This window comes from Triticum urartu, chromosome 7 (genome assembly GCF_003073215.2).
Source record: "Triticum urartu cultivar G1812 chromosome 7, Tu2.1, whole genome shotgun sequence".
NCBI lineage: Eukaryota > Viridiplantae > Streptophyta > Magnoliopsida > Poales > Poaceae > Triticum > Triticum urartu.
The window spans coordinates 340,038,282-340,110,370 of record NC_053028.1 but is presented as its reverse complement, the minus strand read 5'-3'; the positions used below and the strand labels follow the sequence as shown (position 1 = coordinate 340,110,370).

The window sequence follows — 72,089 nt, the reverse complement described above, 5'->3', positions numbered from 1 at the left end:
ATTACCCTTGAGGTAAAAGGTTGGGATGCAAAACTATAAGCCCCTATATTTCTCTGTGTTCGATTAAAACTTCATAACCATAAATATCGCGTGAGTGTTAGCAATTGTGAAAGACTAAATGATGGTTGAGTATATGGACTTGCTGAGAAGCACCTACATTGACTCTTTCCTATGTTATGATAAATTGCAATTGCTTCAATGACTGAGACTTTAGTTTGTTGGTTTTCAATGAAGTTTCTGATTCATACTTGAGTATGTGATTGAATTGTTACTTTAGCATAAGAGATCATATGACAATATATATTTATGTTGTTGTTCTAAGAATGATCATGATGCCCTCATGTCCGTATTTTATTTTTATCGACACCTCTATCTCTAAACATGTGGACATATTTTTCGATTTTGGCTTTCGCTTGAGGACAAGCGAGGTCTAAGCTTGGGGGAGTTGATGCGTCCATTTTGCATCATGCTTTTATATCAAAATTTATTGCATTATGGGCTGTTATTACACATTGTGTCACAGTACTTATCCCTATTCTCTCTTATTTTACAAGGTTTACATGAAGAGGGGGAATGCCGACAGCTGGAATTCTGGGCTGGAAAAGGATCAAATATTAGAGACCTATTCTGCACATCTCCAAAAGTCCTGAAACTCCACGGGAATTATTTTCAAAATATATATAAAATATTGAGCAAAAGAAGTACCAGAGGGGGGCCACCCACCGTCCACGAGGGTGGGGGCGCGCCCCCTGCCTCATGGCCCCCTGGTGGCCCTCTGATGCCCATCTTTGGCTATATGGAGTCTTTCGTCCAGGAAAAAATCATAAGCAAGCTCACGGGACGAAACTCTGCCGCCACGAGGCGAAACCTTGGCGGAACCAATCTAGGGCTCCGGCGGAGCTGTTCTGCCGAGTAGACCTCCCTCCGGGAGGGGGAAATCATCACCATCGTCATCACCAACGATCCTCTCATTGGGAGGGGGTCAATCTCCATCAACATCTTCACCAGCACCATCTCATCTCAAACCCTAGTTCATCTCTTGTATCCAATCTCTGTACCAAACCTCAGATTGGTACAGGTGGGTTGCTAGTAGTGTTGATTACTCCTTGTAGTTGATGCTAGTTGGTTTACTTGGTGGAAGATCATATGTTCAGATCCATTGTGCATATTAATACCCCTCTTATTATGAACATGAATATGCTTTGTGAGTAGTTACGTTTGTTCCTGGGGACATGGGAGAAGTCTTGCTATAAGTAGTCATGTGAATTTGGTATTCGTTCGATATTTTGATGAGATGTATGTTGTCATCCCTCTAGTGGTGTCATGTGAACGTCGACTACATGACACTTCACCATTGTTTGGGCCTAGAGGGAGGCATTGGGAAGTAATAAGTAGATGATGGGTTGCTAGAGTGACAGAAGCTTAAACCCTAGTTTACGTGTTGTGTCGTAATGGGCTGATTTGGATCCATATGTTTCATGCTATGGTTAGGTTTACCTTAATACTTTTATTGGAGTTGCGGATGCTTGCAATAGGGGTTAATCATAAGTGGGATGCTTGTCCAAGCAAGGACAGTACCCAAGCACCGGTCCACCCACATATCAAATTATCAAAGTACCGAACGTGAATCATATGAACGTGATGAAAACTAGCTTGACGATAATTCCCATGTGTCCTCGGGAGCGCTTTCCTTTATAAAAGAGTTCGCCCGGGCTTGTCCCTTGATACTAAAAGGATTGGGCCATCTTGCTGCACCTTATTTACTTGCATTACTTGTTACCCGTTACAAATTACCTTATCACAAAACTATCTGTTACCGATAATTTCAGTGCTTGCAAAAAATACCTTGCTGAAAACCGCTTATCATTTCCTTCTACTCCTCGTTGGGTTCGACACTCTTACTTATCGAAAAGGCTATGATAGATCCCCTACACTTGTGGGTCATCACTCACACCGGCGATGGATAGGCCGGCGCGGCGGCGGATTTGTTAAAATTATGCGTACTTAGGCTTTCTTTTTAATGCTGGTCTTTTGTTAGAGCAATGTTTAGGTCAACTAGCTATGTTTAATTACTAAAATTGCTCGATTCAGTAAGTGTGATTTGTTTGCTGTATGCTCTTTTATGTGCCCAAATTAGCAAGTGATGTTAAATTATGCAATGACGTACCTGGGGAAATTTCCACCAAAATTTGAATTATCAAACTCATCCCATGCGCGTAAAGCAGAAGAATTATTTGTGATGCACACAGTCGTTAAAAGTGAACGGTCACTACACCACAACACCGAATTGGGGGCAATTAACTGTCGTGAGAAATACAAGAATGAGGGCAAACCATCTGCCGGGGATCTTGTTATTGCAGGTAGAAGTGCATAACGGCGGAGAAACTGCCTGTAGAAATTAATTAGCAAGGGCATGCGCGCTGCCAATAATAATGTCCACATGTCAGGTCATAAAAACTGCCGGGAGAACTGAACTACGACCCACTATCTATCGGGCCTGCCTGTGCCGCGAGCCCGAAATAATATTTGGCCCAAACGCGCGCTGGCGTGGGAGAGCGTGCGACATTTCCACTCAAAAGAATGATAGCCACCGCTCATAAAAAAGAAGAAGAATTACAACCAGCACACAACCTGTTCTCCCCCAAATCGAACCCTCCCTAGACCTCCTGCTCGACCGCCGCTGCCGCCCCCTCTGTCGTTGACCACGCCCTCCACCACCACCCCCTTTGGTTGACTTGTGCGACCCCATCGGGATCTATGGTGGCAGTGCTTGGATCTCGGTGTCGCCTCCCTCGATACGCCTCTGATGTGTGACATCGTCGTCGCCTCGCTCCCTTTGAGACCACCACCAGAACTGGTCGACGATGTCGGTCGCCTCCATCTCTTCTTTACGGTCCATCACACCGACAAGCATAGGTGGACTCCCCACCACGGCTCCCCCCCCCCGCCAACGGCGAGCGTGGTGTCCCATATCTACTATGCTGGTACAATACTTTCCTTAGATCCATCTTGGTGGAAACCCGATGCAGGTGAGATCTTCCTCACCAAGGTTCTTAATCTTTTCTTCTCTGCTCTATGAGAACTCATGGTGTGAGTTGTCCAGTTGTCCGTATGAAGGCAGATTTCCCCTTCCACCGAGTTACTACTGAGCGTGTTCCTTGTTGTTTTTTTCCTTTTCCTACCAAATTGATGCAGGAGCTATTAGTGAAAGGATTGGAGACTGGTTCTAGCGGTGGTTGGTTTGTGAGGAATTCCTGGTGCTCGTGCTTTGTAAAGGGTTTCAACCATGTTAGTGTATATTTCATTTTGTTATCTTAATATGAAAGTATATGTGCCTATTTCATTTGCTTGTATCTGTCCTTTTTAGTACATGGATCGGTCATTATTTATTCAGGTTCAGACATTGCACACCTCTAGACTATGTATACTAGTCGAAGGCACGAGCTATGCACGTGTTCTTCACTCACTCATCCGTTTATTTGAGCAACATTTATTTCTAGATGGGAGTAGTATGTATGTCCTTGAGTGTTAAATCCCGTCCAAAGGATTGGCAAGTTGCTGCTTCAAAACTTGGTAGATACAAACAATTGGTGCTCTATACAAGCTAGTTGTTTAAGGAGTAGAAGGAAGGTTACTCTAGTCATCGTTGTTTCCCGATCATAGCACAAAAGATCTTGAATAGCATAGTTTCACCAGTGGGCCCATTTGGAGGCGCCGGGATTCCAGAAAGGTCCTGGCACTACAAAAAAAGACACATCCGTGACATTTTGGGCTTAACGAAAAAAAATTCTGTCATACTTATGACACTTCAATAACGATAATTGTGACAAAACCCGGTATCATCATAGATGTGGTGGGGTCCTACTTCTATGACAAAAAATCATGACAGAAAAATGGGCTTTTCGTCCTGGGCGGGCTAGAGACGCAGCTACATGACATTCTTTGGGCCGTCCATGACAGAAAAAACCATGGTAGAAGCTAGGGCGCAGAAAATATCGGGGAGTCCTCGGTTACAGTGGGTGGTCGGGGGCCGAGCGATGCGCGTTTCTCTCGTACGTACGTACGTGCGTGTGTGCGAGGCGTTGGGCTCTAACTGAACCCGAGCGAGGCATTGGGCTCTAACTGAACCTGAGCGGTTGCACTGCACGCTACGCGTTACTAAACCCGAGCGATCGATCGATGGCTGTTAACTGAACCCGATCGAACGATTCCTTCGCTACTGCTACTAACTGAAGCCGATCGATGCTGCCTCTTGATGAATAGTGAGTGTTGCGGGGGGTGGATGAACAGTTCCCGATGGGGGTGGATGAACAGTACCCCGATCGATCGAGCCGGTTGGGGCTGGATGAATAGGACCCCATGGAGGGCAGGATGAACAGGACCACCCCGTGGAGGGCAGGATGAACAGTAGACGGTGGAGGGCAGGATGAACAGTAGCCCGTGGAGGGGTGGTTGAAGAGGAGCTCGTGGAGAGGGCTGGTTGAACAGTAGCCAGTGGAGTAGCGCGCAGTGGAGGCTGGATGAACAGGAGCCCGTGGATGAACAGTCGCAGGTGGAGGCTGGAGGAGGTCGACGATGGATGAACAGTAGCCCGTGGAGGCTGGAGGGGTTCGACGGTGGAGATGAACAGTATCCCGTGGAGTCTCGTTTTGCGCTACGCCACACCCCTCCCGATGAACATGACCCCCGTTTCGACCGTAGCGCTCCAACACAAGTCCGTTTCCTCCGTTTTGTGGTACGCCACACCCCTCCCGATCAACATGACCCCTGTTTCGACCTTAGGAGGTCTGTTTCCTCCGTTTTGTGGTACGCCACACCCCTCCCGATCAACTTGACCCCTGTTTCGACCTTAGGAGGTCTGTTTCCTCCGTTTTGCGGTACGTCGGACCCCTCCCGATGAACAGGATCCCGTTTCGAACATGGCCGGTCGAACACACGGTCGTTTCCTCCATTCTGCGGTATGCAAGGCCTCGTTTCCATCGGTTGTTCCGTCCCAGCCCTTCCGATGAACACGACGATGCATTTTGTTCCGACCCAGCCGGTTGGCTCCCCATGAACATGATGACGACGTTGTTTCTCCGTTCCGACCCAGCCATGTACACGAGCCCTGGCCGTACGTATGCGCGAGTAGGCGTTCGAGACCCCGCCCGTATGTACGTACGTGGTCGTATTTACTTTCTTGCACCCTAGTCGTTGTACATACGTGTACATGCTACGTGTGCGCCTCTACATCGACCAGTATGTACGTACTCGTTCGCGACCAGAATGACAATGCTACGTACGCTTCGACCAGGTGGGTCCCGACTGTCGGGCACTTCCTTGCGTGCGAAGATGTAGCTGGTGGGTCCCAGCAGTCAGGGGGGCGAATCATTTTTTTGCCCGGACGCACTTCCTTGCGTGCGAAGTTGTAGCTGGTGGGTCCCAGCAGTCAGGGGGGCGAATCGTGTTTTTTGCCCGGACGCACTTCCTTGCGTGCGAAGATGCAGCCGGTGGGTCCCAGCAGTCAGGGGAAACGTTTTTTTTTGTGAAATACGGTGGCCCGTCCGGTGGGTCCCCGCTGTCAGGTGGAGGAATAATTATTTTGCGCGTAATAAGGAGGCACTTCCTTGCTGCGGCCGTGGACCCAGCTGTCGGCCTCTCCATGTACAGTACTCTTCCGATGGAAGTCGTTCCTTGACCACGTTGACCATGCCGCGCCGAGAGCACCAGTGTGGTGGACGACAGCGAGGCCTAGGAAGGGGACAACACGGAGCCGGGGAAGACGCGGCAGTGGAATCCCGCGCGGAGAGGAGTACGAGGGTTCACTGGTTCGGCTGCGGTGTGAGGCTGCCGTCGCCGCAGGGCTTGGCCAGCGGTGGGAATAGTAGGGGGCGGTGAGGTCTCCGCGGCAGCACAGCCGGCCATGGGAGGCAGGAGCATGCGGCACGACCGGCGCTGCTTTGGGCAGCTGGAGCAAGAAGACTAGAGGTTGAAGAAGCACTACAGCCGTTGGATGGACATCGTACGGTCACTAGAGCTAGAATCGTTCATATTGACTAAGTTGACAAAGCACTCCGTGTAACGCCCCGTGACTGATGTGCCAGGTGTCGTCCAGTTATTCGTTGTTGTTGCGTTGTCATTGCTTGCGTGTCATGCATTGCATATCATGTCATCATGTGCATTTCATTTGCATACGTATTCGTCTCATCCATTCGAGCATTTTCCCCGTTGTCCGTTTTGCATTCCGGCGCTTCATTCTCCTCCGGTGGTCATTTCTACCTTTCTTTCATGTGTGGGGATTAAACATTTCCGGATTGGACCGAGACTTGCCAAGCGGCCTTGGTTTACTACCGGTAGACCGCCTGTCAAGTTTCGTACCATTTGGACTTCGTTTGATACTCCAACGGTTAACCGAGGGACCGAAAAGGCCTCGTGTGTGCTGCAGCCCAACACCCTTCCAAAGTGGCCCAAAACCCACCTAAACCTGCCCCATCATCTCGGCCGTTCGATCACGATCGCGTGGCCGAAAACCGCACCTCATTTGGACTCTCCTAGCTCCTCCTATGCCTATATATAGACCCCTCCCCCGAATCCCGGATCAAACCCTAAAAATCGTCCTCTCGCCGCCGCCGGACACGTCTGTCCCGGGCGGACGAATTCCCGCTGCCGCCCGCACCAGTGGCAGGCTGCCACGTGGCGCCCCGTCACCTATCCCGCCGCCGGCCCGGGCGAGCCCGAGCCGGGCCCCCGCGCGGCCTGCGCGCCCCGCGCGGCCCGCGCGCCCCGCGCGCCCCCGCCGCCGCGCCTCCCGCACCGACGCCGCCGCCCCGCCGGCCCTCCTCGCCGACCGGCCACGGCCCCGCCGCCGACGACCTCGCCTCTCCTCGCCTCGCCTCGCCTCCGCCGCCCTTGCCACGGATCCGGTCGGGCCGGACCGGATCCGGCCGTCCCCGACCTCCCCGGCCCTCCTCCGGCGCCGCCCCGCCGCCACATCGCCGGCGAAGCCACCGGCATCGCCGTTGACCCTGGCAAACCCTAGATCTGGGAGGTGGATTTTCTTCTAAGTCCTAAAAACCTCAGATCCATATGCCCTTACTCATCGTGTCCTATCTCCGCATCCGTAACTCCGTTTTTGGCATACAGCGAATCAAAATGTTCATCTCAGAGAGTACATCATTTCATTACATTGCATCATTTTCATTTGAGTTCATCTTGATGCCCGAAATGCTGTTAGAAGAGGGCTACTTGAGATTATTGCCAGATCTGCTACTCCATTTAGATATTTGTCATTTTTGCCATGATTAATGTGTGCATGATATGCCCATGAGCTCTACATGTGTTTTGTTAAGGGTTTTGCCATCTTTCCAGAGGTGCAACCCATGTATTTTTGTGATTTGTGTGGTAACTAGCACAAGGTTGCCAAGTGGTGCACTTGGTAATTCTGATTTTAGGGACTTAGCTTTTCCACTAAGTCCTTGATCTGTTTATCTCATATGGCCATATGTTCATGTTGTTTCCTAGCGATCCGTGCCTCTTTTGAGGATGTTCAGTAAGGATGTTTTGTTAATATTTTAGTGCTCTATCCATCCATGTCTTTGTTTGCAATTATGGAGCACCCTAGCTTGAGTCAATCAAGCTCTACTTTTGCTACTTTGTGAATCTGGGCAGATTGTCTACCTGTTAGCGATTTTGCCGATGATGTTGTAGTTGATCCATGCATGCTATGTTATTGTTCTTGCCATGTCTAGCTTGTATTTTGTGTATTCTTGATGGGTGTATACTTAGTTGGTCATGACTTGCTCTGTACTGAGTGCATCGAGCTCGTAAACATGCCTACTTGATATCTGTTTCAGCATGCTCCAGTTTTCACTAAGTCTGTGATCTGATTATGTTTTTGCCTTGTTCACATGCTTTCAATTGTATTTTCTGATCCCTTTTGGCTCAAGGTCACTAAGGGACTTTCGTTAAGCTCTTTGAATAGCTCCATCCCATGCTTTACTTTGCCATGTTCAGGTCCTGTAACATATAGTTTTCATGCTCCGAAGAGTGCTATCTGATCTGAAATTCCAGACAAGTGTTAATCTCACTAAGTCTGAAATCGGGTTATCATATGCATTTTTGCCATGCTTGTTTGAACCTGTTAAGGGATGATTTGGCCGTAGCTCAGTGCTAGACTTTTGTTAAGCATCATGAATGGATTCCTGCCATGTATTTTGATGCCATGTTTGGATGCTGTAGCATGTTCATCCCATTGCATTTAGATGGCTACTTGCGGTAAATCGCAGATCGGTGTCATATTTGAATTGCTTGCCATTTCCAAACCGTAACTCCGATTCTGGTGATATTTATATTGTTTTCAAGCAATTTCATCTCATCTTTCCAGTGGCACACTTGGATTTCCATGTTGAGGCCAGGTTCATGCATTCCTTGTCCAATCATGCATATGCATCGCATACCGCATCCCGCATATCATACCATGTTCATGTGTTGGTTGTTTACTATGTTGTGTGCTTCCTTTCCGGTGTTTGCTCCTTCGGGTTGGTTCCGATAACGTCGCGTTTGTGAGGACCCGTTCGTCTATGTTCCGTTTGTCTTCTTCATGGACTCGTTCTTCTTCCTTGCAGGATTTCAGGCAAGATGATCATACCCTCGAAATCACTTCTATCTTTGCTTGCTTAGTTGCTCGCTCTTTTTCTATGCCTATGCTGCGATACCTACCACTTGCTTATCATGCCTCCTATATTGTTAAACCAAGCCTCTAACCCACCTTGTCCTAGCAAACCGTTGTTTGGCTATGTTACCGCTTTGCTCAGCCCCTCTTATAGCGTTGTTAGTTGCAAGTGAAGATTGAAGTCTGTTCCTTGTTGGAACATGGAGATGTTGTTCCTTGTTGGAACATGTTTACTTGTTGGGATATCACAATATATCTTATTTAATTAATGCATCTATATACTTGGTAAAGGGTGGAAGGCTCGGCCTCTCACCTAGTGTTTTGTTCCACTTTTGCCGCCCTAGTTTCCGTCATATCGGTGTTATGTTCCCGGATTTTGCGTTCCTTACGCGGTTGGGTTATAATGGGAACCCATTGATAGTTCGCCTTGATTAAAGCTTTTCCAGCAATGCCCAACCTTGGTATTACCATTTGCCACCTAGCCCCTTTTCCCTTAGGTTTCCGGAGCCCGAGGGTCATCTTATTTTAGCCCCCCCGGGCCAGTGCTCCTCTGAGTGTTGGTCCCACCGAGCGATGTCCGGGGCTACCAGGGGCAACTCTGGGCTGGCCTACCCGACGTCTGGCTCATCTGAGTGTGCCCTAAGAACGATATATGTGCAGCTCCTATCGGGATTTTTCGGCACATTCGGGCGGTGTTGCTGGTCTTGTTTTAACCTGTCGAAGTGTCTTGAAGAACCGAGATACCGAGTCTGATCGGAACGTCTTGGGAGGAGGTCTATTCCTTCGTTGACCGTGAGAGCTTGTCATGGGCTAAGTTGGGACTCCCCTGCAGGGATTTGAACTTTCGAAAGCCGTGCCCGCGGTTATGGGCAGATGGGAATTTGTTAACGTCCGGTTGTAGAAAACCTGAAGTTAACCTTAATTAAAATGAATCAACAGCGTGTGTTACCGTGATGGTCTCTTTCCGGCGGAGTCCGGGAAGTGAACACGGTGTTGGAGTTATGCTTGGCGTAGGTTGTTTAGGATCACTTCTTGATCTTACTTTCTCGATCGTGCTTTGCCTTCTCTTCTTGCTCTCATTTGCGTATGCTAGCCACCATATATGCTAGTCGCTTGCTGCAACTCCACCTCATACCTTTTACCTTACCCATAAGCTTAAATAGACTTGATCGCGAGGGTGCGAGATTGCTGAGTCCCCGTGACTCACAGATACTTCCAAAACCAGCTTGCAGGTGCCGATGAGTCCGTGCAGATGACGCAACCAAGCTCAAGGAGGAGCTCGTTGAAGGTCTTGTCCTTTGTGTTGTTTTGTTCTGGTTGATCAGTAGTGGAGCCCAGTTGGGGTCGATCGGGGACCGTGTCGCATTTGGGGTTCTTCTTTTATTTTGGTTCCATAGTCGGACCTTGTTTGTATTTGGATGATGTAATGCTTTATTCATGTATTGTGTGAAGTGGTGATTGTAAGCCAACTATGTATCTTTTTCCCTTATGTATTAAATGGGTTGTGTGAATATTACCTCTCTTGCGACATTGCTTTCAATGCGGTTATGCCTCTAAGTCGTGCTTCGATACGTGGGAGATATAGCCGCATCGAGGGCGTTACAAGTTGGTATCAGAGCCTTCCCCGACCTTAGGAGCCCCATTGCTTGATCGTTTTTAGCAGCCGAGTTGTGTCTAGAAAAAAATGTTTTGAGTCATTTAGGAATTATATATCGGAGAGTTTAGGAATTCTTTTTACTTCCCAGTCTCCTCATCGCTCTAGTAAGCCATCCTGACGTAGAGTTTTGACTCTTCTCTTCTCTAATTTCACTAAAAAAATTAGGATCACGCGGGTATCTTGGAATCGTTTCGATGGTTTTATGATGAGAACATTGTCTTGGTGCCTCCTGTCAGGGGTTTTGTGGAAGTGTCCCGGGGAGTTGAGCTCCGAGGTGTTGTCGTCATAATTTTATCGTTGCAGTTCTAGAATACCTGAGTTTAGTACGCCGACATCGAAAATCTCTTTTATGCAGTTCGTTGGTGAGATAACCTCGACGCCACCCAGTACTGGGGCGGGAGTTCGGGAGTATCGCCATAACTTGTATAACGGATGTTTTTTGAAGGTTGAGGTAGATGATTTCCGAAGGTTTCTTGGTTATGTGTTGAAGGATGGATACAGCTGGATGTAGGATTTGCTAGATTTGGGTGAGATATTATGCTTCCCCTGTATCCCCAACACCTGATTGCATAACCCGAAAGGTTCGGGAGTTTCATAGGTGGGATTCAAGTAGCTCTTAGGATATCTTTCCGACAGATGTATGATATGAAATTGGGGTTCGACGTCTAGTGGTCTGCCTATTCACGGTCGGTTTTACAGTGGTCTCGTTGTCTCTTAAAGAGTCCTTGGCTATGCCGACTCGGGGACGCTTCGTATGTCATGTGCACTGCCTTGTACATGATGGTGCTGTACGATCGAGCCCCAGTAGGCCCCACCACGAAAACTTCGGACAAAATCTCTATCATATGTTTGTTCTGGCTTATTCTGCAAGCCAATCCTTGTTTTGTTTTTGAGTTGTGGTATTCGAGTTGCTTCAAAGTCAAGTGTTGATTCCATACCTTTCCTAAACGGTGCTCTCATACTCCGATATGAATACAAATCCTTCATGATAATCGAGAGTGTCATGTCAATCCCTTCCAACCGGCGTGTTTCTCTTCAAGTGGATCCGATCATTTCAATTTCCGCAAGATCAATTATCACTTCTTCTCAACGGTGTTTGTTTCATCCGTCTCCAAGTTGCCTTTGTTTTTCCCCCCCCCCCCCCCTTTTTCCTCAAGGACTCAGATGTCTTAATCAAGTATCCTTTTATTCTTGTGAAGTCTCTTCTTTCTTTCCTTTCAATGTTCTTACCCGGTGTTTCTCATGAAGATTCTAACGGAGCTTCAAGTTCGTCATTCCTCTTTTTTTTCTCCGGTGGTTTCAAGTCAAGCTTTGTTGATCATATCCTTTCCTCATTTCAATGCCTTCTCATGCTGGTGCACCTTATATTCAGTCATTTCATGCTCGTTATTCTATTGTTCCGGAGTGCTCAAGATATCTCAGAAGGATCGTCTTGTCATTCAAGATCCGTTAATCCTATTTTGAGGATGTTTATCTCATTCAAGCTATTTAACTCAACCGGTGCAATCTCTCCTTCTAATCATTTCAACGGTGTTTTCTTTCGAGTGGGCCCTAACCCACAGGTCTTTTCCCAGGATCTTACCTGACTCTTCTAATTTTCCCAGAGCTATCCTCAAATTTCATTTTGAAGTTTTGACGTAAGAATGATTTATCATCAGTCATATGTATTTCTCCAAGATCTTTCAAATTCTTTTCATCGTTGGTTCAACCTTTCCATTTTTTTCATCCCGGAGTATCTCAACAATTTAGTGGTGTTTCTCATCATGTGAAGAACGAAGAAGATTTTCTCTCTCAATCTTGTTCCGTTCTTGTGATGATTCGTGGTTCTAGTTAGAGGCCATCCTCTCATAATTGTTTTTCGATTGTCAAAATTCTTTTATCCATCCGGAGCAATTCAAGAGGCTTCTCAGTTTGTTATCCGGAGTCCATCATTTCAGGTTTATTCATTCTCAGCTGTCAGTTATCATTCTCCTATTTTACCGGTGCTTCGTTCAAGTGATCTCTATTCAGTTCGTGATCCCCTCGTTCTCATGTATCAAGATTCTCTCAAGCATCTTCGTTCATTTTATATTTCTTCCCGGTGTTTCTTTATGTTTTATTCGTTCTTATTCAATTCTTACGGTGGTTTGTTCAAGAGTTTTCTTCCTTCGTGTATCATATCCCTTCATGTATCATATCTATGCATTCGTGCTTTTCAAATTCTACCGGTGGTTCCTTGAAGACCTTCTCAAGTTTGCGCTATATCTCTCTTAATCTTTTTACGAGGATAAGTAGTATGCCAAATCCGTTGCTTGTCAGCAATTAAATTGTTGAAGGATACGCATAACATAATTCTTATTCCTGTTCCATCCAAGTGATTAATTCCTTTTTTTTCCGGAGTGGTTCATCATATCATATTCTCAGTTCGAGATGCCTTGTCTTTTCTTTCCCGGAGTTCCAAGCTCTAATTATCACGGATATCCATCTAAATCATTGCAAGGATTCACCTTGTGTTTTCAATTTCTCTTTCTTTTTATCCTTTTGTTTACCGGAGTTCTTCATGAAGACTCTACATGATGGTTCATCAAGGTTTTATACTCCTTCTCGAAGTGTTCATCGAGATTCTTTTCTAAGGAACTGAAGCATTCTTCATCTTGCTATCCGGAGTGCAATTCTTTCTACCGTATCATTGGAGGTGGTTTTACATCATTCTTGATAATTTGAGTTCATGTTTTCATGATTCACATGTTATTAAGAATGAGGTATTTTAAATCCATCAATATCGTCATTGGAATTATCTTGGGTATATTTCACCTAAAGCCTTCCCTATGGTTTGTTGCTATCTATGGTGTTTATAAAGGACCCGAGTTCTTCTTTTATCCTCCCGGTGAAATAAGTTTCTCGTCTCCTCGTTCATATCAATCCAATTCCTTTTCCCGTGAGTGGCAGGTTGTCACCTCATAAGGTTGAGATGTGTTCCATAAGACCATATCAAGATTATTCTTTTCGTTGTTGGGTTTCCAACAATTCCGTTCTAGCATGTGTTGTAAGCATGCTCTCGTTTTTTTCCCTTCGTTCATTCCATTCTTACTTTTGTTCCGGAGACATTGTGTTGCTGCTCTCTTCAAACCCATCTTCTTGTTTTGTCGGGATCGTGTTCTTTTCTTGACTTATCCATTTAACCGGAGTGTTGTGTTCCTTTTGCTCAAGTTCTTTTCATCTTATCAAGTCTTGCATCTAGTCCCAACCGGAGCGCTATACGAATTTGTTCTTCTTTGTTCCTCCTTTCTATCGGTGTGTTTTCAATTTTGTTCAGCTCCATTGTATTCTTTTCTCGTATTTGCCTAACCTCTTCAAGGTTCGTGGTTTCACTCGTTTGTCAAAGAAGAAATTTGTTTTACCTCTTCATTTATCTCTTCTGTTGTCCCTCCGGTGCCATTCTAGATCTCGGGACGAGATTCTTTCGTAGTGGTGGAGTGTTGTAACACCCCGTGACCGATGTGCCAGGTGTCGTCTAGTTATTCGCTGTTGTTGTGTTGTCATTGCTTGCGTGTCATGCATTGAATATCATGTCATCATGTGCATTTCATTTGCATACGTGTTCGTCTCATGCATTCGAGCATTTTCCCTGTTGTCCGTTTTGCATTCCGGCGCTTCGTTCTCCTCCGGTGGTCATTTCTACCTTTCTTTCATGTGTGGGGATTAAACATTTCTGGATTGGACCGAGACTTGCCAAGCGGCCTTGGTTTACTACCGGTAGACCGCCTCTCAAGTTTCATACCATTTGGACTTCGTTTGATACTCCAACGGTTAACCGACGGACCGAAAAGGCCTCGTGTGTGTTGCAGCCCAACACCCTTCCAAAGTGGCCCAAAACCCACCTAAACCCCCCCATCATCTCGGTCGTTCGATCACGATCGCGTGGCCGAAAACCGCACCTCATTTGGACTCTCCTAGCTCCTGCTATGCCTATATATAGACCCCTCCCCCGAATCCCGGATCAAACCCTAAAAATCCTCCTCTCGCCGCCGCCGGACACGTCCGTCTCGGGCGGACGAATTCCCACTGCCGCCCACACCAGTGGCAGGCTGCCACGTGGCGCCCCGTCACCTGTCCCGCCGCCGGCCCGGGCGAGCTCGAACCGGGCCCCCGCGCGGCCCGCGCGCCCCGCGCGCCGACGCCGCCGCCCCGTCGGCCCTCCTCGCCGACCGGCCACAGCCTCGCCGACGACGACCTCGCCTCGCCACGCCGCCGCCGCCCTTGCCGCGGATCCGGCCGTCCCCGACCTCCCCGGCCCTCCTCCGGCGCCGCCCCGCCGCCACATCGCCGGCGAAGCCACCGGCGTCGCCGTTGACCCTGGCAAACCCTAGATCTGGGGGGTGGATTTTCTTCTAAGTCCTAAAAACCTCAGATCCATATGCCCTTACTCATCGTGTCGTATCTCCACATCCGTAACTCCGTTTTTGGCATATAACATATCAAAATGTTCATCTCAGAGAGTACATCATTTCATTTCATTGCATCATTTTCATTTGAGTTCATCTTGATGCCCGAAATGCTGTTAGAAGAGGGCTACTTGAGATTATTGCCAGATCTGCTACTCCATTTAGATATTTGTCATTTTTGCCATGATTATGTGTGCATGATATGCCCATGAGCTCTACATGTGTTTTGTTAAGGGTTTTGCCATCTTTCCAGAGCTGCAACCCATGTATTTTTGTGATGAGTTTGGTGACTACCACAAGCTTGCCAAGTGGTGCACTTGGTAATTCTGATTTTAGGGACTTAGCTTTTCCACTAAGTCCTTGATCTGTTTATCTCATATGGCCATATGTTCATGTTGTTTCCTAGCGATCCGTGCCTCTTTTGAGGATGTTCAGTAAGGATGTTTTGTTAATATTTTAGTGCTCTATCCATCCATGTCTTTGTTTGCAATTATGGAGCACCTAGCTTGAGTCAATCGAGCTCTACTTTTGCTACTTTGTGAATCTAGGCAGATTGTCTACCTGTTAGCGATTTTGCCGATGATGTTGTAGTTGATCCATGCATGCTATGTTATTGTTCTTGCCATGTCTAGCTTGTATTTTGTGTATTCTTGATGGGTGTATACTTAGTTGGTCATGACTTGCTCTGTACTGAGTGCATCGAGCTCGTAAACATGCCTACTTGATATCTGTTTCAGCATGCTCCAGTTTTCACTAAGTCTGTGATCTGATTATGTTTTTGCCTTGTTCACATGCTTGCAATTGTATTTTCTGATCCCTTTTGGCTCAAGGTCACTAAGGGACTTTCGTTAAGCTCTTTGAATAGCTCCATCCCATGCTTTACTTTGCCATGTTCAGGTCCTGTAACATATAGTTTTCATGCTCCGAAGAGTGCTATCTGATCTGAAATTCCAGACAAGTGTTAATCTCACTAAGTCTGAAATCGGGTTATCATATGCATTTTTGCCATGCTTGTTTGAACCTGTTAAGGGATGATTTGGTCGTAGCTCAGTGCTAGACTTTTGTTAAGCATCATGAATGGATTCCTGCCATGTATTTTGATGCCATGTTTGGATGCTGTAGCATGTTCATCCCATTGCATTTAGATGGCTACTTGCTGTAAATCGCAGATCGGTGTCATATTTGAATTGCTTGCCATTTCCAAACCGTAACTCCGATTCTGGTGATCTTTATATCGTTTTCAAGAAATTTCATCTCATCTTTCCAGTGGAACACTTGGATTTCCAAGTTGAGGCCAGGTTCATGCATTCCTTGTCCAAATCATGCATATGCATCGCATACCGCATCCCGCATATCATACCATGTTCATGTGTGGTTTGGTTACTATGTTGTGTGCTTCTTTCCGGTGTTTGCTCCTTCGGGTTGGTTCCGATAACATCGCTTTTGTGAGGACCCGTTCGTCTACATTCCGTTTGTCTTCTTCATGGACTCGTTCTTCTTCCTTGCGGGATTTCAGGCAAGATGATCATACCCTCGAAATCACTTCTATCTTTGCTTGCTAGTTGCTCGCTCTTTTTCCTATGCCTATGCTGCGATACCTACCACTTGCTTATCATGCCTCCTATATTGTTGAACCAAGCCTCTAACCCACCTTGTCCTAGCAAACCGTTGTTTGGCTATGTTACCGCTTTGCTCAGCCCCTCTTATAGCGTTGTTAGTTGCAGGTGAAGATTGAAGTCTGTTCCTTGTTGGAACATGGAGATGTTGTTCCTTGTTGAAACATGTTTACTTGTTGGGATATCACAATATATCTTATTTAATTAATGCATCTATATACTTGGTAAAGGGTGGAAGGCTCGGCCTCTCGCCTAGTGTTCTGTTCCACTTTTGCCGCCCTAGTTTCCGTCAAATCGGTGTTATGTTCCCGGATTTTGCGTTCCTTACGCTGTTGCGTTATAATGGGAACCCCTTGATAGTTCACCTTGATTAAAGCTTTTCCAGCAATGCCCAACCTTGGTATTACCATTTGCCACCTAGCCCCTTTTCCCTTGGGTTTCCGGAGCCCAAGGGTCATCTTATTTTAGCCCCCCGGGCCAGTGCTCCTCTGAGTGTTGGTCCCACCGAGCGATGTCCGGGGCTACCAGGGGCAACTCTGGGCTGGCCTGCCTGACGTCTGGCTCATCTGAGTGTGCCCTGAGAACGAGATATGTGCAGCTCCTATCGGGATTTGACGGCACATTCGGGCGGTGTTGCCAGTCTTGTTTTAACCTGTCGAAGTGTCTTGAAGAACCGAGATACCGAGTCTGATCGGAACGTCTTGGGAGAAGGTCTATTCCTTCGTTGACCGTGAGAGCTTGTCATGGGCTAAGTTGGGACTCCCCTGCAGGGATTTGAACTTTCGAAAGCCGTGCCCGCGGTTATGGGCAGATGGGAATTTGTTAACGTCCGGTTGTAGAAAACCTGAAGTTAACCTTAATTAAAATGAATCAACAGCGTGTGTTACCGTGATGGTCTCTTTCCGGCGGAGTCCGGGAAGTGAACACGGTGTTGGAGTTATGCTTGGCGTAGGTTGTTTAGGATCACTTCTTGATCTTACTTTCTCGATCGTGCTTTGCCTTCTCTTCTCGCTCTCATTTGCGTATGCTAGCCACCATATATGCTAGTCGCTTGCTGCAACTCCACCTCATACCTTTTACCTTACCCATAAGCTTAAATAGACTTGATCGCGAGGGTGCGAGATTGCTGAGTCCCCGTGACTCACAGATACTTCCAAAACCAGCTTGCAGATGCCGATGAGTCCATGCAGATGATGCAACCAAGCTCAAGGAGGATCTCGTTGAAGGTCTTGTCCTTTGTGTTGCTTCGTTCTGGTTTATCAGTAGTGGAGCCCAGTTGGGGTCGATCGGGGACCATGTCGCATTTGGGGTTCTTCTTTTATTTTGGTTCCATAGTCGGACCTTGTTTGTATTTGGATGATGTAATGCTTTATTCATGTATTGTGTGAAGTGGCGATTGTAAGCCAACTATGTATCTTTTTCCCTTATGTATTAAATGGGTTGTGTGAAGATTACCTCTCTTGCGACATTGCTTTCAATGCGGTTATGCCTCTAAGTCGTGCTTCGACACGTGGGAGATATAGCCGCATCGAGGGCGTTACACTCTGTCCCCGTCAACTTAGTAGGCCCACAAGTCAGCCACCCACCAAGGTGGGTCCCAACTAGCAGGGGGGGTATTCATTTTTTTTGTGCGTAATATGGAGGCACTTCCTGTGGGTCCGAGCTGATAGCGGGGGGAACTTTTTTTTGCGAAATACGGTGACCCGTCCAGTGGGTCCCAGCAGTCAGGGGGATACATTTTTTTCGCAAAATACGGTGGCCCGTCCGGTGGGTCCCTGCTGTTAGGTGGAGGAATCATTATTTTCCGCGTAACAAGGAGGCACTTCCTTGCTGCAGCTGTGGACCCAACTGTCAACCTCTACACGTACAGTACACTTCCGATGGAAGTCGTTCCTTGACCACGCCGCGTTCCGTTGCATGCATGCGTCCATGGGCATGGTGCGTCCCCACTGTCAACCTCTCACGTATAGTCATGTTCCGATGACTCTCGGTTGTTGACCACGTTGACCACACCATGCCGAGCGCACCAAAGGCCAGCGGACGACGGCGAGGCCCCAGACTGGAACGACCCGGAGATGGGGAAGACGGGGCAGTGGAGCCGCAGATGGAAAGGAGTGGGAAACTTGCCTGGTTCGGGTGCGCGGCAGCATAGCCGCGGTGCCGCCCATGGGACACAGGAGCAAGAACAGAGGTTGAAGAAGGAGCACGACTGTTGGATTAACATCCAACGGTCCAGTTGCTAGAATCATTTGTTGATTAAGTTGACAAAGCCCTGCGTACACATCCGCTTAGTAGGCCCACAAGTCAGCCACCAAATCTGACGGGTCCCAGCTGTCAACAGGAGGAATAATTTTTTCGCATAACAAGGAGGCACTTCCTTCCGTGCGAAGATACAGCCGGTGGGTCCCAGTTGTCAGGTGGAGGAAACATTTTTTCAGCTTAATAAGGAAAAACTTTCCTTGCGTGCGACCATGGACCTCGTGGGTCCCAGCCGTCAGGCTCTCCATGTACAGTCCTCTTTCAATGACTCTCGTTTGTTGACCACACCGCACCGAGCGCAGCGAGGCGGTGGACGACGGCGAGGCCCCGGACAGGAACGACTAGGAGATGGGAAGACGCGGCAGTGGAGTCGCAGATTAAGTGGAGGAGAAGGGTTATAACTGGTTCTGGTGCGGCGTGGGGCTGCAGTCGGTGGAGAATAACAGGAGGTGTGGAGGGGTGGAGGGATGGCCTGGCCAGCGGTGGGGTAGCGCTTCGCATCGATGCATGCTAAGTGGAGCCGCTAGCCGCCGGAGGCCGGACCAGGTAGTCCCGGCGATGCTGGAGGAAGAAGACGAGAGATTGAAGGTGCATGCCGACTGTCGGTGTCAAAACCGGCGGATCTCGGGTAGGGGGTCCCGAACTATGCGTCTAAGGCGGATGGTAACAGGAGGCGGGGGACACAATGTTTACCCAGGTTCGGGCCCTCTCGATGGAGGTAATACCCTACGTCCTGCTTGATTGATCTTGATGATATGAGTATTACAAGGGTTGATCTACCACGAGATCGTAGAGGCTAAACCCTAGAAGCTAGCCTATGATTATGATTGTTGTTGTCCTACGGACTAAACCCTCCGGTTTATATAGACACCGGAGGGGGCTAGGGTTACACAGAGTTGGTTACAAGAGAGGAGATCTACATATCCGAATTGCCAAGCTTGCCTTCCACGCAAAGGAGAGTCCAACCCGGACACGGGATGAAGTCTTCAATATTGTATCTTCATTGTCCAACAGTCCGGCCAAAGTATATAGTCCGGCTGTCCGAGGACCCCCTAATCCAGGACTCCCTCAGTAGCCCCCGAATCAGGCTTCAATGACGATGAGTCCGGCGCCCAGATTGTCTTCGGCATTGCAAGGCGGGTTCTTCTCCAAATTCCGAATACCTGTCGAGTAGTGTTCGGCTTCCCATAAATGTTGCACTCCTCGGCTTCTGCGCCTCAATAATGGCTATCTTCCATGTGTCGAGCGAATGTGAGAAGTCGGAGCATTTTTACATTCGCCACCCTAACCCTATGAGTAAATCACCTATTTAAAGAGACGGGGATCCTCAGATCCAGATCACACCATCCTCCCACAACAAGTATCCATAGGAGCGCGCCCGGAAAAAGCCCATCCCATCATGGCCGGCCATCGCAGCTCCTCCTCTCGCTCCCGTAGCGCTAAGCCAGGCAATTGGGAGAAGTGTTCCGTCCCTCACAGCAAATTAGTAGAGTTACAGACCCAGGGGTTTCTCCCTCCTGTGTATATGGTCCCCGTCCGAGCCGGACTAGCTACTTATAACGGCGGGGAGAAAGCGAAGAGCTTCCCCAACCCGTCCATGGGAGAACGGGTATGCCTTGTCCCTTACTTATTAAGGGGACTCAGATTTCCAATCCATCCGTTCCTCCGCGGGCTCCTGGAGTTCTACGGCCTCCACCTGCATAACTTTACTCCTGCCTCTTACACATCGCCGGCTACGTCGCATTTTGCGAGCTGTTTCTGGGCTGCGAAGCTCATTTCGAGCTATGGAAAAGGCTATTCTGCCTCGTACCCCGTACACAGAAGGAGTCAATATATCAAGTGGGCGGAGCCAAAATATGGCGCATCGCCGGGACCGGATACCTGTCCGGTACCCTGAAGAAGACATCCGAAGACTGGCCCTCGGGGTGGTTTTATATAGAGGACGTCCCCCTTCCGGACCCTATTCGGATGGGCCTTCCTGAGTTCAATAATGCCCCTTTGAAGAAATGCCGCAGCTGGCGTCCTCGGAACCCCCAGTAGGAAGATAGCAGAGAGGTCCTTTACCTGATGGGCATGATAGAAACACTGGCCAAATCAGGAGTGACAATAATCAAGGTTATGTCAATATGTATAATGCGGGGGGTGCAGCCACTTTAGTATCGGGGGAAACCCATGTGGCACTTCAATGGAGAAGACGATGCCACCTGCTGCGGCCGTAAAGGTCCGGACTCCGTTGCCGCTCTAGCGAAAGTACTGTCTGATTTATACAAAGGAGAGGAAGAGGAGTTCATCCGTATTAAGCCATAGGATGGATTCTCCATGTACAACCCCCCAAACTAGGTGAGCTCCTACCTTTTACTCCAGATCTTCCCGCATTCTTCATTATAAGTATTTACCTGGCTATTTCATAGCAGGAACTGCGAAAAGCTGTGAGTGAAGTCCATAGCCCGTCTCCACAGCCCGAGGACCCTGACCGGGCCCTTGACCCCGGACTCGAAGAAGATCTAGACATATTCATGGAACTCATTGACAGGACGTTCTATCAGTTGAGCTGTGATGGTGCCTTGGTGGCTATCATAGCCGATTATCCGGGCCTGCTCCCTGCATCGCATATAAGTAAAACCTGAGTCCCAACTTCCGAGAAGGATCCTTTTTTTGCACTTCACCCATCACACACATATGGTGTCCTACAGGGAAGGCCCTCGGGACGCCACGCCGAACCCGCTGTGACTCACCAGCAAGGGGCACCGAAATCGGATAGGCTTAAAAGGAAGGCGGTCAGGACTGAGACGCCGTCGCAGAGGTATGAAAAAAACCCCTCTCGTTGTTTGTCGTCTTTAAAATATAATAACTTCAATGGTTTCTGGCAGGAAAAACGCTCGCCGGACTGTGCCTGGAGAGCCTGCCGGCCATGCCTGCACCAGCCGGACTCCAGAGCCGGACTTAGGGGCAGATGCTAACGTGGGGACAACACCGGACGTTCCTCCTACAGAGGATGTGGATATGTTGTCCACTACAAATTCCGAAGTGGAGAGTGCCATGAATCACAGGCGCCGCCGGGCTGTACTCCGCGACCCTTGTTTCTCCGAAGAGGCATTCGATGCCTTCAAATCAGGAGACACGTAGATCCGAGCTGCGCAAAATGGTCTTGCCAGAGCCACGGACCAGTATGTAAAGGATATACGGGTAAGAAAATCTGATAATTATATATACCAGTAGCCCCTGAGACTTGAAACAGTTGACACAACTGATTTAAGGATCATTATTTGTGTAGGCTCTTATGGAGAAGAATACCAAGTTGTCTCAAGAGCTAGAGGAGTGCAAAGCCCAGCTGCGGGCCGCAGTTGCCTCAATGAAGGAGTCCGCGAAAGCCCCATCTGGTAACACTTGCTTCAATCGAAAAGAAGGATATGTACCGGTTAGTATTTGGCATGTATGCAAATCTAACAATAGATTCCGCAGATGACACCAGAGTGAATCCGGAGGTCGTGAGAGGGGATGAGCAACATGCTCAACGACAGCTAGAGGCTGGCGAGCGTGTGCTGACGCGGGTTAGGCAGGAGAAAAATGATCTCCAAGATGCCAATACCCAGCTGGGCGTTGAACTAAAAGACATTCGGGCCCAGCTAGCTAACTCTGTAAAGGAGAATAAGAGGCTTCGACGCGGCATTTTTAGTAAGTGCTTGAACGAACTTTTTGTAGAGTTCGGTGAAGAAATCGACTAACAGAGTTATGTCTGTAGGTATGCTGACGGGTCGTCCTGATGAGGAGATGCCCGGATCTGCGGCCGATCTTCTGCCAGAGCTCTCACAGTTGCACGAACAAGTTTGGCAGGTGATGCAGGGCATTGCCCAAGCCTTGTAGCCATCCGCCTCCCTGCCAGGAGGCATGGGGGTGCTTGTAGAGATGCTCAAGGGAGCGCGGCGGCGCTTCCGATTATGGAAGATATCAGCCTGCCGACAAGGTGCAAGGGAAGCCTGGGCCATGGTGAAGACGCGATATACCAAGGCTGATCCGAACCACATGGCCGAGGTCAGACCCGTGGGGTGTGATGGGAAAGAGATCCCCATCAGTTTAGTGTATTACCAGGTGAAACTAGCCGCAAAGTATTCCCAACAGGATTGTAGGCTAGACAGCCTGTTGGGTGGTATAGAAGAAGAATTTAGTTAGTCTAAGTGACTGTGTACTTCAAGTGACATATATTGCCCCTAGCCGGATTGTAAATCATTTGTCATGGCGGACCTTTTCGCTTCAACCTTCGGACCTGACAGTCCGGAGTGTATCCGAATACCTGCTCAGTTATGTAAAAATCGGGGTACGCGTGGAAACCAGGCGTAGGGGTCATTAGTGCTTGAACAGACAAGTACCCAACTAGCTATGTTATATTACATGGATAGTAAGAAACATCTTCCAGGGAGAATAGTTCCATTAAGGGTTCCTTTCCCTGGGTGCGCGTGCATTAATGTGCATGTTCGAACTGCGAGAAGAGACGCAGGATATAAACAACTGGGGGCATGTATTTCAATAATTTAAAGTCATCTTTTGTTCAGCGACCGAATATTCCCTTAAGAATGCTAGCTTTCGACTTCACCCAGTCTGAGGTACATATCCGGCTGACCCGGCAGTAACAATCGCAGAGGTGCTCCCCTTATGCCCTAGCCGAATTAATGGGATCGTAGGGCATAAACACAAGAGCCAGGCAACCCAACTTGGCCAAAATTTAAGTCATATCGATGCATATAATGGTGAAGAAAAAGTAAATGTGGAAAATTAACACGTGTGCGGGGGGCATAGAGCCCGAAACATAGTTATATTAAGCTTCTGTATAAGAAGCCCCCAGGTATAATGAGCACGCCTAGCGTGTCAAGATTGTGTAGTCAAGACACAGTTTAACCTTTTAAGGCCATGGATAAAAAGGGAAGAAAGAAAGAAAAGACAGATAACAGATATATAAAAAATTGACGGAGTTAAGGAGACGAACACAGAGTCCGGCACTAGGCGTACAACCTTCGGAGTCTGGCTGCGTTCCATGGGTTTGGCTCGAGTCGATTGTCCGATGCATCCCGCAGACGGTACGCTCCACTGGTCAGAACTTTGTCAATAACGAAGGGACCTTCCCATTTGGGCTTGAGCTTGTCCTTTTTCTTCTCCGGTAGGCCCAGAACGAGTTCGCCAACGTTATAAGTTTTGGTCCGTACTTCTCTGCTTTGATACCGCCGAGCCTGTTGCTGATAGAATGTGGAGCAGGCTTTTGCCACGTCATGCTCCTCCTCCAGGGCATCCAAACTATCCTGCCGATCAAGCTCGGCTTCTTTCTCTTCGTACATGCGCACTCGAGGTGAGTCATGAATGATGTCGCAGGGTAGTACCGCCTCTGCACCGTACACCATAAAGAACGGTGTGTATGCGGTAGTGCGATTCGACGTGGTCCGCAGCCCCCATGGTACGGAGTCAAGCTCCTCCACCGAGTGCGTATCTGATTCCTTCAAGGATCGCACTAATCTGGGTTTAATGCCGCTCATGATAAGACCATTTGCTTGCTTGACTTGACCGTTAGTTTGCGGGTTATAGATAGAGGCATAATCGAGCTTAATGCCCATTTTGCTGAACCAAGTTTTTACATTGTCGGCTATAAAGTTCGAGCCGTTATCCGTGATGATGCTGTGGGGGACGCCATAACGGTGTACAACCCCGGATATGAAGTCTATCACTGGTCCGGACTCGGCCGTTTTAACTGGTTTGGCTTCTATCCATTTGGTGAAGTTATCCACCATGACCAATAGGTATTTTTTCTTGTGGCTTCCCCTTTAAGGGGTCCGACCATGTCAGACCCCCAGACCGCGAAGGGCCAAGTAATGGGGATTGTTTGGAGATCGGTGGGTGGCATATGGCTTTGGTTTGCAAAAAGATGGCAACCGACGCAACGTTGAACGAGGTCTTGTGCGTATGCTCGGGCCGTCGGCCAGTAAAAACCTGTATGGAAGGCCTTGCTTACAAGGGCCCGAGCTGCGGCGTGGTGGCCGCCAAGTCCAGCATGAATTTCTGCCAAAAGTTGTCGTCCTTCCTCTTCGGAGATGCACCTTTGAAGTACTCCGATAGCGCTTTTCTTATAAAGCTCTCCCTCGTGGACCTTGTAGGCTTTAGACCGGCGCACAATGAAACGTGCCTCGTTTGGGTCATCGGGGAGTTCTTGCCTAATTAGGTAAGCCAAGAAGGGTTCTGTCCACGGGGCGATGACAGCCATAATCACGTGGGCCGAAGGCGTTATTTCGGTGGCAGAGCCTTCGATTACGTCAGGGTGTTCGGTATCTGGCGTTGTGGTCGGGTACGGACTGTTGTTGCCGGTCTCTCCTTCCCATAGCATGGATGTCTTAAACAGCCTTTCTAAGAAGATGTTAGGTGGGACAGGGTCGCGCTTAGCGCTGATGCGGGCGAGGATATCCGCCGCTTGATTGTTTTCCCGGACCACATGGTGGAATTCAAGCCCCTCTAACCGAGCTGACATTTTGAGGACGGCGTTGCGGTAAGCCGCCATTTTTGGGCCTTGGCATCAAAGTCTCCATTTATTTCAGATATTGCGAGGTTCGAATCCCCACACACATCTAGGTGTTGAATGCCCATCGAGACTGCCATCCGGAGACCATGCAACAGGGCCTCATATTCTGCTGCATTGTTGGAGTCTGTGTATAATATTTGGAGTACCTATTGGACTGTGTCTCCGGTGGGGGATGTCAAGACGACGCCTGCCCCCAGACCAGCCAACATCTTAGAGCCGTCGAAGTGCATGATCCAATTGGAGTACGCGTCGTACTCTTTAGGGAGTTCGGCTTCCGTCCATTCGGCGACGAAATCAGCCATTACTTGCGACTTAATGGCTCGCCGTGGTTTGTATGTTATGTCGAACGGGAGGAGCTCGATAGCCCATTTAGCAATCCGGCCCGTGGCATCGCAGTTATTTATTATGTCATTGAGTGGTACTTCGGAGGCCACCGTAATTGAACACTCTTGAAAGTAGTGTCGTAGTTTCCGGGATGCCATGAAGACTGCGTATGCTATCTTTTGATAATGTGGGTACCGTGATTTGCATGGAGTGAGGATAGTGGATACGTAGTATACCGGCTTTTGAAGCGGGAACTTATGTCCGTCCGTCTCTCGTTCAACTACGAGCACTGCGCTTACAACTTGGTGTGTTGCCTCTATATATAACAGCATTGGTTCGCCGACATTTGGTGCGGCCGGGATTGGGTTGGTGGCCAATATGGCTTTTATTTCTTCCAATCCGGCCGTGGCCGCATCCGTCCACTCGAAGTGTTCGGTGCATCGAAGAAGGCAATAAAGAGGTGGTGCCCTTTCTCCTAATCGGGAGATAAAGCGGCTTAAGGCAGCCACGCATCCAATTAACTTCTGGATTTGCTTGAGGTCTGTTGGGATAGACAAATGTGACAAAGCTCGGATTTTAGCCGGATTTGCTTCAATTCCTCTATTGGAAAGGATGAAGCCCAAGAGCATTCCAGCGGGCACGCCGAAAACACATTTTTTCGGATTGAGCTTGATGTCATATGTTCCGAGGTTGTCGAACGTGAGCCTCAAGTCGTCTATTAAGGATTCGACGTGTCTTGTTTTAATGACCACATCGTCTACGTATGCCTCCACTTTTTGCCGACTTGTGTTTCCAGGCATGTCTGAATCATGCGTTGATAGGTTGCACCGGCGTTTTTGAGCCCGAAAGGCATGGTGTTAAAACAGAAGGGGCCGTATGGAGTGATGAATGCCGTTGCGGCTTGATCGGGCTCCGCCATCTTAATTTGATGGTATCCGGAGTATGCGTCGAGGAAGCACAATGAGTCGTGTCCTGCGGTAGTGTCGATAATTTGATCGATGCAGGGGAGTGGGAAGGGGTCCTTGGGGAAAGCCTTGTTAAGGTCCTTGAAATCGACACATAGGCGCCAGGATTTGTCCTTCTTTGGTACCATAACCAGGTTTGCTAGCTAGTCCGGATGTTTTATTTCTCTAATGAATCCGGCCTCGAGTAATTTGGCAAGCTCTTCTCCCATGGCTTGCCACTTGGGCTTAGAGAAATGCCGAAGAGTCTGCTTGACCGGCTTGAACCATTTTAGAATGTTAAGGCTATGCTCGGCCAGCCTGTGTGGGATTCCTGGCATGTCTGAAGGATGCCAGGCGAAGATGTCCCAATTCTCGCGCAAGAACTCCCGAAGTGGGCGTCTGTTGTGGGGTTCAGCTCTGCCCCGATGGATGTTGTTTTTGTAGGGTCCGTTGGGTGGACCTGGAATTTAACTATTTCGTCCGCTAGTTTAAAAGAGGTGGACTTGGGTCTTTTGTCGAGTATCACGTCATCCCTGTCCACTGTGGAGCGCAGCGCAGTTAGTTCTTCGGCCGCCAGGGCTTCGGATAACGCCTCGAGGGCTAGTGCGGCGATTTTATTTTCGGCGCGGAGTGTTATGTCCGGATCACTAGCCAGAGTGATTATTCCATTGGGCCCAGGCATTTTGAGCTTCATGTACCCGTAATGGGGTATAGCTTGGAAGATCGCGAATGCCTCCCGCCCTAAAAGTGTGTGGTATCCGCTACTAAACGGAGCCACTTGGAATGTGATTTCTTCGGATCTATAGTTCTCAGGCGTGCCGAATACCACATCTAGTGTGATTTTTCCATCTTTGCTCAATGCGGCTCTTGTCTATTTCCATCTTGCTAAGAGTTTCCTCGTAGATGAGGTTTAATCCGCTGCCACCGTCCATGAGCACTTTAGTAAGCCGGAAGCCGTCCACAATTGGACTAAGGACCAAAGCGGCTGGTGCTCGGGATGTTCGGAATTGAGGTTCATCACTGGCATTGAAGGTTATGGCCATGTCATTCCATGGATTTATTGCTGCAACGTGGCAGACTTCGGCAAGGCTGTGGAGTGTTCGCTTGCGCCTATTATTTGAGGCGAAGGTCTCGAAGACTGTCAATATTGTATTGTTATTTTCCACAGGATGGTGCTTTGTTGTATTGTTGGTGAGGATATCCTCGCCGCTCTTGGCCACCTGCCGGAGTATCCAACATGCTCTAAGGCTATGTGTTAGCATGGTATCTACTGTACTGTGAATTTTGCATGGCCCATTGAGCCATCCCTCCAATACAGTTCCACACCCTGTAGTGGGCTTTGGTTTATTTGTAGTTGGATCGGGTGACTTACGAGAGTACACAAATTTAGTTCGGACATGGGGTTTAGTGAGAGCCGGAAGGTCCCATAATTTTGTTTGGGTTTTCCAGGCGCTTTCCATCGCACAGTACTTCCGTACTATGGCCGTCAAGTCAGCAAAGTGTGCTATGTCACAGCGACTTATGGCGTTGAGGATTCCCTTGTCCGTGCAATTTTTGCAAAAGAATGAAATTGCGTCTTCCTCGCGACAGTCCCTGACCTTGTTCATTACAAGGAGGAATCTGGCCCAATAGTGATGTACTGTCTCTTGGGGCTCTTGTTTAATGTGGGAAAGATCGCTTGAGTCTGGGTGGTTGGGTAGATTTTGGTCCAAAACCTGACCCGATCTGAGGCCCAGGGGCGGAGGAGTTTCCGAGCTTGGCAGTTCGGACTCCGGGATGTTGCCCAATAGTTCTGGCCCGCTGTCTGATTCTAAGTTCGGAGCATGGGCCATGTCCTTCCGTGGACGGGTGTCCGGCTCGGAGAGCACGGGAATCCGGACATAGTTTGTCCTAAAAATAAAGGAAGAATTCCTACATTGCTCCTCCACCACCGCTATCTGATGGGTGACCGGGGGAGAGTTAATCTCCCTTTGGTCGGGTTTAAGCTTGGTCCGATCATCGTCCGTTGCGACTCCCAGGGCGGCGATGCGATCCAAGAGCTCTATTGGATCCATCTGCTCAGCAAATCCCAAGCCAACATGGAGGCTGTTTTTGATGACCCGAGAAGTCATCGTCGGCGCGACGGCCAAACAGGCGGTCATGACGAAGCCGCCTAGTGGAGGGTTTGGCCTACAGCCAGGGCTCCCCCCGAGGTGATGTTGTCCTTGACAACCAAATGAGCCATCCAGCCTTATCATGACGGCACAGTGGAACTCTCAATGAAAGCACCAATGTCGGTGTCAAAACCGGCGGATCTCGGGTAGGGGGTCCCGAACTGTGTGTCTAAGGCGGATGGTAACAGGAGGCGGGGGACACAATGTTTACCCAGGTTCGGGCCCTCTCGATGGAGGTAATACCCTACGTCCTGCTTGATTGATCTTGATGATATGAGTATTACAAGAGTTGATCTACCACAAGATTGTAGAGGCTAAACCCTAGAAGCTAGCCTATGATTATGATTGTTGTTGTCCTACGGACTAAACCCTCCGGTTTATATAGACACCGGAGGGGGCTAGGGTTACACAGAGTCGGTTACAAGGGAGGAGATCTACATATCTGAATTGCCAAGCTTTCCTTCCACGCAAAGAAGAGTCCTAACCGGACACGGGACGAAGTCTTCAATCTTGTATCTTCATAGTCCAACAGTCCGGCCAAAGTATATAGTCCAGCTGTCCGAGGACCCCCTAATCCAGGACCCCCTCACCGACCAAGTTAACAACGCCCTGCGTAGGCTTCGACCTATTGGCCCACATGTCAGCCTGCAAAAATGTGGCATATATTTAACCCATGTTTTCTAGAATGTACAGTCCATTTGTTGGGCTGGGTGAACAAATAATTTCGCGTCAATGCGGCCCATTTATATTATCTAAGAAATCCCAGCCCATTTGCACTTCCTTCAAATACACAAATTAGCTGGGCTCGTTATATATATAATGTTATGTTAGAAGGAGCAATTAATATAAAAAATAAACCATAGAGGCACATTTTTATATACATAATTATAAAATTAGCGAGTTATTGCTCAAAATAAAAATGAGCGTGTTATTATTGGTCCTTAAAATCTTCGCAAGCTTTTGTACGCAATCACAAAGATTTTGCTTGCCTGTGAGTCAAAAACAACCAGGATTTTCCTTGCCAACTTCTGTTAAACATTTAAATGATACCAGATCCCCGAGCGAACTGGATTATAGAGGGGCCGGCGGCACGACTGAAGAAGCACATCAGGAAAGATTTTTTTCTTCAGTGGATGGCTCTCGATGGCTTTTTTACTTGCCTCTACACCATACAACTTGTATTTTTAGCCTCCCAGTCCATGGTGGACCAGTAGCCCATTTGCTGGGCGGGCCAACCTACAAAAACCAGCACTCGATTTTTCATCAAGCCCCAAAAACAACGCAGTACTATGTTTGTTTTGAGGCCGAAAACATTACGGCAGGGGTTGAGCGGGGGAGGGGCAAGACATAGCAAAAAGATTAAAAAGAGCTGATGCGCCGTTGCTACCCTAACAAAGCAGGTGCAATTCTTCTAGGGAAGAAGGTGTGCCGTTGACACCCACACGTCACATACCCCACAGTAGGCATACTAACAAGTTCACACACAAGCACAACAGAAAAGGTAAACATTCGTATCAAACCCAGGTTCACAGGACACGTTCACATTCATAGCCAACATTCACTATCAACAACTCAAAAGATTCATATATACACAAGTTCAGCATGTCTATGGATCCAAATGATTGATAGATCACACAACAATATTCATAGATAATTCACAAAAAGATTCAGATATACACATGTTTAGTATGTTTATGCATCCAAATGATTGAGATCACAGCCAATATGATCCATGGACGAACTTTAATTACCTAGGGTACAGACTGGTAAATGGTGTTCAGTCGGAGGTACTTCTTACTAAAATTAATGCTTGTACAAGTAAAATTTCGAGTACATAAGAGGCAGCACAGACAATCTGAACTTTGCTTGTAGGTTTATCCTCAAATAGTGGCCTCGTGCCGAGGGAGGTTTGAGCAACTTGACCACTACTTTCATCCAACTAGTTTACTGGCTCATCTTGGTCCTGTAGCTCGCCAAAATTCTACATTGCAGACTGGTAAATGATGTTCAGTCGGAGGTACTTCTTGCTAAAATTAATGCTTCTACGAGTAAACTTTCGAGTACATAAGAGGCAGCACAGACAATCTGAACTTTGCTTGTAGGTTTATCCTCAAATAGTGCCCTCGTGCCGAGGGAGGTTTGAGCAACTTGGCCACTACTTTCATCCAACTAGTTTACTGGCTCATCTTGGTCTTGTATCTCGCCAAAATTCTACATTGCAGACGAGAAAGGAGGCGGTTGAGAAAATGAACCGCCCAAATTTTTTGTGCAGTTCAACTGAAATCGAGCATCCCTGGCGTGCAGACCGATTAAGTGCCAGATTAATATATGCGTCAACCAACTTGTCTGGAATCTTTAGACTCCATGCCATATAGTTCGCTACCATATGTGCAGATAACCAAAAGGCACAAGTTGGGACCAAAGACTGGACTACGTTTTTCTGGGCTATGCGCCAAGCAATATTTTTGGCGTTCACTCTCCTAACACTTGGTGTTTGACAATTGGTTGACGCCGGTTGATACTCGAATGAATATAGGCACTTCTTCTTATCAACATCGATGCTTGTTTAAGTGAACTTTGGTGTACATAGCAGCAGCATAAGTACCTGTCCATTTGTCTTTTTGTGCAGTCCTACTGAAATCACCCGATGTAATGATTTGCCTGCGAGTTCAGGCTCCAAGTTACTCCTTCTATGAAATCGGCAAACAGTAGCATACAAATTACCAATACATATGACAAGCACAATAATAATCAGGATAAAGACCAGTACCAACCTGTGTGAGGTAGCATATCAATTACTATTTCCTTTGACTGGAAGCCAAGATAAGCCAAGCGACTGGCAGCAAAGGAAGAATGCAAGACGAGATTAGCGACTAATGTTGGGGAACGTAGTAATTTCAAAAAAAATTCCTACGCACACGCAAGATCATGGTGATGCATAGCAACGAGAGGGGAGAGTGATGTCTACGTACCCTCGTAGACCGAAAGCGGAAGCGTTAGCACAACGTGGTTGATGTAGTCATACGTCTTCACGATCCGACCGATCCAAGTACCGAACGCACGGCACCTCCAAGTTCAACACACGTTCAGCAGCCCGATGACGTCCCTCGAACTCCGATCCAGCCGAGTGTTAAGGGAGAGTTTCGTCAGCATGACGGCGTGGTGACGATGTTGATGTTCTACCGACGCAGGGCTTCGCCTAAGCACCGCTACAGTATTATCGAGGTGGACTATGATGGAGGGAGGCACCGCACACGGCTAAGAGACGATCAACTTGATCAACTTGTGTGTCTATGGGGTGCCCCCTGCCCCCGTATATAAAGGAGCAAGAGGGGGAGGTGGCCGGCCTAGGAGGAGGGCGCGCCAAGGGGGGAGTCCTACTCCCACCGGGAGTAGGACTCCTCCTTCCCTTGTTGGAGTAGGAGAGAAGGAAAGAGGAGGAGAGGAACAAGGAAAAGTGGGCAGCACCCCTTGTCCAATTCGGACCAGAGGGGGGGGCGCCTCCTTCCTTTTGGCCTCTCTCCTCTATTCCCGTATGGCCCAATAAGGCCCATATACTCCCCGGTGAATTCCCGTAACTCTCCGGTACTCCGAAAAAAACCCGAATCACTCGGAACCTTTCCGATGTCCGAATATAGTTGTCCAATATATCGATCTTTACGTCTCGACCATTTCGAGACTCCTCGTCGTGTCCCCGATCTCATCCGGGACTCCGAACTCCTTCGGTACATCAAAACTCATAAACTCATAATATAACTGTCATTGAAACCTTAAGCGTGCGGACCCTACGGGTTCGAGAACAATGTAGACATGACCGAGACACGTCTCCGGTCAATAACCAATAGCGGAACCTGGATGCTCATATTGGCTCCCACATATACTATGAAAATCTTTATCGGTCAGACCGCATAACAACATACGTTGTTCCTTTTTGTCATCGGTATGTTACTTGCCCGAGATTCGATCGTCGGTATCTCAATACCTAGTTCAATCTCGTTACCGGCAAGTCTCTTTACTCGTTCCGTAATACATCATTCCGCAACTAACTCATTAGTTGCAATGCTTGCAAGGCTTAAGTGATGTGCATTACCGAGAGGGCCCAGAGATACCTCTCCGACAATCGGAGTGACAAATCCTAATCTCGAAATATGCCAACCCAACAAGTACCTTCGGAGACACCTGTAGAGCACCTTTATAATCACCCAGTTACATTGTGACGTTTGGTAGCACACAAAGTGTTCCTCTGGTAAATGGGAGTTGCATAATCTCATAGTCATAGGAACATGTATAAGTCATGAAGAAAGCAATAGCTACAAACTAAACGATCAAGTGCTATGCTAACGGAATGGGTCAAGTCAATCACATCATTCTCCTAATGATGTGATCCCGTTAATCAAATGACATCTCATGTCTATGGTTAGGAAACATAACCATCTTTGATCAACGAGCTAGTCAAGTAGAGGCATACTAGTGACACTCTGTTTGTCTATGTATTCACACATGTATTATGCTTCCGGTTAATACAATTCTAGCATGAATAATAAACATTTATCATGATATAAGGAAATAAATAATAACTTTATTATTGCCTCTAGGGCATATTTCCTTCAACTAACAGGAAAGGAAGGAAGCTGTCGAGGCAATGAAGGACCCAAAGTTTTTGTGCAGTTCCACCAAAATCGAGCATCCCTGTTGGCACATATATTGAGAGAGTGAGATTACTGTAATAGTGGGACTAGTTGATGAAACATACACTAACAAATAGAAGCACCGCCATTATCTTAACGGGTAAAGTTAGCATTCCCTCCCTGCTCCACCACATGATTCACCTCATAGACAAACATACACACGTACATGATTCAGCATAGGGTGCTACTAAAGATTTGTTTAACTCCGACAGGAAAATTAGGCAGCAATAAATTAGTGGTACTTAAGTACTCCTAATTAATTAAGTGAGACATCAGAAGTGGAAGGGCTCCTTGGAGGATCATCTCACATGTAAGGTAGTCATTGCCGGAGCCCTTGAATGGCCTCAACTGAGGCCTCTGGCTTCAGCAAGATCGCCTTGCCACTGTTTACTCTTCTTCTTCTTCCTCTTCATGCTCTATTTCTCAATCTCCTCACTAGTTGGTGAAACCAAGTACATGATTGGGCTTCTATTTGAGAATTGGTTTTGTCAGTGAGGGAGTACAAGTGTACTAGTAAAAAATAGCATTATTTTCTCATGGCAGTCGCAAAATAGAGATGAACACATGCATTAAATATCATTCTTACCTAAAGGAAGGTTATCGTGCCAATATGGATGATGAGGATTGGAACACAGATCTCCCTTTGTGCAGTTCCACCGAAATGAACCAACTGTTCCATTGTAACATTCCAGTTAAACAGCACAAAAGTCACTTCTTTTAAGAAGAGTTTTGTGTAGTGCACCAAAAGGTCACAACAGCAACCAGGTGAAATGGATATCCCTGTTTGCACAAAAAGCTAGAGGGAACAGTCAGCGTTTCAAACAATTACAGGCAAAAACATTTGGCTAAACTTGTCATGGCTTATAACAGTGGCATGGCTTCATTTTTACTAGGGGCATTAGATTAAGAACAGCTAAATATTTGGTATATGGGCATGGGACAGTGGGTGCACCAGCAGTCCAACACCATGTACCTAAACAGGGGCATAAAGTGGTTATTCATAGTTTGTTGCACCGAGAAACAAACATCCAAGAAACATATCTGGGTTGGTCCCATTTTTGTTCATTCTAGCCACCTACTGTTATGTGTGGATAGCAAATCTAGTCCTGGTCATACCACTGTGTACAGCGTTACCCCTATATTTCCCTTTTCGACCAAGAGACCGGTTGGATGACCAGCCTGTACTACTTTCACCCCCTTTCCTTCCTGTTTTACCAAGTCTGATGTACTACATACTAAATTCCCCCACCCCCACTTTATTTCTTGTTTGAACCAAGTGCAAGATTCGACTCCATGAAGTAGCTTTACCTCTAACAATAGAAGAAGAAAATAGGTGACGTTGGACCATCCGATCGAGAGGGGCAACGAGGTAGAAAATGATGCACATGCAGCGACGTAGCGAGCTGCGGAAGTAGAGCTAAGGCGGTTTCGAAGGAAGATGTACCTGAAGGTCGTCGGGATGTGGATATGTGGGCGGCGGGAGGCCGGATCCGCCCACACTAGGGCAACAACGAAGGGATCGGAGGACCTCTCGCGCCGGCGCTCGGCCAGAGATAACGGTGCGGCCGGCAGTGGGTCTCCTCCCTCGTTGTCGACGACGGCCTAAACGCTGCTCGTCCTCCCCTTCACTAGCGGAGGGGGATACGTCCGGATCTGTAACCAGCGGTGAGGATAGAAACACAGTGTTTTTTGAAGGGAGAAAGACAGTGTTACCACCCCTATCTTGTTTAGATCTAGAGAGGATGAGAGTGTGTGAATAGAGCAACCCTAGCAAGCAAGCGCGGAGGCTCCGGCCTATATATACGTAGTGGGGTAGTTTTCCTTTTTCACTCCATCAAAACAATCGTTTAAATTGTGTACTACGTGCCAAGTCACCATTTTTTTAGTTGTTGATTGTTTTTTGAGATAGCTACCCGCTTGTTCCAAGTGGTGTTACGGTGTGCCAGGTCGCACTTTGTATCGTTCAAGTTTGGTACAAGTCCCTCCATTAAATGAACAACCACCCCCTCGTAAAAATTGTGAACAAGCCCACGGCTAAAATTATCGGAAACGTGGGTTGCCCAACATGAATTATTATTTATATTTTCTACTCCCTCCGTTCCTAAATATAAGTCTTTTTAATTAGCCACACCTAAGACAAGAATTTGTTTTATTAGCAATGAACCCCACATGTCATATACACAAAAAGTGTGGCAAGATTCCCTTAGGCAAGCCAAAGTGTATCTAACAATTTGAGCAACTCAAGTTAGGCAAGTGTGGCAAGTGTGGGAAAAATAATGTGGCAACATAAGACAAACATAGTCACAATTCAAACAGCCCTAATTTTTTGTGACATGCATGAAAATTTGGTTAGTTAAATGTCAAAATTTGGCAAGGTGCATCAAATCAACACATGCAAGTATCAAAAGGGAAGTCACGGATGCATGCATGCGTTGTACTCGCTCGTTTCCAAATATAAGTCTTTTTAGAGATTGCAACAAGTGACTACATACGAAGCAAAATATGTCTACATACATCCGTATGTAGTAGTCCATTTGAAATGTGTAAAAAGACTTATACGAAGCAAAATTCTTGGTCGGCGGCGTGCTCGACATCAGCGCGCCTATCGCCGTGTCGGTCGTCTGCATCAGAGCGGGGGCGTCCCCACTGCTGCACTACGTGGCCAAGCTGTGGGCGAACGGCCCGCCGGGGGAGCCCAAAGGCAGGACCGACGCCGTCAAGGTGTAAATGGAGGTGACAAGCAGCAGGGATCCCGGTGACGTCGCCATGCAGGAGCTGACCTTCTTCACAGTTCCGCCCAAGCTGCTGGCCGGCGCTAAGCTGGTGTCCCTCCACATTCAGATTGACAAGCTCACGTCCTAAATGATTCTACGGTGCCTTTTGTTTATCTTAGTAATATGCTAATATAGGGGTTAGCTCGGTCTACTTTAGCTTAAGAGATGGTGGGTTTTGGTGGCGATGCAGCAATTACCTCGACATTAGATTAGCAGTGAAAGTAATTTCGAATAGTCGAATGGATATTTTGTGTCTGTTGGATATAAAGATCCTTTGGGTAAGAAGTAGCAGCTTATATGCTTTTTTCGAAACGGAACAGAATTTTTGTTAACATGCACTAATATTTTTGGAATGGACGTCGGGCTGTAGCTAGAAGGGCGGTTGGGACGCGGCATCGGCCCATACCGCGGTGACCCCCGATTGGGACGCACCGATTGTGGATTTTCTCCCTCGCCGATGTCGACCGCGTCTACGCAGAACATTGTTCCCTTCCCCCAGCTACGGGATCAGGCCGGATATGTGACCAGCGGTGTGGCCACTGTCGTTCTATGGTTGTGAAGAGAGCAACCCAAGCAAGCAGGCTTGTAGCTTAGGCTCCTGCTAGTGTATATATAGTAGTTTTCTTTTTCTCTCCATATCAACCATTTTATATTGCGTACGTGTCATTGAAGAGTGAAGTGATGGTTGCTTCTTCTGACTAACTTACCGTGTGATTTGACTGCTCCTTTAGTGGCCCCTACACATACTCCCCCTACGTGTATGCAACACAACAGTGTAAACATGGACGCAAAAACGCGTGCGACGCCCTAATGCATGCATGTCCAAGCACACGACGGAACACACACGGTCACGCTCAAGTGCTCAACTACACGTGCATGCACACACATACTCAGCCAGGGTGAGCTAGTGGCCGTATAAACACCGGAAAATGTATATATTGAGCGCAATGAGCGTATTATGAAGTCCACTAACCGTATTTTTACAAATATATAGTGACAGACAGCGTATTTATCTCGTTTAAAATTAAGCCATATTAACCGGAGAGGAGGCAGTATGGACTAGCATTACTTTGCTGTGTCCCGTCAACTTGCCAAACGAGGAGAAGCTTGCAGGACGGGAGAAGCTTGCACGCGGTGGATCGCAAGACAAGGAGAAACTTTTGACTAATGCAAGTTGTCCTTCGCTCAGGCGGTGGACGTGCAACAGTTAATTCGGTGTCAGATTGCCAGAAGCATACACTATACTAGTAGTACTATTATTGTTGCACTTCCCGAAAAGGCGAACAGCCAAGCGCAAAGTTTACTAGTACTAGTACTACTACTATAGTCTATAGAGGTAGTACTAGGAACCGGATGGAGGAGCGTCTACACTCTTATTATATTTTAAAATGTGATAAAGCAATCTTCAATACATTTGGTTCTCTTCGAGGGTTCTCGCATGTGATAATGGAAGTTGATTTCATGGAACACTCGCCACAATTCTCGCCATATCCTATTACAAATAGGAGCGCTCGTTAATATTTCCTCTTTTTTTGTTATTCAGCATGTAAACAGGTCAGCAAACCTTGCGGCGCATCTTTGTGCGAACCGTGCTTGCTGCATTTTGAATGTGGTCGAGAGCTGGCTTGATGAAACACCTCGCTTCCTACTTCTTTTTTTGCGGGGTACCTCGCTTCCTAGTGACCAGTGTCTTGGCTGATCGTCCTAAGAATGCTTATATATATGAATAAAGCTCTCTCATTTACCCGCAAAAAAGATTAAGCCATATTAACCGAAAAGGAGGGAGTATGGACTAGCAGTACTTGTTGGTGTGTCCCGTCAACTCGCAGAACGAGGAGAAGCTTGCAGGACAAGGTGAAACTCACTTATGCCTTTTGACTAATGCAACGTACCCTCGCCCAGGTGGTGGACGTGCATCAGTTCATTCGGTGTCAGATTGCCAGAGGCATACACTATAGTACCGAACATGCGGAGTACCATCATTGTTCGACTTCACGAAGAGGCGAAGAGCCAAGCGCAAGGTTTAGTAGTATGAGTAGTACTAGTACTAGAACCGCATGGTGGAGCCTCTGTACTCTTATTTTTTTAATCTCTGATAAAGTACACATTTATTCCGGAGAAGGGCGGAAAACGCCAGCCCAACATGTAATGATGATATCGATCAACCATGCTTGAATATATCTTGGCCTCCGTGCGAGCCCGTCTGTGTGTTCTCGCTCCTCGTCTCTCTCAAGGAATGGCGGGTTGGCCATTTTGCCGTCAATTGAGATCGGTTTGCTCACACTCCAGTCCCACATGTCAGTGATATGCCAAGAGGAGGTGCGTTGATCGACTGGCCATACGAGTACTTGGTTTTGCACCTTCATACTACTCCTCCCTCCATCACAGTTTATAGGGCGTGCTTCATTATGATGCATTTCTCTCAATGCATTCCCACCATCAGAGAGACTTTAGATGCGTTTGGTTTAATGCTCAATTAATTAGGGCGTGGTAACCGCAATTTTCTCTCGATGTAGTACTACGGAGTGGAGTACGTGCATGCATGTGTGTACCCGGGGTGGAAGAACTGCATGCATGTGTGTACGCATTATTTCCTCTAGTAATAGACGTCGTGCTATAACAACCAATGCTATTTTTCAGGCCGATCGCTAGTTGCCTTAGTCCTAGAGATTTTCTCTTTTTCTGAAGTGCGCTCTATAAACAATGATGGATGGAGTAGTATGAGCGGATTCAAAGAAGAGCGTATTGATGGTTGCTTCTTCCGAGCAACTTACAGTGGGAAAGGTGGGGCTTATGATTTGATTGCTCATTACTCACTATTAATGCGGCGCAACGACCGGTCTGAGTCTCCCATGCGGCTGTGCACTACCTCCTCGGTTCTTAAATATACTCCGGAGTATTTGTCTTTCTAGAGATTTCAACGAGTGACTACTCAAATATTTGTCTTTTTAGAGATTCAAATGGACTATTACATACGGATGTATATAGACATATTTTAGAGTGTAGATTCACTCATTTTGCTCCGTATGTAGTCACTTGTTGAAATCTCTAGAAAGACAAATATTTAGGAACGGAGGGAGTACACATACGAAGCAAAATGAGTGAATCCACACTCTAAAATATGCCCATTTGAAATTTGTAAAAAGACAAATATTGTTGATGACAGTTGCGACGACAAAAAGAAGCATATTCCTTATCCTAAGGGAAGATAACAACACGGTTGTGTTTGTCTAAAACGGTGTGAGGACGAGATTGCAATACGGAAAGTATGCCGGACGAGCTACGTTTTGTGCAAAGAACTATGGAAGATCCACATCAGCGACGTGGGAAGACGGGCAGTGGAGCAAGGCCGGAGGGGATATCTGGAGGTCGTCGGGGTGTAACTAGGTGAGCGGCGGCGGGCGGAATCTGCCCATACTTCGACATCGAGCAGGTGGCGTAGGCCCTACCGTGCCGGAGCTTGGTCAGAGAGAACGGCGTGTACCGCAGATCGAGACGTGCTGCCTCGGTGCTGTCGAATGGAGAAACGATGCACGTCCTCCCTTTCCAACGGCGGACGGGATGCAGCCGGATCAGTGACCAACGGTAAGAGAGAGAGAAGCCACCGCAGCCTTGTGTGAGATACTTTGAAGAGAGACAAACCAGGCAGGGAAGCTCCATTGTATATAGTGGAGCGGACTACCTTTTTCTCCATAAAAATCGTATCATATTCTGTGTGCGTGACATTGAGCGATATAACTTTATTTAAAAATAACGCACCAACGCATCAAGTCAAACTTTGTTTCGTGCACGCGTGGTACACGACCTACACGTGGGCTACCATTTCGTACAGAAATGAGCTTCACCATGTACCCGCGCGGGTGTGGCTGGGCACAAAGCGTGAGTACGTGTGCACGGTGCACCTATTCTCTTCTTCTATACGTACACCACCTACGTGGGGTTGTGTGAGAGAGATACAAACATAGAGAGATATAATGTGTGGGTTCATGAGAGTTTTTTTAGGGGAGGGGGGTCAATCAAAAAATGTAACATATGCAATGTGTGTGAAATAGAGTCCTGGATATATCATATATAGAGAGAGGGGGCGATCCACGAGAAGAGCGTGGAGGTATCATCGACTTGAGGTGTCCATAGAATCGAAGAGACTGATGATGTGTGTGTGTGCGCGCACGCAGTCATAAAGAGTGACATCGAATTTGTGTGTGCCCACGTCAAAAGTATGGAGTGGCTGGCCTACTAGAACAAGAGAGGGGACAGGTGCGGTTTGTCACTGTGGCATGGATACCTACCTACAACGCTCGACTATCGGTTTGTGGTGGGGGGAGGGAGGCCTAATTAACTATAGAGGTACAATGGCTGGTATATGTGTGGAGGAGGAGAGAGGCCTACCTCATGTATTAAGGGAGATCGATCTACCTCGTGTATTAAGGAAGATCGATCGGCATCCATGCATATGTGTAGGAGAGGAATAAGGTTGGGAGAGAGACGGAGCTAGAGTGTGATGATTATTTATCGTCGTTGTAAAGGAAGAGGACATTTTGCGAAAGAATGTCAATCTCAGCGTGTGATGATTGCTACTAAGGATGGTGGGTATGAGTCCGCTAATGACTATGATGAGAAGACTTTGGCTCTTATTACACATGAAGAACACGGTGGAGACGATTCTGATCATGAGACGCAATACATGGCTGCTGAAGATGCTGACAGGTATAAATGTTTAGTTGCTCAACGTGTTTTGAGTGTGCAGTTCACACAAGCTGAGCAAAATCAGAGGCATAATTTGTTTCATACAAAGAGAGTTGTGAAGGAACGTTCTGTTCGCGTCATCATAGATGGAGGGACCTGCAATAACTTGGCTAGCATGGAGATGGTGGAGAAGCTATCTCTCACCACAAGACCACATCCACATCCTTACTACATCCAATGGTTCAACAACAGCGACAAGGTTAAGGTAACACGTACTATTCGTGTGCATTTTAGTATTTCTACATATGCTGATTATGTTGATTGTGATGTGGTGCCCATGCAAGCATGTTCCTTATTACTTGGTAGACCATGGCAATTTGATAAAAATTATGTACATCATGGTAGAAACAATCAGTATATTCTTGTTCATAAGGATAAAAATATTACTTTGCTTCCTATGACTCCTGATTCCATTTTGAAAGATGATATTAATAGAGCTAATAAAGCTAAACAAGAGCAAAGTAAGAGTGAAAATCAGATTGTGGTAAAAGAATTTGAGCAATAAATGAAGCCTAATAATAAACCATCTAGTGTTGCTTCTGAAATTAAATTGAAAAACTTGCCACCAAATCTGATATTGATGATATAGATGTTAGCAAATCTGTTTGCTACGCTATTGTGTGCAAAGAGGCATTATTTTTCATTCGAGGACATGCCTTCCTCTTTGCCTCCTGCTGTCACTAACATTTTGCAGGAGTTCGCTGATGTCTTTCCACGAGACGTGCCACCGTGATTACCACCTATTTGAGGGATTGAGCATCAAATTGACTTAATTCCCGGTGCATCATTACCCAACTGTGCACCATACCGTACCAATCCAGCAGAGACGAAGGAGATTATGCGTCAAGTACAAGAACTGCTCGACAAAGGTTATATACACGAATCCCTTAGTCCTTGTGCTGTTCCTATCATTTTAGTGCCGAAAAAGAAGATACGTCACGTATGTGCGTTGATTGTAGAGGCATTAATAATATTACTATTCGTTATCGTCATCCTATTCCTAGGCTAGATGATATGCTTGATGAATTGAGTGGCTCTACAATATTCTCCAAAGTTGATTTGCGTAGTGGATACCATCAAATTCGTATGAAATTGGGAGATGAATGGAAAACAGCATTTAAAACTAAGTTTGGATTATATGAGTGGTTAGTCATGCCTTTTGGGTTAACTAATGCACCTAGTACTTTCATGAGATTAATGAACGAAGTTTTACGTGCTTTCATTAGACGATTTATGATAATTTACTTTGATGACATATTGATTTATAGCAAATCTTTGGAGGAACATTTGGAACATTTACATGCTATTTTTATTGCTCTACGTGATGCACGTTTGTTTGGTAACCTTGAAAAGTGCACCTTTTGCACCGACCGAGTATCTTTTTTTGGCTATGTTGTTACTCCACAGGGAATTGAAGTTGATAAAGCCAAGATTGAAGCTATTGAGAGTTGGCCGCAGCCCAAAACGGTCACACAAGTCAGGAGTTTCCTTGGCCTCGCTGGTTTCTATAGGCGTTTTGTGAGAGATTTCAGCATCATTGCTGCACCTCTCAACGAGCTTACAAAGAAGGATGTGCCTTTTGTTTGGGGTACCGCACAGGAAGAAGCCTTCACGGTATTGAAAGATAAGTTGACACATGCTCCTTACTCCAACTTTCTGATTTTAATAAGACTTTTGAGCTTGAATGTGATGCTAGTGGAATTGGATTAGGAGATGTGTTATTACAAGATGGCAAACCTGTTGCATACTTTTTTGAAAAATTGAGTGGGCCTAGTCTAAACTATTCTACTTATGACAAAGAATTATATGCTCTTGTTTGGACCTTAGAAACATGGCAACATTATTTATGGCCCAAGAAATTTGTTATACATTCTGATCATGAATCTTTGAAACGCATTAAAAGTCAAGCAAAACTGAACCATAGACATGCTAAATGGGTTGAATTCATTGAGACTTTTCCTTATGTCATTAAACACAAGAAGGGTAAAAAAATGTTATTGCTGATGCATTGTCTCGTCGTTATACTATGCTTTCACAACTTGACTTTAAAATATTTGGTTTAGAGACCATCAAAGATCAATATGCATGATGCTGAATTTAAAGATGTATTACAGAATTGTAAGGAATGGAGAACTTGGAACAAGTTCGTTCTTAACGATGAATTTGTGTTTTGTGCTAACAAACTATGCATTCCAACTAGCTCTGTTCGTCTTTTGTTGTTGCAGGAGGCGCATGGAGGAGGATTAATGGGACACTTTGGCGTCAGAAGACGGAGGATATACTTGCTACACATTCTTTTGGCCAAAGATGAGACGGGATGTTGAGCGTTTTGTTGCTCGCTACACTACATGTCAAAAAGCTAAGTCACGACTCAATCCTCATGGTTTATATATGCCTTTGCCTGTACCTAGTGTTCTTTAGGAGGATATATCGATGGACTTTGTTTTCGGTTTACCTCGAACAAAGAAGAGGAGGGATAGCATATTTGTTGTCGTGGATAGGTTCTCGAAAATGGCACACTTTATACCATGTCATAAAAGCGATGATGTTGTTAATGTTGTTGATTTGTTCTTTCATGAAATTATTCGCTTACATGGTGTGCCAAATACTATTGTTTCAAATCGTGATACTAAATTTTTTAGCCACTTTTGAAAATGTTTATGGGTTAAGTTGGGGACTAAACTGCTTTTTAGTACTATTTGTCATCCCCAAACTGATGAACAAATTGAAGTAGTCAATAGAACATTGTCTACTATGCTTAAGGCTGTTTTAAAAAGTAACAAGAAAATGTGAGAAGAATGCTTGCCTCATATTGAATTTGCTTATAATGGTTCATTGTATTCTACTACTAAGATGTGCCCTTTTGAAATTGTGTATGGTTTCCTACCTCGTGCACCTATTGATTTGTTGCCTCTTCCATCTTCGGAGAAGGTTAATTTTGATGCTAAAGAACGTGCTAAATTGATTTTAAAAATGCATGAGTTAACTAAGGAAAACATTGAGCGTATGAATGCTAAATATAAACTTGCTGGAGATAAGGGTAGAAAACATGTTGTGTTTGCACCTGGAAATCTTGTTTGGTTACATTTGCGTAAGGATAGATTTCCTAATTTGTGCAAATCAAAGCTAATGCCACGTGCTAATGATCCTTTTAAGATGTTAGAGAAAATAAATGATAATGCATATAAACTTAAGCTGCCTGCAGATTTTGGGATTAGTCCCATTTTTAACATTGCAGATTTGAAGCCTTATTTGGGTGAGGACGATGAATTTTCGTCGAGGACGACTTCATTTCAAGAAGGGGAGGATGATGAGGACATCAATACCATTGTTACACCCACAGCCCCTACTGCTGTACATACTGGACCAATTACTAGAGCTTGCGCACGCCAATTGAATTATCAGGTACTTTCGTTTCTTGGTAACGATTCTAATGTTCATGTGAATATGATGCTGCCTATGTTGGATACATTTGTTTTGCTTACAAATGAAGGGCCTAACTTGGACAAGAAAGATAAACCTTGGAGCAAGTTCAAGCATGGAGATGATGGCATGCGCAAGGGAACAAGAACGGAGTTACAAATGATGATTACATGACTGAAGCCACCATAATGAGTGCATGAAGCATGGGACGAAATATACAAGATGTCACTTTATAAATTTCGTTCAGAGGCTATTCTAGGTGTTGCGTCACCTTATTATTGGGCCAGGCCCATGTATTTTCGAAATACTTAAGTATAGGCTGTTTTTAGAGTCCTTATGTGTGGGCAAACAAGATTTAGGGTTGGTTTAGGACCCCTCCACCAAGGGCCACGAAATTCCCCCTCTCTCCTCCATATATACAGCCCTTAGGGCATCGTTTAGACTTTGGGTTTTGTTTAGATTAAAAATTCGCCATAGCTGCAGCTTCGCGTACTTCGTTTGTGTCAAATAACCAGACCAAGAGGTCACAGAACCCCACCTTGATCAATAAAGCTTTCATCTTATATTCGCAATATTCAGATTGCAATCTCAGTTTCTTGCTTGTTCTTCGTTTGCCTGCAGGAAACAGACCTTCGTGGTCAGGTTGATCATGCTCCGGCGTGGTCAATAACCTCTCGGAGTTGGTTCAGCGATTGCTAAGGCGCGACGTCCTCGCACGTTCGTAGTCGGATCGTCAAAGTCGACTTCCTCCAAAACGATAGCCACCATCTCATCGAAAGATGAGACACCTTTGCCCCTATCAATGCAGTTCCAAGCAGAGCGTCGTGGTGGGATCAACGTGTGAAGCAGAGTATATAGCTGCTTCGGAAGCAGTAAATGAAGGAGTCTGGATGATGGAGTTCATATCCGATCTTGTTGTAATACCTAGTGCATCGGGTCCAATGAAAATCTTTTGTGGCAATACTGGTGCAATTGCCTTGGCAAAGAAACCCAGATTTCATAAGAGAACCAAGCACATCAAGAGATACTTCAATTCCATCCGCGATCAAGTGAAGGAGGGAGACAGAGATTTGCAAGATACATACGGATCTGAATGTTGCAGACCCGTTGACTAAGCCTCTCTCAGGATCAAAACATGATCAACACCAAGACTCCATGGGTGTTAAAATCATTACTATGTAATCTAGATTATTGACTCTAGTGCAAGTGGGAGACTGAAGGAAATATGTCCTAGAAGCAATAATAAAGTTGTTGTTTATATTTTCTTATATCATGATAAATGTTTATTATTCATGCTAGAATTGTATTAACCGAAAACTTAATACATATGTGAATACATAGACAAACAGAGTGTCCCTAGTATGCCTCTACTTGATTAGCTCGTTAATCAAAGATGGTTAAGTTTCCTGACCATGGATATGTGTTGTCATTTGATGAATGGGATCACATCATTAGAGAATGATGTGATGGACAAGACCCATCCGTTACCTTAGCATAATGATCGCTTAGTTTTTCTGCTATTGCTTTCTTCATGACTTATACATGTTTCTCGGACTATGAGATTATGCAACTTCCGAATACTGGAGGAACACCTTATGTGCTATAAAATGACGCAACGTAACTGGGTGATTATAAAGATGCTCTATAGGTGTCTTCGAAGGTGTTTGTTGAGTTGGCATAAATCGAGAATAGGATTTGTCACTCCGTGTATCGAAAATGTATCTCTGGGCCCTCTCGGTAATACACATCACTATGAGCCTTGCAAGCAATGTGGCTAATGAGTTAGTCATGGGATGATACATTACGGAACGAGTAAATAGACTTACAGGTGAAGAGATTGAACTAGGTATGATGATACTGACGATCAAACTCGGGCAAGTAACATACCGATGACAAAGGGAACAACGTATGTTGTTATGCGGTTTTGACTGATAAAGATCTTCGTAGAATATGTAGGAACCAATATGAGCATCCAGGTTTCGCTATTGGTTATTGACCGGAGATGTGTCTAGGTCATGTCTACATAGTTCTCGAACCCATAGGGTCCGCACGGTCCGCACGCTTAACGTTCAATGACAATTTGTATTATGAGTTATGTGATTTGATGTACCGAAGTTTGTTCGGAGTCCCGGATGAGATCACAGACATGACAAGGAGTCTTCAAATGATCGAGACATAAAAATTGATATATTGGAAGGTTATGTTTGGACACCGAAATGGTTTCGGATAGGTAGGCATTTTCTGGAGTACCGGAGGGTTAGCGGAACCACCCCAGGGGGGGTTAATGGGCCTTCATGGGCCCTAGTGGAAGAGAGGAGGCGGCGGCCAGGTGGAGGCACGCCCCCTCCCCCCAAGCCCAATCCAAATTGGACTAGGGTTGGGGGGCGGGCGGCCCCATTTCCTTCTTCTCCTCCCTCTCTTTCCCCCTTCTCCTTCTTGGAATATGAAAGGGGGGGCGAATCCTACTTGGACCAAGAGTCCAAGTAGGACTCCCCCCTTGGCGCACCACATCTTGGCCGGCCTCATCCTCCCACCTCATTTATATACCTGGGAGGGGAGCACCCCAAAGGCACACCAAAGTTTCTCTTAGCCGTGTGCGGTGCCCCCCTCCACAGTTACACATCTCAGTCATATCGTCGTAGTGCTTAGGCGAAGCCCTGTGCCGGTAAACTTCATCATCACTGTCGCCACGTCGTCGTGCTGACGGAACTCTCCCTCGGCCTCAATTAGATCAAGAGTTCGAGGGACATCACTGAACTGAACGTGTGCTGAACGAGGAGGTGCCGTACATTCGGTACTTGGATCGGTTGGATCACGAAGACGTTCGACTACATCAACTACGTGACTGAACACTTCCGCTTTCGGTCTACGAGGGTACGTGGACACACTCTCCCATCTCGTTGCTATGCATCTCCTCGATAGATCTTGCGTGACCATATGAATTTTTTTGAAATACTGCGTTCCCCAACACATAGTTCTATAACTACTGCCATGGTCTACATAGACGCAGTCATGATGTCCAAGATTCATGCATGATGTTTATATTAATAATAAAAGAAAAAAGAACAAGTTTGTGAGGATGATATACCTACTGCTTGCTTTACTTCAATGTTTTAAACTTTTGTTAGCTAGCAGCTCCTGAAAAGAAGAAGGAACAGGTCTTTATTTGAATTTATTTGAGTTTATTTGGAATTCTTCTTCTAGTCTTACTACTACTGTCAACATTCAGTTTTGACTGTAAGGTTCGAATTTTTATTCTGAACATGATGCAAGACCGCAAGGTTCTAAGCATTATTAAGACTAGTAGATCATCATTTTATTTTGAGTAATGACACAAGTTGTTACCTTCTTCGAGTAATTAAGGTGCGGGACTTATCAGTGTAGTAGTTTACACGTGATGATCCAGCCTTATGGTTGGAACAACAACAGCAGGAAGATACAGATCAACTACAGTAGTTTACCACAACAACACTAGAGTTGTAGAAGTTTACTTGTTTGTTAGGACAAAAACATCTAAATTGAGCATCTACAAATTCAAGTTGGGGAGGTTGATGCCCTAGGTCTCCTCCATAGATTAGACAAGCAAGATGAACCACTATCCTAGTAACTAACAAAAGATAATTTCAATATTCAGAATGTGTACCTGTACTAGTTGTCAACAAGAAATACAGTGAAAGTTGAGATGTACTCCTGGCCCCTGCTTTTGTTTGCTTTTTAATTCCTGGCCTAGTCCCTGCAAAAAAAAGAGAGATGTAGTAGGACCTGTAGTTGCTGAAAACAAAAAAAAATATGTATGTAGTAGAAAAGGATGCTAGCTTCAGAAAATTAAGTTAGCAGTATATAGGATCATTCAATTAGATCATTGACAGAAATTTGTGCAAATCCTAGAACAATCTATATAAAACAGTTGACAGCTTCAGAACATTCAGTTAGCTTATGAACAATGAGTACTTTTAATATCTACTTTTCCCTTTCTTGGTTTCTTTGCTTTTTGTCTAGGATTCTTCATGGCTTTCTTGTTATAATTATATGCTAACCATTCATCTCTTGTATACGCTTGTTATGAGATCAGCAGGAGCACACAACTATGGATTTGAACTTGATCCCAGAAGAGATGGATGAAGCTCAACAAGAAGAACAAGCTCATCAAGGTGACACTATTGATTTGAACTTGATCCTGGAACAGGAGGATGAAGCTCAACAAGAAGAACAAGCTCATCAAGGTAACACTATTGATTTGAACTTGATCCTGGAAGAGGAGGATATAGACATTGAATTGAATTGGTTTCCTGAAGAGGAAGAAGCTCAAGAGGCACAAGAAGATGCAGAATTGGAAGAAGCTCAAGAGGCACAAGAAGATGCAGAATTGGAAGAAGCTCAAGAAGCTGATGCACATGGCAATCCAAGAGGGAAGGACCTGTCAGACAAGGAGAGATATAGTGTTTATTTTGCTCTACGAGTAATCGAGCTTAGAGATGGACAGGTTCACCTGTATGACAGGGTGCTCATTGCGAATATGCGGAATGTTCACGTGCGAACAGTTACAAGAATATGGAATCGAGCGAAAGAACAACTTGCAACAGGCCAAGAAGTTGATGTTTCAACTAAAAAGAAGAACAGTGGTAGAAAGAGAAAAGAGCTAGATCCGGCGAGAACAACGACAATCCCCCTGAATAGAAGAACTATTCGGTCTCTTGCAAGGTGTTTAGGGGTTCCCCGGTCGACCCTACACAACAGGTTTGAATTGCAAGAGCTGAAACGCATCACGAACAAAGTCAAGCCCTTGCTGAAGCCACACAACAAGATAGCGAGACTCAAGTTCTGCATATCCATGATGGATGAAAAATGGATATCAACCCCTTGGCCCAGTTTCAAGTCAATGAACAATATGGTCCACATAGATGAAAAATGGTACGATATGACCAGAGTCACGAATACTACTATGTACTGCCTGAAGAACCAGAACCAGAGTGTACCGCCCAATACACACAGCATTGGCAAGGTAATGTTCTTAACCGATGTTGCCAAGCCTCGCTACACCAACGATGGGAAACTAACATTTGATGGAAAAATTGGCACCTGAGCATTCGTGGTAGAGATTGAGGCGCAAAGAACCAGCCAAAACAGAGATCGAGAATGATAGAGATGAAATCAGTGAAAGTAACCATGCCCGTCTGTAGAGATTACCTGATCAATAATGTTATCCCTGCAATACAAGACAAGTGGCCCAACGAAGACGTGGGCACAACAATTTTCATCCAACAAGATAATGCGAGACCACATGTCCTACCTAATGATGCAGGTTTTCTAGAAGCTGCGCAACAAACGGATGTAGACATTCGACTATTACAGCAACCGCCTAACAGCCCCGAGCTTAATGTTTTGTACCTTTGTTTTCAATGCTCCCTCCAATCCCTAACCGACTGCAGAGCACCTATGAATATCTAGGAGTTGGTACATGGTGTAGAGGAGGAGTTTGAGAATTATGATGCACATAAGTTGTTCAAAAGCTTTATCACACTACAAGCAGTAATGGTTGAAGTCATGAAAGATCAAGGAGGAAATACCTACAAGCAGCTGCATCTATACAAGGACCGTCTACAAAATGGTGGAGAGGAAATAACCGATGTATATTGCAGTGCAGAGCTAATTACTGACACGATGGCCATTATAGAACAAGGGGAATAGAGCTCAGGAAAAGGAAAGGGAAATGAAAAGAAATGATAGGAGTATGTCATGTGTCATGTGTATGTCTTGTGTATGTCATGTGTCATGTGTTGTGTCATGTGTATGTCTTTGTGTCAGGTGTTCAATGAGAAAAGATTGGAGTGTGTCATGTGAATTATTTGATTTTCTTTGAATTTACTTGATTTAATTCAATTTATTTGAATTATTTGGATTTATTTGTAAGAAGAAGAAGAGATCCTTCTTCTATGCTAGGAGCTCTTCTTCTTATTCTTCTCCTTCTCCTTCTCCTTCTTCTCCTTCTCCTTCTCTTCCTTATTCTTATGATTAACAGGAACATGGTGTAGTCTGAGAATTCATATCCATTTTGCACTCTTGATAGCAGTGATTTTGTTAGGTGTACTCCAGTAACAGGGAGCAGGTTGGTATTTGCACAGTAATGGCAAGATGCAAAATGGTGCTAGTAAATTCAGTTCTGCAAAAAACAAGACTGAAACATGGCAGTGTTGAACATATCCTAGCACTATGTCGCTGGCTTGTCGCAGCTGACGACACTACTGACTTACTTGCTCCGTTCCATAATATAGTGTAAGAAATACTCTTATGGAACGGAGGGAGTAAAAGAGATGAAAATGTCCTCTTACTAATTACCAGCACTCGGAATCTGCGATCGTGTATAGAGAGGCAAAGCTAAAATAGTTTTTTTAACGAGGCAAAAGACTTATTTGAATTAATTAGGAATTATTGGAATTAGCTAGAATTATTTGAATTAGCTATAATTATTTGAATTCGCTAGATTTATTTGAATTAATTTGGGATTATTTGAATCAGCTAGATTTATCTGAATGTATTGGGAATTATTTGAAAGCCTAAAAAGCAAGCAGAGAGCAGAGCACTGCAACCTCCTCTGAAAGAAAATATAATGTCACTGGAAAGCCTAAAAAGCAAGCAGGGAGCAGAGGAGTACAAGAGTTGATTGATGTTTCTTTTGTTGAAGTTACCATGTTTCTATAAGGAATGGCCATCATGTTCCTCTAGTTAACAAAATGAACAAGGAGACTTTTAATCTCTCAGAAGTCACTGAAGCATCTTTTAATAATCTGTAAGGAACAGACTTTTTGAAGGGAAGAAGATTGGTTTCATATAAAAGGTTTTCTTGAATAGACTTTTAAGCTCAGGCAGTAGCTCTAGGCAACACTATAATACATAATTTGGCAGGCCTCAAGTAAGAACTGCAGAATTATTTTGTCACCCAACTTAAATAAAATTTGGTTCCATATAAAATTTAAATAAAAGAGCACTTTGGCTCCATATGATAGGAGTATGTAGCTCCATATGATAGAAGTATGTAGTCGAAATAATCATCTTCTTAGTTGAAAGCCTTTAATTCACATAGTCATAAAATTTCTACACAAAGATTGGACAGGCAATATTCCTAAGATTTCTGCAATTACAATATATCTGATCAATGCAAATTAAGCACTCATGGAACAAGTCTATTTGGTCAATGCAACTATGTGGTGCTAGTGCATTTGTCTTTGTGGTTGGGCACAATTTCGCACAATCTGGTCATCTGACCAAAACAAAAGGTGGCCAGATGTCTTGAGATGCTGTACCGTATTCTGAATTTCTTTGAATTTCTTGAGATGCTGCAGATGGTACATGCTCTTTTAATTACTCATGTATTTGAGGATCCAAACAGCTTTGCCTACGGTTTAGAACAAGTCAAATGGTCAAAAAATTCAGTTTGCCGTTCCATATAAATATTCAGAGTAATTCACAATCTTGTCTAACATGATATTTTCCGAATATTCAGAGTAATTCAGTTTGTTGTTTGGTTCACACTGGCATATGCACCTTGTTGGAAGAAAATATTTGCAAATTTGGTGAAAATTCAAAGTCAAGACTGAACATTCAGTGTTGAGTGTTAACACAACACTCGCATATGCACCTTGTTAGAAGACATGATCAGTTTTTAGGAAAGACAAGATTTACTAATTTAGTTTTTAGGGAAGACAAGACTGAACATTTAAACTCTGGAAGCTGGCATTTAGCAAAGACTTAATATACAAATTCAGTTTTTAGGAAAGACAAGATTTACTAATTCGGTGAACATTCAGTCTGAACATTTCTGAATCTACACACACCTTGCTCAAAATTGATTTGCAGGGCATCCTGTTGGCTGCCTCCCTTCATCAACATTGGGCCGGTCTTCTTCCTGGTGCAAACGGTTCAAGCTGGCCCTACTGAATACAACAATGCAAAGAGCATCAAGCAGTAATAGAGAGCAGAGAATGGAAACCCATGAAAGTGCAGAGTTTAAGCTCTATTCAGCAAATGAAAGCAGCAGTGCGAGGCGCTAGGCTGGCTTAAGTAAACATTCGACCTCTCTTGACGAACTCAGGGGCTGGCTCGACGGTCTCGACGGGGGTGGGCAGGAACGCGAGCCTCCGGCGCGCGGCGTCGCACACCTCCTCGAGCACCGTGACCAGCCGGCCCGCAGTTGAGGAGAGCGTGGCGCCGCCCGAGATGACAGCGTTGGCGTCGACGACGGCCACGGCCAGGCCGCTCGAGTTGGCGCAGCTGGACACGATTCGTCTCACCGCCTGCGCAGACGATTTGTTGGCCACCGTCCCCCGCTGCGTCGTCGCGGCCGCGCCCCACGCCATGGGGGCCGGGGCGGGGGTGGGAAGGTCGCGTCGCCGGCCGTCGGGCCGAGGGCCAGCCATGCTTCTTCCATCAACGCTAGGAGGGAGGGGGTGGCCGCCAGCAGGAGACGCGGCGGGAGGAAGAAGAAACAATTTTTTGGGTGAAAGAGGGAAGATTCGCGAGGCAGGCAAGGGAGTCAGGGGAGCTGCGCGAGGCAGAAGGGAGCGGCGGAGGAGGCAGCTGCGGCGGCGGCGGAGGACGCGCGGGAGAGCAGGGGAGTAGCACGGTGCAGGGGATCTCCGGCGTCCATGCGTCTGTGTCTGAGCGGCGGACTGTCGACCGGAGAAGACGAGGACTGCAGGTTGCGACGGGAATTAGGTGGGGGTGTTTTAGTAAAATGGCCACGGAGACAATTTTTCCGGGATGAAGGGAGTATGTTGTAATGATATTCACCTTGCTATGTGCTCGAAATGTGATTCTGCCCCAATCATGAAATCTTTACGTGATTGGGATAGAATTACATCTTAAACGCTGCAGACAGTTTAGGTCTTCGAGTTGCTTGATCCAACGGCCCAAATCGCATCAAACAAATGAAATGGATAGTTAGATCTTCCAAATTGCTAAGAGAGATTGGGGCTCCTGTGGTTCTTGTTTCTAGATGGAATCAGTGTGTTCCGGTTGAAAAAGAAAAAAAATATGGGTGTCTAATTTTGTAGGGAGTACACATCTTATGCAAACTGCATGAACTTTGTAGTATTTTTCATTTTTAAGGCTTGTCTGGACGAGAGAAGAAGCGCTTCCCAGCGATTTAGCGCGCAAAAAGCATTCTCCATCGACCGAGTCTCCTCATCCCTTGTTATTTCTGGCTTTGCCTTTCATGCTCTCGCCTCCGTTTCTCTCACGCGCGCCTCTCGTTTCTCCGTACGCAGCTCGCCAACCGCTTGATGCCGCATGCCCCAACCGGCGCTGCCACCGTCGGCGGCGGCCACCGCTGACCCCGAGCCATCCGGGACCCGGGCAAGGGAGATGGACGACGAGGACCTCGTGGAGGAGCTCCTCGCCACCGTCAATTCGGCCCGCGCTTACTCGAAATTCCGCCGCACGCAGCGAAAGGAATGCCACAACCTTCTTCGCTGGCTGCAGCTCATCCTTCCGCTGCTCGAGGAGCTCCGCGACTCCGCGCCCCGGCTCACCGATGATGCCTACCGCCGCCTCACCCTCCTCGGTCGGGCCTTGTCCGCCGCGCGCCGCCTCCTCCGATCCTGCAACGACGGCAGCAAAATCTTTCTGGTCCGATCAGATGGCCATGCCCAGATGTCTTTCTCCTAGCCCCTTCTTGCCATGCGTGGCCTTGACCAATTGATTTGAGGCCAATCGATTTTCAGGCGCTGGAGAGCGAGGCTGTGCTGGGGAGGTTCCGCGCTGTGTACGAGAAGATGAACTCTGCGCTGGATGGAATGCCCTACGCGGAGCTCGCCATTTCCGATGAAGTCACCGAGCAGGTAAGTGCATCATCAATAATGCTCCTCCAAGCCATTTACGTACGGATCACACAATCACACATATGATCCTGTTGATTAGGTGGAGCTGATGAACGCTCAGCTGATGAGATGCAAGAAGAGAACGGACACGCAAGACATAGAGTTGTCAATGGATCTCATGGTGATACTCCAGAACGACAAGGACGAGGAGAGGAATGCGGACAGGGCAATACTGGATAGGCTGGCCAGCAAGCTGGAGCTGCAGATGCTGCCGGATCTGAGGGCGGAGACGGTGGCCATAAAGAAGCTGATCAACGAGCGGAACGGGCAGCATGCGGACAGCACAAAGCAGATCATCGAGCTCCTCCACAAGTTCAAGGCGATCGCTGGCATTGACGAGAAAAATGTCCTCGGTAGCGAGGTCTTCGTGACCAAGTCCCTCGACAAGTGCCCCTCGTTGATGATCCCGGATGACTTCCTCTGCCCTATCACGTTGGAGATCATGACGGATCCTGTCATTGTCGCCAGTGGACAGGCACGCGCATTGCCGAATCTTGATTCCACTTGCTTTAGTCGTAGTACAACAGATGAACCATGTTCAAAAGGAAATTATTGTTTTCCTTTAAATATTTTTTGGTTTAGATAAGAAGTTGGTTTGAAATATGCAGACGTACGAGAGGAGAAGCATCCAGAAGTGGCTGGACAGCGGGGAGAGGACATGCCCGAAGATGCGGCAGCCATTGGCGCACCTTTCGCTGGCGCCCAACTACGCGCTCAAGAACCTGATCCTGCAGTGGTGCGACAAGCACAAGGTGGAGCTGCAGAGGAGGGAGCCGGAGCCCGTGGCCGAGCAGGATGGGCACCCGAGAGAGGACATCCCGTCGCTGGTGGAAGCGCTGTCGTCGATCCACCCTGACGTGCAGCGAAAAGCGGCCAAGAAGGTCCGGATGCTCTCCAAGGAGTCCCCGGAGAACAGGGCTCTCATTGTTGGCAATGGCGGCATCCCCGCCCTGATCGGCCTGCTGGCCTACCCGGACAAGAAGGTGCAGGAGAACACGGTGACCTCGCTGCTGAACCTGTCCATTGACCATGGCAACAAGCTTCTCATTACCAAGGGGGGCGCCATCCCGCTCATCATCGAGATCCTCCGGAACGGCAGCGCGGAGGGGCAGGAGAACTCGGCGGCGACGCTCTTCAGCCTGTCCATGCTCGACGAGAACAAGGCCATGATCGGGACCCTTGGCGGCATCGCGCCGCTGGTGGAGCTCCTGACCAACGGCACCGTCCGGGGCAAGAAGGACGCCGCCACGGCTATCTTCAACCTCATCCTCAACCAGCAGAACAAGGTCAGGGCCACCCAGGCCGGCATCGTCCCAGCGCTAATGAAGGTCATCGACGACAGGAGCCTTGGAATGGTCGACGAGGCGCTCTCCATCTTTCTGCTGCTGTCGTCGCATCCAACCTGTCTTGGAGAGATCGGGACAACGCCATTCGTGGAGAAGCTCGTGCAGCTTATCAAGGAAGGCACGCCCAAGAACAAGGAGTGCGCGCTGTCCGTCCTGCTGGAGCTGGGATCCAAGAAGCAGACGCTCCTGGTGCACGCGCTCAGGTTCGGCCTCCACGAGCACCTCTCACAGGTCGCTAAGACTGGCACCAGTAGAGCGCAGAGGAAGGCCAACTCTCTCATTCAGATAGCAAAAAAGTGCTACTGAATGTGAGAACCATTTGTACCTGTCTGTAATTCATCTCGTTTTTGATAGAAAATTTGTTGAAAATCCATGATCAACCCTAGGGAGTCTGTCGCGTGGTGGATTCACTACCCACACCTCTTGAGGACTTTCACGCCCCTGGGATATCACATTCTCACCACAGGCAACTCAACTCTATTATTCACAACTATAAACTTGGTAGTACACATTTTTTTTTGAGGGTGGTAGTACAATTTTTTTGGTGACCACTCCCGCTGCATTTCTACCTCTTTGCTGCTTGGTAGGCTCGCGAGAGAGATCCAATTTAAGGGAGAAAAATCTTATACGACTTGGGTCGTACGCCCCGTCATGAGACCCGCTTCCCTTGCTGACAGTTGGCCAAGATGAATCTCGAAGCGTTTTGTAATATTTGGGAAGAGGAATGGAAGTTTAGAGTAGGGAGTTGTATTGAGATTAGATATGGGATGATACGATCTTTTGTTTGGCACATAATAGGAATTATATGTGAGATTTGAAGAGAATCTGTATTTCCTTGTTTGGTTCATGGTAATCAGCGAGGAACTAGACATGGGAAGTTAACGTATGTTATCACAATACAAAGGCAAACTGAACCACATGTTTTGTGCTTGCTAGTGATGGCTCCACTTCCCCTCCTCCCTCACGTTTCCTCCCCCCTCTCCCCCCTCCCATGCGCCCTCGTCGGCAGATGACGCGTCCCCGCTCCCCTCCCTGATCTGCTCTGTCCCCGTCGTCTCCTCCTCCCCGCTTCCGGAGTTGGACTGCCCCCTCCCCCCCGCCGGTCGTGGCCTGCCTCGGGCAAATAGGTTCTAGGCCTTGGGCGACTACGCATCTGACACCGAAGTGGATGACCCGCCTCCCCGTTGCTGGCCTTTCCTCCCCTCGTCGTGGCGCTGCGTCCAAGGCTCGTAAGTTTGCTCCGGGTGGGCGCGGCCGCGTGCCTTCGCCGGCGGTGGCGGAGGCCTGGTGGTGTGTGGCTCGCCGCCGGGGTTGTAGATCTGGTAAGCGCTTGCGATCTGTGGTTCCCCTCTCTCCCCCGCGTCTCTGTGTTGACCCTGGCTCGGTCCCTTGCTCGCCGTCGGCGGGTTCCCCGCCCCCTCCCTTCCCTGGACAGTCGTTGGGGCGGCGTCCAAGGCCCTCTTCGCCGCGATGCGGGGGCGGCTCATCGGCGGCGGCGTCGCGGCGTCGGGGGGAAACCCTAGGCCAGGGTCTCCCGCTGGTGTGGATCCTGTCGGTGGGCCGTGGCCAGGATGTTGGGCTGTCTGGTTCGCGGGGCCTGGTGGCCCCTGTGCTTTCTGACTTGGATCTTTTTCCTCCCTTGCCCTCGGGTGGGCCGAGTGGGTCGGTGGCCCGCTGGCTTGCATGGCCCCAGAGGGGCGGCCCAGTGCCCCTCGCCTTTCTGGGTATACTAGCACATATGCACGTGCGTTGCAACGGGAGAAGTAATTGACATGTCCATAAAAACCTATATCAATGGACACAACAACATCCGGATGGTGCCACCTCATGACAGCAGGAATACGCATGCCGAGGTTGAAATCTACTTCCTCCTTTGTTGTGGTTATGTCATGAAAGTCTTAAAAATAATTATTAACGCATGATTGATGGACTCCGGAAGGATTAAGTTCAAAAGCTTAGAAAACAAAATAATAATAATGAGGCAAATTTGACCTACACTACCACAAATTCAACATGAGTCAAATGAACCACATATTGTAAAAAATTAGGCTAGCTATGCAACTACACTGGAGAAACAACCATCGTAAAACCAGAGATTCGTCCATGAAGCATGATAAATGTGCTCTCTGTTTGCAGAAGTTGTACTAAATTATGAGGCAGGACTTTCAACACCTGGGTGCCCCTACACCCTCAACAAACAGTAAATTCAAAATAAATTGAAAAAAAACCTAAAACTTTGAGAGATCAAACATTCTATGTTTTTTGCAAAGTTTCGGCTACAAAAAACATACGAGGAGCTCTCGGCTAAAAAAAATCACAGTTCAAAGTTTATGTGCCAGAAAAAGTGTGCCAACCAGCTCTTGCAAGATGAAGACCGGCTCTATTCCTGCATAACAATTTTGGTGATTTTTGCTTACTGCTTCTTTCCCTAATAGTCATCCATCATTATAATGGATAGTTTCCCTGTTTTTAATGTAAAGACAGTAAAAAAGAATAATTCTACGTGCACACCCAAGGTGCATATTTTATACCTTTTTTCCATTGCGATCAATCTTATATGTTTGCATTATTGATATCAAAATTATATCTTCCTTGCACCACGAAGTCATTAGTTTAAAATGCAAAACTGATGGATAGAACTGGACGTACAATGGCGTACCTTGGATGGAGCACGTACATACGGTGTTTCGGAAACTCGGCGGAACAGCGAGATTGGAAAGTTCAGGCGCGGATGCAACCGATACCTCACAGCGAACTTGTCGGAGTTGATTGCGGTCATCTATTATCCCATGCCTCGATCTTCTTGAATCATCATAGCTACGTATTCTCCCATTACATGCAAATCACGGGAGAAAACAATCAATGATTTAATTAGCATGGCACAGAGAGAGTCAGATCGACCCAATCTATTGCCGCATGCATGTGTCGGCAAAGATAAATCCAGCAAGGGTACTTACTGCTGGTCGCTGCTGGCCGCATACATGTGTCACGATCAATGATATAACTCGGCCGCAGCGGAATCCATCTGCCCAAAAGCATAGTTGTCGCTGCTAGTCGTCCCATGCTCGTCCCGTGCACTCCGCCGGTCGCCCCTCCCGGCCTCTAGGATCACAACTCTATAAGAAATCGGCCAAAATAAATTTCAACGCGTGCTTGAAGCCACACATTGGCCCTGACGCTGCCATCGATGGGGTGGTCTAGCTCCACGTTGATCTCGCTCAACATGTACAGATACTCGTGCTCGCGACGAAGAGCTCGCAGCGACCAGGGCGTCAATTCCAACACACGCAACGCCAGCTAGAGCGCCCTGCGCTACCGGCGAGAGCAAACGCCGTCCGATTCTAGAACGCGTGCAAAGAAATATAGAGAGAAGAAACGTTGGTCGTAGCTGAGCTGATGCGATTATTTCCAGAGGGCTCTCAGTTTGTCCATCGCTCTTGTACGAGGAGACGATAGATACCGGCATAGACCCACACCGTTCGCCAAGAGAGAATACGGAAGATCACAGAGCCATGGATGTCGATGGGAGGCGGCAAGTCGGACGCACGACTCAAACGATGAGGAGAACTGTAGGCCGACAATCTGCCGTCGCAGCTCCGCGATACGATCTGATTTGGGGTTTCCATCGAGGGACTCGACTCCTTTCAATAGGTGCCTTCGGCTTGTGGAACAGGTAATGAGTGCACGTCGGGAACCACAGGCTCTTGCTTGATCAGGGTTCTTGTCGGAGTAAGAGTTCCTCGGGATGGTAGGAAGGACGGGATCAAAGCCCGCGTAGGTATTTCTTTTCCATCGTCTGGGACTAAATTTTCTTAGCGGACGAACGACGGATAGAAATTCCAAGTAAATAGTACCACCTTGGATATAACAAAAATAATATAGGTAAAAAAAACTGAAAGCGTAAACTGACGGAAAGAAGTGTATTGTGACGATGAACCTGACAAAGTCAATCCGTGCTTTATTATTAATTAGGGATAGATATGGATCAGAAAGAGTTGCCTTGACCCCGATCCAGGGTTTCATACTTCTTGTCTTGATGTGTGTCGCTTCCCCTCTCGCATTCGTCGTCTTCTCATATCCAAACCTCCTCCTCCCCTGTTGGCGTCCTTCGTCGCGGTTCTCTGGATGGACAATCCCGTGCCTCCTCTTCTAAGGCCCTCTCTGGTAGCAAGCGTGGTCGTGAAGGCTCGTCGGAGGCGGGCCTGTAAAGCCCTCGATGCGGCTATATCTCCCACGTGTCGAAGCACGACTTAGAGGCATAACCGCATTAAAAACAATATCGCAAGTGAGGTAATCTTCACACAACCCATGTAATACATAAGGGAAAGAGATACATAGTTGGCTTACAATCACCACTTCACACAATACATGAATAAAGCATTACATCAACCAGATACAATCAAGGTCCGACTACGGAACCAAAATAAAAGAAGACTACTCCAAATGCTACACAGATCCCCGATCGTCCCAACTGGGCTCCACTACTGATCAACTGAAACGATACAACACAATGAACGATATCTTCATCGAGCTCCTCCTTGAGCTCAGTTGCGTCACCTGCACGGTTTCATCGGCACCTGTAAAATGGTTTTGGAAGTATCTGTGAGTCACGGGGACTCAGCAATCTCACACCCTCGCGATCAAGACTATTTAAGCTTATAGGAAAGGTAAAAGGTATAAGGTGGAGCTGCAGTAAGCGACTAGCATATTTGGTGGCTAACATACGCAAATGAGAGCGAGAAGAGAAAGCAAAGCACGGTCGAGAATCTATGATCAAGAAGTGATCCTGGACTACTTACGTTCAAGCATAACTCCAACACCGTGTTCACTTCCTGGACTCCGCCGAGAAGAGACCATCACGGCTACACACGCGGTTGATGCATTTTAATTAAGTTAAGGTTTCAGGTTTTCTACAAGCGGACATTAACAAATTCCCATCTGCCCATAACCGCGGGCACGGCTTTTGTAAGATCAAATCCCTGCAGGGGTGTCCCAACTTAGCCCATCACAAGCTCTCACGGTCAACGAAGGATATTCCTTCTCCCAAGACAATCCGATCAGACTCGGCATCTCGGTTACAAGACATCTCGACAATGGTAAAACAAGTCCAGCAAGACCGCCCGATGCGCCGACATCCCGATAGGAGCTGCACATATCACGTTCTCAGGGCACACCGGATAAGCAATCCGTACAACTAAAACCAGCCCTCGAGTTTCCCCGATGTGGCGCTGCAAGGGGCTCTAGTTTGGACCAACACTTAGACAAGCACTGGCCCGGGGGGGTTTAATAAAGATGACCCTCAGGATGCGCGACTCCCAAGGGAAAAAGGCTAGGTGGAGAATGGTAAAACCAAGGTTGGGCCTTGTTGGAGGAGTTTTATTCAAGGCGAACTGTCAAGGGGTTCCCATTATAACCCAACCGTGTAAGGAACGCAAATCCGGGAACATAACACCGATATGACGGAAACTAGGGCGGCAAGAGTGGAACAAAACACCAGGCGTAAGGCCGAGCCTTCCACCCTTTACCAAGTATATAGATGCATTAATATAAATAAGAGATATTGTGATATCCCCACAAAATATCCATGTTTCAACACGGAACAAACTTCAATCTTCACCTACAACTAGCAACGCTATAAGAGGGGCTGAGCAAAGCGGTAACATAGCCAAACAACGGTTTGCTAGGACAAGGTGGGTTAGAGGCTTGGCTTAACAATATGGGAGGCATGATAAGTAAGTGGTAGGTATCGCGGCATAGGCATAGCAAAAGAGCGAGCAACTAGCAAGCAAAGATAGAAGTGATTTCCAGGGTATGGTCATCTTGCCTGAGATCCTGCAAGAAAGAAGAGCGAGTCCATGAAGAAGACAAATGGACGAAGTCGAACGAATCCTCACAACACGACGTTATCAGAACCAACCTGAAGAAGCAACACCGGGAAGAAGCAAACAATCATAGTAAACAACCATCACATAATCATGGCATGATGCACAATCAAGTATGATGCATGTCCGGTTTAATGAAGCATGGCATGGCAAAGTGCACTAGCAACCCTATAAATTAAGTGGAGCTCAATATGAAACTCCGTTGCATATTGACGAAACACCACGTGACTTATTTAGTTCGATCTTGTTTATGTACCCAACAATATTAAATGTTGTTAAACATGGCAAGAGGGTGAAGCATAAGAAAACTACCTATCTAGGCAAATTTAAATGAGGCCGGAACAACAAACAACAAGTCCGGAAAAATCCCCATGTGCAATTTAAGGATTTGGTACTGTTCTTCCCTAAACCAAATTTTAGAGCTATTAAACATGCAAAGTAAAGCCATCATGTTAAACTAGGCATTTTTCTACCCCATTTACATATAAAGATTATTTAAAACCGAGCTACGGTTATTAAGTTATGAATTAAATCATTTTAGCATGGCATAGGAGAAAATTTAATCAACCAGCATTTTAAACATTTTAAACATGGATGAAAATGACATACTATGAAACTAGATGAAAAACTAAGCATATTTCATATATAAATTGTTTTAATCCGATGCACGGTTAATTAGTTATTAAATGCATGAAGTTAGAGGGTTTTTCTATAAAACTATAATTCCCCGGTTAATTAGCAAAAACACAGAGGCCAGAAAAAAATGGAATGGGCCAAAACTGGCAGGCCCAGAGGTGCACAGGGGAGGCTGGGGCTGCTCACCCAGCTGGGCCAGATTCAGTTGGTTGGTGGAGAGGCCCAGATAGGCCGGTCAATGGGCGCAGGGATGACTGGATCGGGATATCCCGATCCACTGCGGCGGCGTGCGACGAACGAGTCACCGGCGAACAGGGGAGAGCGACGGGGACGCGCGGGAGCTGCGGATCCGGCAAGGGGAACGCAGTAGAGGCGGCAGACGACGCAAAGAGGCCTTGTTGGGTCAAGGAGCTCGCCGGGGCTCCATTCCCGGTGATGGCGAGGGGTCCCGTGACAAGCTCGTCGGAGCTCCGTGTCAGCGGCGGCGCTGTCCATGGCCAGAGAGAGAGAGAGAGAGTCGTAAGAGAAGGAGGAAGGGAAATGGAGGAAGGAAGGAGAGGGGCGGCCGGGGACGCAACCTGGGGGTCGAGGTCACCGACGGATGGTGCGGCATGCTCCGGCGAACGAGGTAGACGAGGCGGCGGCGCACAGGCGCTCGGGCTCCTGCCCGCGGGACGAAGACGGGGCGTTGGGGGCGGAGGCGCTCGGCCCAGATCCAGCCCAGGGCGGGCCGGTTGCGGGCTCGGGCAGGCCGCGCGGGGTGGAGGAGGCTGAGGGGCGACGTGGCGGCCTCCTAGTGGATGCGGGCGGTGGCGCTGGTGATGTGGCGCGCCCGGATTGGTCAGGGGCGTGGGGACGGCAGCGCCAAGTCGCGGGGTGCGGCTGGGCGGCGCCGGAAAACGATGTGGAGGCGGCGGCTGATGATTAGGGGCGTGCAACTATAGGAGGAGGGGTAGGTAGCTGCCTAGAATGGAAGGGGAGGTGGTTTATATAGGGTAGGGGGTTAGGATTAGGGTTTGGAGGGGTTTTAGGAGCGATTCGGAGCCTCCGATCACGATCTGACAGTCCGGAACGGAGGGGGGGTTTAGGTGGGCTGCAGGTGGGTTGTAAAAAAGAGGTTGGGCTGAGATGAGAGGAGATGAGTGCAGCCCGGCAACTGTTTCCGGAGACCGAAAACGTTTGACGTTTTGACCGACTATAATGTCGCTATAGTTATCCGTTGGGGCATCAAACGAACTCCGAATGCGATGAAACTTGGCAGGCGGCCTACCTACAACATAACAACACCGCATGCCAACTTTCAATCCATTCCGAGAATATTTTCCGGCCACTTATAAAATAATATTTCGGATGTGCCGCGGGCGCGTGCAAGTGTGTCTGGACTCAGAACGGACAACGGAAGGAACGGGGAGACCTGGACAGATGCAAGTTTTGAAAACATGATGATGCAATGCACATGATGACATGATAGGATGCAACACGCAAGAAAATGACATGGCAACGACAACGAATAACTGGAAGACACCTGGCACATCGGTCTCGGGGCGTTACAGGGCCGCTCCGCAGATCTAGAGTATGAGGTCGTGTTGCGGTCCAAGTTGGAGGTGGAGCGGTCTGCTCGTGAGCAGGTCATGGCAGAGCGCGAGGCTTGGGTTGCGGGCCCTGCTTGGCTGCAGCGCGACGAGCAGGCGCATGCGGAGGCGGCGGCGGATCCCTGGGAGGCTGCGGCTACGGGGTCGTCGGTGGCCCCTCCGGGCTCCCAACCCTCTCTGCCGCAGGGCTCGGGCGGTTCGGCTCCGGTGGTTGGCCGCGGGGGCGCTCCAGCATCGGTCCTGGCACTGGGGGTCACGCAGGCAGCGGCGGGGGCTAGGGTAGTGGTCGGGCGTCGGGCGACGCTGGTTCCGGTCCGTATGACTTCCCTTCCAAGGCCAGGCGTACCTCTCCCATGGAGATGGGCTCATCCTTGGCAGCGGTGGGCGATGGGATCCTCCCCCTCCCCTCTCCTTCCTCAGGGCTATGTTCCCTCTCGCGGCGCAGCTCCGGCCGTCGAGGGCGGTGCATCCTCGGGCTCGGCTACTCTCATGTGCTTTGCTTGCCACATATCTAGGTACTACCAATCCCGCTGCAAGTTCCCCCCTTTCAGCTTGATTTGTAGGGAGGAGGGCCACTTCATTGTCAATTGTTTGAACCGGTCCAGTTTCCCCTCCTTCAAGCAGTTCGGGCTGGGCTTGCCTGGATGCTCCTTCTTCGCCTTGGATGAGGAGCTGGGTATGCCTATCATTGCCCCTATCGCCTCCAACGCTGCTATCATTTCAGTCACCTCCGACCCGGTTTCGACCCAAGTCATTTCTGATGAGCTGAAAGAGTGGGGGTGGATGGATGGGATTGGAAGATCCACCAACTATCTGAGTCTGAATTTGCGGTCACCTTGCTCACCAAAGAGAGCCTCAAGATGACGGCGTCCTGTTCGAGCTTCACCCTGTCACTGAACCAAGTTGTCGTCTCAGTCAAAGTTGCCAATGATGGTGCTCATGCTGTTGCCTCCTGATGGCAGCTGGAACTATGTCGGTATTTCCCCGGAGAGGGAGGGATGACGCAGCACAGCGGCGGTAGGTATTTCCCTCAGTTATAAAACCAAGGTTATCGAACCAGTAGGAGAACCAAGCAACACAACGTAAACAGCCCTTGCACACAAATAACAACACCTCGCAACCCGACATGTTAAAGGGGTTGTCAATCCCTTTCGGGTAACGGCGCCAGAAATTGGTGCTTGACGGTAAAAAGGTTGTAATAGATAGGATAAATAGATCGCAAATAAAATAAAGTGCAGCAAAGTATTTTTGGTTTAATAGATCTGAAAATAAAAGCAAGGAAAAAGTAGATCGCAAAGGCAAATATATGAGAAATAAGACCCAGGGGCCGTAGGTTTCACTAGTGGCTTCTCTCAAGAAAAATAGCAAGCGATGGGTAAACAAATTACTGTTGGGCAATTGATGGAACTTCAAATAATTATGACGATATCCAGGTAATGATCATTACATAGGAATCACGTCCAAGATTAATAGACCGACTGCTGCCTGCATCTACTACTATTTCTCCACACATCGACCGCTATCCAGCATGCATCTAGTGTATTAAGTTCGGGGAAAACAAAAATCTTGGATCAGCATCTCCTGTCCGCCACGATCTGCCGCTTTAGTCAATGATTTCAACTGCTGCAAGAGTATAGACATTTTAAACAGAACATCAAGATGTTTGTTAGGGAAGACACCCTCGATAGTAAACTTGTTACGAGTAGTCCAAAGAGCCCAGCAAAGAGCGCCCATCCCAGTCTAGAAAAGCCTTTTGGCCCGGCCATTCAGGCCAGCCATCATAGAACGAACATCAGCAAAGAAACCTGGGTTCCAAGAGGTCAAATACCACGATCGGACATAACCCCAAATCAGCAATGCTAAATCGCACTTAAAGAAAATGTGATTAGTGTCTTCGAGAGAAGAACAGAAAGCACACAGAGCGGAACCTGGCCCGTTCCTTTTCTGAATCTGGTCAGCCAAGGGAAGCCGGCCCCTGAAGACCTGCCAAAGGAAAATTTTGATCTTAGGGGGAACCCCAGCCATCCAGATGTGTTTGAACCTCGAGGTAGAAGGGCCAGAGATAACATGACTATACAAAGACTTGACCAAAAACTTCCCGCATGCGGTATGGGGCCAGGAGACAGAGTCCGCCTCCTCCGAGAGCGCGGGAAACAAAGCACCGAGGCGATTCCAGTCACCCAACTCTTCTGGAGAAAGAGACCTCCGGAATCCAAAGTCCCACCCATTGTGTGAGAGCTCAAAGATTGAAATCTCAGGATTGGGGCAATACGAGAACAAAACTGGAAAGGAGGACACCAGGGTGGCATCCCCAGTCCACCAGTCCAACCAAAAGTGGGTCGAAGCCCTGTTGGTGACCACAAACTTGACATGAGCACGAAACACGTCCCTAACCTTGACGATGTCGGACCAAAACTGGGAGGCCCCATTCGCAATCGCAAACATAGGGCTTCCGCTAGGGAAATACATGTCTTTTAGAATCTGGAACCATAGAGCCTCAGGATTAGCGGTCATGATCCTCCACCACCATTTAACAATGAGACATGTGTTCATCACCTGAGTGTAAAGAATTCTAAGCCCCCATGGCTTTTAGGTTTGCAAATGATGTCCATTTGATTAACCTGTATTTTCGTTTGTTCTCAGCAGAGTTCCAAAAGAAAGCCCCTCTATGCTTGTCAAAACCCGCATGAGTCCCTTTAGAAAGCCTGAAGAAGCCCATGGTGAACATAGGTAGGGAAGAGAGACATGAATTGATGAGGGCCACTTTACCAGCAACAATGTTGTATCTACCACATCACGGTAAAACTCTGTTCCCCACCTTAGCCACCAGAGGCTTAAATTCCTTAGAGTAGAGCCGAGATAGAGAAATAGGTAGACCCAAGTATTTGAAAGGGAAGACACCCAAGGAGCAATTAAGCGAGTGAGAGATACGCAAAGCTTCAACCTTGTCCACACCCATAACTATGGCCTCACTTTTGGAGAGATTAATTTGAGCCCCGACAAGGCTTCAAAACATAGGAGAATGAATTTGAGATTATCAATACAAGAATCATTCGCCTCCACAAGAATGATAGTGTCATCCGCATATTGGAGATGGGTGAGGCCCATAGGGAGGAGGTGGGAAATCACAGGGGAGATGTGGCCAGCCGAAGCCGCCCTGTCCAGCATGCAAGACAACGCATCAGCAACGAAGTTGAACAGAATTGGAGATACCAGATCACCTTGCCGAAGCCCACGACCATTGGTGAAGTACTTACTAACATTACCATTCACATATATCACAGTATGTCCACCCAACACCAACTGCATCAGACGATGCACCACACCTGGGTCAAAGCCCTTAGCATGTAGAACCTGACGAAGAATGTCCCAGTTAACCGAATCTTATGCTTTCTCAAAGTCGAGTTTAAGAATTAAGGCTTTGGAGCCCCTCTTCTTAAGGTCATGCACTACCTCATGCAGGCACAAAATGTCGTCTAGAATGAATCTCCCTTTGATAAAAGTGGATTGGGTCGGGCTAATGATTCGATGTGCCACGGGAGTTAGCCTCGTCGCCATACTTTTCGTAGGGAGCGAAGTTGTTAATCAGCGCAATGGGACGGAATTGTGAGATGAAGTCAGCCCCCTTGACTTTGGGGATGAGAGTAAGGATAGCATAGTTTAAGCGAGAGATGTCAACTGTACCAAGCCAAAAGCCTTGGATGATCTTGCACACAAGCGAGCGAAGAGAGGGCTAGAATCGTTTAAAGAAAGGGATCGAGAAGCCATCTGGACACGAAGCAAAATTGATGTTAGCAGAGTTGATGGCCAATTTGATCTCCTCTTCAGAAGGAGGAACCAACAGGTCCGCGTTTTTGATAGCCGAAACCTATTTGTCCTGATTCCAGAGGGAAGGTGCAAGAATAAAGCCCGAGGCCGGCTTGGCAGCCAATAGCGAGGAGAAAAATTCAAAAATATGCTCCATAATCAACTGGGGGTCAGCAACCCTAGTGCTAGCGATGACCACATTGTCAATGGAGCATCTCCGTCGCCAGCCGTTAGCAATGGCAAAGAAATATGGCGTGGGAGCATCGCCCTTCAGCACCCAATTGATCGTGCCATGCTGCTTCCAATAAATCTCGATCTGCTGATGTAAATGCATGAGGAGGCCTTCAAGCTCGTACCTATGACTCCACCCAGCCGTCGAAAGGCCAGAAGAATCTACTTACATATCAAGGGAGGAGATTTGCCCCAACAAATCTTGCTTATTTCTAAGCACTTCAGCCACACGATTACGGCCCAAGCCCTTAAGGAATTTGCGAAGTTGATAAGAGCAATAGTGCTAGTCGTCCATGGGGCTGAAAGACCGCATTCTAGACTCGAGCAAGGACTCAATATTCATCATGACCATGTCAAAGAAGCTATCGACCATAAGCCAGGAAGCGTCAAATTGGAATCTGGAGGTGGAGATTTGAGAGTCATAACCAAGGTCTAGGACGAGAGGGGAGTGGTCTGAGCCAACGTGGGGGAGCACAGAAAGAGATGCTCTGGGAAACAGAACATCCCAAGAGTGGGAGACGAAAGCACGGTCGAGCACATAACTGGTAGGGTTTTCCTGATGATTGGTCCTTGTAAAACGAGATCCCATCCTAGGCAACTCACGGAGAGTACATTCAGCAATAAACTCATTAAAAGAATCTGCCAAGGACCACAAAAAGTTAGAATTATTTTTGTTAGAGGGGGGCGCAGGAGATTAAAGTCTCCCCGAATGAGCAGAGAATATCGCAAGAATCCACCTTCGCAACTAATTCATCGAGGAAAAGCGGGGACAGAGAGTTGTCAGCCAGACCGTAAAGAACCATGATCTCCTAGAGAACGTTAATGCTTTTGTGACGCACTACCATACTAGCCCAGAAGACTCAGTGATCGAATGCCACAAAGTCGAAGAGATCTAACCTAGCACCAATCAGAATACCTCTGGAGTGACCCGATGCAAGGAGACAACGCCAACAGAAATGATCCGCCCCAGCGATTAAGGCAAGCTCAGGGAAGGAGAAGGAGGCCTTAAAGGTTTCGACAAACCCAAGAAAGTCAGCATTAGTAGCATGAACTAGGTCGCGACACCCCCTAGAACCGAAACCACGGATATTCCAGAAAACACCCTTCATTTGAAGGATAAGTTTTTTATCCGTAGGTTCGACCGGCTCGGATCCATGACCACTTTATCTTTGTGGCCTTTGCGCCTCTTTACCGTGGTGGGTGGAGGGCCACAACCCTCCCCCACCACCCCAACACAATGGTCGGTGGCCTTGGTCACCACCGAGGCTACTGCCTCCATAGACTTTGCTAGAGCGGACTCCTTAGCTTTCTCCTGGGAAGCTTGAGCCATTTCATTAAGACGGATAACAGAAAGAAGAAATGAGAGGAAGCCCATAGATTGATCAACTTCCACCCCAATGTCAGCCATAATATTGCAGAGGTGGGGATCAGGCATACCAGGAAGAACCAAATGAGCAGGGGATGGGGGAGTCGAAGTACCTGGAGGACAGTGATCCTTGGCGGCCGCCCGCCGCTCCTCACGCTCCTGGATGGGGATCGCCACGTTCTGCCGGCGTAGGCCCTGCCTGGCCGTCGAGATCGGGGAGCGAACCGGACCAGCGACCGAGCAGGCTGCCGGGGAAGAAGCGTCGCCACCCGAAAGACCACCTGCCACCGCACCCAGGTCCACATCTAGTCTGCGGAATAGCCCAGCACCGCCCTGCTTGGAGCCCGAGGAGGCCCGACTCTCGGACGAAAACTTGCGAACAGACATATTCTTCTTCTTAGATGGCTTGCCGCAGGGACTGGGAGGGATCGCCGCACTCGCTGGATGCACCTCCACAGTCCCAGAGAGGGAAGGGGAGGTCGGCCGGATCGGGAGGACATGGCAAGCCCCCGCCGAGGGGTTGTGAAAGTGCGTTAAGTCGACTAGAGGGGGGTGAATATGCGATTTTTATAAATTCTTCACTGAGGAATTTCAGGGTGAGGAAATTCCTAAGCGAAGAGCTACTTGCAACGGAATAAGTACTCAGATGCATACATGACATAACATAAACATGGATATATGATGAAATGAAAAACAGACACAGAGTACAGAAAGCGTAAACACAGGATAAAACAGGATGAAGACAAACAGACTAAAGAAATTGAACTGAGGAAATTGAGGAAGTCTTAAGTCAAAGTCTTCGAAGATATATGAACAAGCACACAACACACAAATGAGGAAATGGAAGGGTTGAGGAAATAGAACCAGTAGGCTTGGTGAAGACAATGATTTGGTAGACCAGTTCCAACTGCTGTGACAGTTGTACGTCTGGTTAGGGCGGCTAGGTATTCAAACTCGAGGACACACAGTCCCGGACACCCAGTCCTTAACACGCAGCTCAGGGCACTTAGTCCTCACCGTATTCCCCTTGAGATAAGGTCACACAGACCTCGCCCAATCACTCGTGGTAAGTCTTCAGGTGACTTCCAAACCTTCACAGACTCGGTCACTCGGCGATCCACAATTTCCTCTTGGATGCTCTAGACCATGATGCCTAACCGTTTGGAAGATGCACAGTCCTCAAAGGTAAAAAGCGTCGGATCCACGCAGGATCAATCTCTTTAGTGATGTTCAATCACTTTGGGTTTATAGGTGTTTGGGTTTGGTTTTTCCTCACTTGATGATTTTCGCTCAAAGTCCTCAGAGGATGGAATGCTCTCAAATGACAAGTGTCAGTTTCTCTCGAAGCAGCCAACCAGCTAGTGGTTGTAGGGGGCGGCTATTTATAGCCTAGGGAGCAGCCCGACATGATAAGGCATAAATGCCCTTAAATGACATGACCGTTTGGTGGGAAGATATTTTGGGACAGCTGGCGCGTAGCACAACAACGGTCGGAAATTTGACTATCAAATTCCTTAGGGCTATCATGTTCCTCACTTGTAGGCAATCCGCACTGGCGAACTCCTAACTCCTCAGTCATAGCAAATTCCTTAGAGACCAGAAGAGCTTCATCTCTGTCATTGAAGAAATTGACTAAACTGTATGAGATTTCCAATGGCTTCACTCAAAGGGATTGGTAGGTGTACGATTTTGAGTTGAGCATCACTTGGGAACTTTTCCATAGTATTTTCTCGCCCCCTTTAACAGTACGGTGTTTCCTGTGACTCAAGAAAGAGAAAAAGAAACTACGAAAACAAAATTCTTCACGGTTCATGTTCCTCGAATGAATACCAAGTCTTCATGGTCACACCAATTTCTTCACTTTCAAAGTCTTCAGAAATCCAACGTCTTCAGTTGAAGAACTTCATTTTTAGGGGTCGACTTTCTCTGTAAATATCAAACTCCTCATAGACTTATAGACCTGTGTACAGTCACAAACGCATCAGTCCCTTAACCTATAAGTCTTCAATACACCAAAATCACTAAGGGGCACTTGATGCACTTACAATCTCCCCTTTTTTGGTGATTGATGACAATATAGGTTAAGTTTTCAACGGGGATAAACACATGGAGTGTAAATACTGATATTGAGGAATTTCATTGCAAGATATAGAAGAACTCCCCCCTGAAGATGTGCATGGTGAGGAATTTGCTTTTGAAGCAATGCACACTTGAATAGTAGAATCATGGAGATCCCCCTATATCTTGTAATTCATACACGCATTTAACATATAATATGAAGAATTTGAAATGCATGATGAAATATGGTGACTGATGTAATTCAGCATGCGTGCATTAACATATATGAGGAATAAGCATGCAGAAGAACATAGCAAAAGTATTAGACCACCATCGGGTTTTAAGTTTACAACTCGATCCAGCAAAGTCTTCAAAAGAACGAGAGTTGTAACTTAGAAAAAAAAGCCCATATAAGTAGACCCGCTAGAAGACTAACTCAAATTTCTCCCCCTTTGTCATCGAATTACCAAAATGGACGAAAAATGAGGACTAACGCCCCTGAAGAATATCATCACGGAGTCGATGAAGGAGCACCATCATTGTTGGGGTCGGTTGTTCAGGTAGGGCCTGCCGCAGTGTCGTCCAAGTCTTCATGTTCATCAGTCGCGCGTGATGAAGAATATGAGCTGGCTACCATGGAAGGAACTTTGGTCTTCTTGAATTTCTTCGCCGGTGGCTGAGACCAGTCAAAGTCTTGCTTGAAACCCATTTGCTTCAGATCATCTTTAACATACAGATGTGACAAAACAGCCCAGGTGCGACCGAAGACTTCTTGGAGGTAGTACTCGTTTTTCTTCACTGCATTGTGTGTAGCAGTCATGTTGTTAAGAATAGAGCCAAACTAACGCTTAACCCATTTGTGGTTGCGATCGACCTTCTGGTGAAGACTGAGGAGAAGCTCACGATCAGTCATCACCCTTGGAGATGTTCCTTGAGGATTTTGCTTTGAAGCATTTGCGGCAGAGTCATGAGTGGCAGAGTCATCATTGGTTGAGTAGGATGCAGCTTTGCGGAATAGACCATCCAATGGATGAATGCCTTCATCAATGATTGCAGTAGCCTTGCCCTTTTTTCAGATGAGG

General features: G+C 47.1%; 2 protein-coding genes across 9 annotated transcripts; one reads left to right on the top strand and one right to left on the bottom strand.

Annotated features, from left to right (window-relative positions):
• Positions 1–33,212: 33,212 nt before the first annotated feature.
• Positions 33,213–53,049, bottom strand: LOC125523310 (RNA-binding NOB1-like protein). Of its 8 annotated transcripts, none has more exons than XR_007290165.1 (5): positions 52,286–53,039; positions 52,047–52,145; positions 47,858–47,947; positions 47,303–47,352; positions 33,213–33,272 (listed from the first exon to the last, which is right to left on the bottom strand). XR_007290165.1 is itself a non-coding variant. In XM_048688358.1 (3 exons), exons 1-2 carry the CDS (start codon positions 52,626–52,628, stop codon positions 52,132–52,134), a joined length of 357 nt encoding a protein of 118 aa, XP_048544315.1. In that variant the 5' UTR covers positions 52,629–52,988; the 3' UTR covers positions 47,371–47,947; positions 52,047–52,131. The 8 variants fall into 8 exon arrangements, 1 of the variants encoding a protein (XP_048544315.1); XR_007290166.1 differs by lacking the exon at positions 33,213–33,272 and adding an exon at positions 33,989–34,051; XR_007290164.1 differs by lacking the exon at positions 33,213–33,272 and adding an exon at positions 34,003–34,067 and having other exon boundaries at positions 52,286–53,038.
• Positions 53,050–53,376: 327 nt separating this feature from the next.
• Positions 53,377–55,820, top strand: LOC125523372 (U-box domain-containing protein 15-like). Its single transcript, XM_048688418.1, has 4 exons — positions 53,377–53,838; positions 53,934–54,050; positions 54,130–54,564; positions 54,698–55,820. Exons 1-4 carry the CDS (start codon positions 53,500–53,502, stop codon positions 55,739–55,741), a joined length of 1,935 nt encoding a protein of 644 aa, XP_048544375.1. The 5' UTR covers positions 53,377–53,499; the 3' UTR covers positions 55,742–55,820.
• Positions 55,821–72,089: the final 16,269 nt, after the last annotated feature.

Bases quoted from the DNA above. Each gene is read 5' to 3' on its own strand.
- LOC125523310 (XM_048688358.1), bottom strand. From the start codon at position 52,628: ATGGCTGGCCCTCGGCCCGACGGCCGGCGACGCGACCTTCCCACCCCC.
- LOC125523372 (XM_048688418.1), top strand. From the start codon at position 53,500: ATGCCCCAACCGGCGCTGCCACCGTCGGCGGCGGCCACCGCTGACCCC. The intron at 54,051-54,129 runs GTAAGTGCATCA...CCTGTTGATTAG, and splicing joins CCGATGAAGTCACCGAGCAG to GTGGAGCTGATGAACGCTCA. The intron at 54,565-54,697 runs GCACGCGCATTG...TGAAATATGCAG, and splicing joins TCATTGTCGCCAGTGGACAG to ACGTACGAGAGGAGAAGCAT.